Raw genomic sequence first — 72089 nt, 5'->3', positions numbered from 1 at the left:
GTTAGTCAACACGTGGCAAACATTTTTTAAACAAACATCAAAATATGCCCAAGCCAAACATTCACAATAAACCCCCCGACCTTCCTAGCCAATAATACCCTTAACTCATAGGTGGGCCCACATTAATTCAAACCAAATCTGGATTCAGACCCTAAAGGTGGCCTACAAGTGCCTTGGAGCCTAAGTGCCCAAACCATAACAAAAATGGGGGTCAAAACACGCTGAAACTGGAACTGCCTAACAAAATCGGTTGAACCGGTTCTCAACTGAATCAACTGGTTGAGAAAAAATCTAAAACTTTACCAGAATATTCCTCAGAAAATAAGGAATCCAACAAAACAAACGGCACCCAATTACGAGCCTAGATGAGGGAGAACCGGCCGAAACAATGCAAAGCATTTATAAAATAGGGCTACCACCAAGCCACCTGTTGAACCCGTTCATCCGATTGAGAAAAAATTTGAAAATTTACTAGAATATTCCTCAGAGAATAATAAATCCAAAAAAACAAACTTCACTCAATTATGATCCCGGATGAGAGAAAATCGTCTGAAACAATGCAAAGCATTTATAAAACAGGGTTGCCACCAAGCCACCTGTTGAACCGGTTCCCAACTGGTACATATGATTGAGAAAAAATTTGAAACTTTACCATAATATTCCTCAGAGAATAAGGAATCCAACAAAAAAAACGGCACTCAATTCCGAGCCCGAATGAGGGAGAACCGGCCGAAACAATGCGATGTGTTTCATAAAAGGCCAAACCCGAGCCACCCAAAATGCCTTGTTTTCTTTAAAATTCGCCACTTAAGCCAATGCTTTAGTAGATGCAATTTTTCCATAAGCCTTTAGCATGCATGCCTAAAAGGGCAAGGCTACAAATGAAAGGGCCTACTTTCCAAACAAATTAACCGTATTTCCTACAATCAAAGGAAATGAACATTATGTCCCCTCCCTTGCCAAATCTAGGACCAACGAGGCCCCAATGGCTGAATGATGAGTACAGTGGCTCAGCCAATATGCCATAACCTCTAATCCTAATTGAAAAACCGAAATGGTCTACCCCAAATTCCAAACAAAATAGTCCAAAGAGACTTTTTCTCAAATCAAAACTAAAGGGAATGGTTCCCTAAACTAAAGGTGTAAGCCCTTTTTTGGTATTTTGTAACCTAGCATGAAAGCCCAATGGCAACCCAAAAAAAAAAAAATTGACTGCACTTCCAAACCTGAAACCAATAACGCAGCAAGGACCTTACTTGAATGCCACAAGCAAAATGCAAATTCCACCCTCACTATGCAACCAAACAATGGAGTCCTTACCCCAAACATACATGCAACCAAGATCCCAAAGAATGCCATTTAGTGAGCACGAAAGCCTTGCCTTCATAAGCAATTAGATATGACCAAAGCTTTAAACAATTGCCTTATAATCCATTAGGACTATTAATTCTCTTTCCACATTCAGGCTTAAAACAAACAAATGCATCAAATAGTCAACCAATGCCCCCTTTTTATTTGCAAACTACTAAGGTCAAGGCCTCAGGGGCCAATATAAAAAAAAACTAAACTTGGACAGCCTTTGAAACCCAATCAATGATCAGTTAGCCAAGAAAACCACACACAAGTAACAACAGAAGAAAATAATAGTAGAAAAAAAGAAATAAAAAAAATAAAGGAAAAAACAAAGGATCTCCAATAGCAACCAAATCACACAAGAGATCAGTTTAATTCTAAAACCCAAAACCTTACCCACAAATGGGCACCAAAACCCCAAAGGTCCTCTAGATGCAATGACAAGGGGAACCACGAAGGCCTTATGAAGGAAGCAAAACAATCCTAAATTGAGGGCTAAGGAACCCTCATTCCAAGCCTGAATCCGAGCACTAGAGACCTTTGCTTACTCAAAGCAAATCAAAACTGGTTGCTAATGAGAAAAATACTTGCTTTGTTCACAAAACAAATCACACCATACATGGGAGCTTAGGCATGCAATAACAAAAATGCAAGGATCCCAGCCTTATCTTTCATATACCTCCAATTACCGTTTTGAATGCTAAAAAGATAACAGACTCACTCTCAGTTGAATCAGACATGCATAGTCTCATACAACTTACAAACTTGACCCAAAGACTAATCAGCAAAGGCCCTCATTTTCTTGTCTAAACATATTATTGCAACAAACCTCAGAAAGAATGAGAATATAAAATAGCAAAAAGCAGGATCAAAGAGTTACCTATGCATGCGTTGAAGATGTTGAGGTACAAATGAAGTTACTAGGGTAGCAAACGTCCAAGTTCCGCTTCCATAAATCAAGGCCTTCCCCTTCAACAACACGAACAAGAAACTACTCCCTCTACAACCAAAAAATCTCTCAAAACCTCCGTCTCCTTCACTCTTTCCTCTGTTTCTTTTTTCTATTTTTTTTTTCCTCTCTTCTTTATTTTCTTTTCTCTCCCAACACACAAAACTTTCTCAGCTCCAGAACTTTTCCCCCACTCTCTCTCTCTTTTTTAAGCTCTCACCCTCTTCTCCTTTGGCTTTCACCATTTTGACAGAGTTTCCTCCTAGAATCCAGAGAAAAGTCCTTCTCTTCTTCCCCTCTTTTGGCTTTTTATATTAGACCCCTTTGTTCCTCCAGTTTCCATTCATTTTCCCATGCATTCAGCTCTAGAAAACAGCCTTTCAACCTCGAAACCACACTCCCCAATAACTCTTCTCACCAATTCTCCATGCAAGCTGACTCTTGCAAGTTTTCATCTTGCTTCACCACCAAGGATCCATATGGATTCATGGTGGGCTGCAAGGAACCCAAAACAAGGCCCAAAATGGACCCACAATATAGCCCAAGACCGATCTAGAGCTTATGGTCCAAGCCATATAGGAATTGGGCTTCAAAATCATCAAAACCAGTGCTCCATACAAGCTAGCTTGATGAACCGGCTGAACTGGACGCCAATCGGTCGAACCGGTTGAGAAAAATTATGAAAATTTGACAGAATTTTTCCTGAAGAATAAGGAGTCCATGAAAAAAAACGGTGCACGATTCCGAGGTTGGATGAGGGAGATATGGCCAAAACAAGCCTGAGTGCTCCGAATTCGGACTTGCTCCCATGCATTCTGCCTAAACTGAAACTTTGGGGACCGGTCAAACCGGTTGAGAAAAATTATGAAATTTTGAAATAATTTTCCCTGAAGAATAAGGAGTCCATGAAAAAAACGGTGCGTGATTCCAAGGCCGGATGAGAGAGATATGGCCAAAACAAGCCCGTTGTGCTCCGAATTCGAACTTGCTCCCATGCATTCTGCCTAAACTGAAATTTTGAGGACCAGTCGAGCTGGTTGAGAAAAATTATGAATTTTTTTTCCTGAAGAATAAGGAGTCCATGAAAAAAAACAGTGTGCAATTCCAAGTTCAGATGAGGGAGATATAGCCAAAACAGGCCCAAGTGCTCCGAGCTCAGACACACTCCGATAAACTCCAACTGAGCTAAAACTTCGGGATGGCCCCACTTCCTTCCTATGGCATGATGCCAACAACTAGGAAAATGGTCACGATGGCACTCCAATATGAACCATACTCGCACCATAATGTACCACATACGAACCTAAACAAGGCTCAAAAAAACCGACTAAACCTAAAAAGAGGCTCTAGTGGTGCCATATGAAAACATGGGTGCATGTGACACTTATAGGATAAATGCAAGTGTCAAAGGACAAAATTAAGGGTCTACACATATGTTTGTCATTATGGTAATGAAACGATCGATATGTTGTAATCTACTTAGGAAACCCTTAATTTCTCTCTTAATCCCTAGTACAGGCAAGTAAGTATGGCTCTAATCTTATCTAGATTAACCTCTAAACCTCACTCACTGACCATATATCTTAGTAATTTCCTAGAAGTCACTCCAAAGGTGCACTTTTTAGGATTCAACCTTAATATGAACTTCCTGATCCTCTTAAAGAACCTCTTTAGAGCTTCTAGGTGATCTACTCTTATCTCAGGATTTTACAACCATATCGTCAACATATACCTCAACATCCATACGAATCATGTCATGAAACAAAGTAGTAGCTGTTGGCGTGAGCTGTCTAATGAGATAAGTATAGAAATATGTATGTAAATCCCATACTTCAAGGGATGGCCTTATTTTTTGCCGCAAGATATGTATAGGCTAGAATAGATTCCTATGCTCTGAATCTATATAGTATTGTATTCAACACACAAGGAAATAATGGAAAAGAGACTACCTTTTGACATGACTGTGACCGGAAAAAAACTCCGGAAGACCCACCTGGTATCATCTTCATCTTCCTGGTCAGTTTCCAGCGCTGCTTCCCTCTGATTCCTGCTACCTCACAGTGCTCCAGCCGGTTATCCGTTAATATACAACAAATCTTGTCAAACCAGAACCGACAAACTCCATGGCGGAATCTAAAGACATAACACAACCTCTCATTCCCCAGACCGATTCCATCCTTAGCGATCTAACTACAAGAATGACCGAGGTCCTGACTAGAGCCCAGACCTCCCCTCAACCTCTGCTGCTGATTCGTCAACTACTCCGATTGGTATCAAGTTGGAAGGATCCAACTATGCCTTATGGTCCCAGGTTGTCGAGATGTATATCTCTGGCAAGGACAAGCTGGGATATATCAATGGAGATTCTCCTCAGCCTCCAGAAACCGATCCTTCATTCAGGAGATGGCGCACCGAAAACGCCATTGTCAAGGGATGGTTGATCAATTCAATGGACCCTTCCTTGATTGCCAATTTTATCCGATTCCCAACTGCAAAACAGGTTTGGGATTCTGCTGCTATAACCTATTTTGATGGGACAGACACGTCTCAAGTCTATGATCTCCGACGTCGGGTTACTCATATGAAGCAGGCGAGTGGATCCATTGAAAAATACTACAACGACCTTTAAGGGTTGTGGCGAGAAATCGATTTTCATCGTCCTAACCCGATGGAGTGTGCTATTGACATACAGAAATACAATTCCGTTCTATAGGAAGATCGAGTTTATACTTTCCTTGATGGACTAGATGACAGATTGGATAAAATTCGGAGTGATGTTCTACAAATTAAACCATTCCCTACGGTGGAACAGGCCTATGCATTTGTCCGTAGGGAAGAGGTCAGGCAGACCGTGATGATCTCGGGTGCAGATACTCCTCTAGGAGCAGTTATGGCTTCCAAAGGGATCAAGGGCAGCCATCACCAGATGCCACCGAAACCTGGAGCTCTCTCCCTAAGCAGCGGGAAATCCAACTCCTCATTCAAAACTAAACCACCATCTGACGGCATGAAGTGTACCCATTGCGGCAACACCAAACACACCCGTGACACCTGCTTCAAACTACATGGATATCCAGATTGGTGGAATGACCTTCAAGCACGGAAAAAACGGGAAATCATTGCTAATGATAACCACACTGGGAGAGCTGTTGTGGTTACCTGTGATGCTTCGTTATCCCTCATTCCTCAAGCCGAATCTTCACATGATTCAGGTACTTCGAGTAAGGTTTTTCATATCTCTACTCACAAGGATGATGAGGACTGGATTCTCGACTCTGGGGCTACAGACCACATGACATTTGATTCAAAGGATTTCTCTAATACAACTCAGCCGAGACGGAGCTGTGTTGCAAATGCTAATGGGGTCACCTATCCAGTTACAGGGGCTGGAACAGTGACTTTATCTTCTTCCCTTTCATTATCTAATACATTACTTGTACCATCTCTTTCAAATAGACTGATGTCTGTAAGCCAAGTTACTTCAGATCTTAATTGTGTGGTATTGATGTATTCTACTTTTTGCCTTCTTCAGGATATTCTCACCAAGGAGATAATTGGGCGTGGTACTAAGAGAGGGGGGTTATACTACGTGGATGCCTTCAGTTCGGGAAGAGCAAATCACATGCACCACAAGGTTGGTAACAAGGAGAGGCAGATTTGGTTATGGCATCATCGACTTGGGCATCCATCATTTGGGTATTTGAAGCACTTACTACCTGGGTTATTTTCAAAGGCAACACATTTAGATTTTAAATGTGATACTTGTATCTTAGCCAAAAGTCATAGGGCTTCTTATCCCATGAGCATGAATAAAAGTATGATTCCTTTTTATTTAATACATTCCGATGTTTGGGGACCTTCACTAGTAACTACGTCTTCTGGTCATCGTTGGTTTGTAATATTTGTTGATGATTGCACACGAATGACATGGCTTTACCTCTTAAAACACAAAGATGAGGTATTTTCTATTTTTCAATCATTTCATGCCATGGTTCAGACACAATTCTCTGCAAGAATTAAGATCCTTCGTTCTGACAATGGAGGGGAATATGTTAATCAACAATTCCAGACATACTTCAACAACCATGGTATTCTCCATGAAACCTCATGTTCACAAACCCCACAACAGAATGGTATTGCTGAAAGGAAAAATAGGCATATCTTAGAAACTGCCCGTGCTCTATTGATCAATGCACATGTGCCGAATAGATATTGGAGTGATGCTGTTACCACAGTCGTGTATCTACTGAACCGTATGCCCACCAAAGTCTTACAATTTCAGACTCCACTAAAGGTGTTTTCTTATCATGTCTCCTTACCGACTGTTTTGATGATTCCTCCCCGAATTTTTGGTTGTGTTGCTTTTGTTCACCTCCATAAAAATCAACGAACTAAGTTGGACCCATGTGCTGTCCGGTGTTTATTCTTGGGGTATGGAGTACAAAAAAAGGGATACAGATGCTACGATCCCATTGCTAAAAGAACCTACATTACCATGGATGTCACCTTCCTTGAATCTGAATTTTTCTTTTCACCGATATCCAATTCCCCTCTTCATGGGGAGATCTATGGTGAAGAACGGAATTGGTCTGATGTTGAAGTGTTAGAAGTTGGTGACAATCCAACACATCCGAATGATGACAACGACTTGGTTGAACATGATCCCGTACCTGAACCTCTGAGAACTGAAGCTAAACCAGTACCTGAATCATCGGAAGATGCAGAATATGATGTATTCCCTCACTCTTTAGTACCCAACGACCCTCCTACTGAGAATATTCCTGAGGTAAGCTCTCCTACCACACCTTTACAAACTAATGCTATAGATACATCTGCGGGTTATGTTCTACCTTTCAGACACAATCGAGGCAAGCCTCCAAATCGATACTCCCCAGACATAGAAGAACGATGATCCAAGTATCCAATAGCTAATCATGTGTCTACACAAAGATTATCTGAACCTCTCAGAGCTTTTGCACATACACTCTCCTCATGTCAGATTCCGAGTAGGGTTGAAGAAGCTTTCTCGGATCCGAAATGGGCTTAAGCTATAAAAGAAGAATTGGAGGCGTTGCAGAAAAATAATACATGGGTTTTGAGTGTGTTGCCGGAAGGGAGGAAGACAGTGGGGTGCAAGTGGATTTTCTCTATTAAATATAAAGCAGATGGGTCGATTGATCGATACAAGGCGAGGTTGGTAGCAAAGGGATATACACAGAAACATGGTATAGATTATCAGGAAACTTTCTCACCTGTAGCAAAACTAAAAACTGTTAGAGTTCTGTTATCTCTTGCAGCAAACTTAGATTGGCCATTGCACCAACTTGACGTAAAAAATGCCTTCCTCCATGGTGATCTTGAAGAGGATATTTACATGGATATTCCACCAGGCTACACTGCTACATCAGAGGCAAAGATCGCATGTAGGTTACAACGAGCATTGTATGGACTAAAGCAATCACCTCGAGCATGGTTTGGCAGGTTGAGTTCGGCAATGAGGAAATATGGATTTCAACAAAGCAACTCTGACCACACTCTCTTCCTAAAACATCGATTGGGAAAAATAACAGCCCTCATAGTCTATGTAGACGACATGATAATTACAGGGGATGATGTAGAAGAAATATCCAGGCTTCAAGATCAATTGTCAACTGAGTTTGAGATGAAGAACTTAGGAGGGCTTAAATATTTTTTGGGCATTGAAGTGGCAAGGTCAAGACAAGGCATATTTCTTTCCCAAAGGAAATATATACTAGACTTGCTGGCAAAAGTGGGATTACTAGAGTGTAAGCCTGCTGATATTCCAATTGTCCAAAATCATAAACTTGGAGAATATGTAGACCAGGTACCAGCGGACAAACAGAGATATCAACGGTTAGTGGGTAAACTCATCTATTTATCTCATACTCGGCCAGACATTGCTTATGCTGTGAGTGTAGTGAGTCAATTCATGCACCGGCCGAGTGAAGACCATATGGATACTGTAATGCGAATCCTTCGGTATTTGAAGTCCTCTCCTGGGAAAGGGCTTATGTTCTCAAAGAATGGTCATTTGAAGGTTGCTGGCTATACAGATGCGGACTGGGCAGGGAACATCACAGATAAGAAATCCACTGCTGGGTACTTTACTTTTGTGGGAGGCAACCTAGTTACATGGAGGAGCAAAAAACAGAAAGTAGTTGCCCTGTCTAGTGCTGAAGCTGAATTTCGGGGAATGGTCAAGGGAATATGTGAGCTCATTTGGCTGAAAAAGCTGCTAGCTGAGATCGGTATTGCTCCTAGTTCCGAAATGAACTTGTTCTGTGATAACACAGCGGCCATTGCTATCTCCCACAATCCGGTTCAACATGATCGCACTAAGCACGTTGAGGTGGATCGGAACTTCATCAAACAAAACCTTGAAGAAAAGATTATTCAGCTTCCATTTGTCAAATCAGAAGACCAGTTGGCTGATGTACTCACCAAAGCAGTGTCTGCAAGGAATTTCTACAACTCACTTGACAAGTTGGGCATAAAAGATATCTATGCACCAACTTGAGGGGGAGTGTTGGCGTGAGCTGTCTAATGAGATAAGTATAAAAATATGTATGTAAATCCCATACTTCAAGGGATGGCCTTATTTTTTGCCGCAAGATATGTATAGGCTAGAATAGATTCCTATGCTCTGAATCTATATAGTATTGTATTCAACACACAAGGAAATAATGGAAAAGAGACTACCTTTTGACAATAGCAACCTTTGATAAGTGGCTCATATATTCTTCAACCCAAAAGACATAATTTTATAACAATAGGTACCTCACTCAATGATAAAAATAGTATTCTCCATATCCTGCGGAGCCATCAAAATCCAATTATACCTAGAAAGCCCATCTATGAAAGACAACATTGAATGGTCTAAAATTATATTAACTAATATGTCAATGTGTGGAAAGGGAAAGTCATCCTTATGATTGGCTTTCTTAAGATCTCTAAAATCAACACAAACTCTAACCTAGTCGTTCTTTTTAGGAATAGGGACAACATTAGCTAGCCACTCTTGATACTCCACCACTGATAAAAAAAACCAACATTAAGTTGTTTCTAAATCTCCTCTTTCACTTACAAACTCCAACATGGGTGCAACTGCCTCAACTTCTACTTAATTGATTTAACATGTGGCAAAATAAGTAAGTGGTGTTGAACATGGATGGATCAAGACTTGGCATGTCCTCATAAAACCATGCAAAGACATCTAAATATGACCTGAGTAAGTGAATAAGTCTATCTCTCATCTGTGGATAAGGGTGAATCAACCTTCAACTCTCTAGGTTGATTCTTTGTACCAAAATCAACAGTCTCAACATCTTCTAAAGTTTGTGAAACCCTCTAATCTATAAGGACTGAATCATGGTAAAAAGAATTCCTATCTAAATCATGTTGTACAATCCCATTATCTCTATCAAATGTCAATAATGTAGGTGAATGGGATGCAGATAAAGAGATATCATTATAAGAGACAGGCAAATACTTGAAAATACTCAAATCCATAAATGAAGCAACAAAAACATCATCATGATGGAAAGCAAGTCTCGATAAAATATCAAATGAAAGAGGTGGGCCCACAAAGTTAGATGGTCCCTCAATTGGGTTAATAGTGCCCCTAAATATATCACTAATAACTACAATATCCTTTGAAAGCTTTGGAGTAGGAACAGTCTAAATCACCTTGGAAACATCAATATCAAACACCCCAAATAGATTGAATGGCGAAACAATCTTTGGTTGAACAACATTGATAATCTGACTGATACCCATCATCTCTATCTCATCATGGTACTTTTCATGGGAAACAACTTCATCAATCACCTCGATGAGCTCAATAACCACTCCATCATCATTAATCTCATCTAGGAAGCATAAAGATAATAAGCTGGCTTGATCCAGAGATGGGGAAGCAATCATCAGAGTAACTGATGCATCAAGAATCCCTTCACCCAATTGTAACTGATTGAACAAATGTTAAAGCTCAATCTTCCTATATGTAACAACTTCATTGCTAATCTCCTTTGAAAGAGGCTGAATCTCTAATCCTCTAACAAAATAATCGGTTAAACTCATTTTGTAAAAGCGGACAAGATAATCAAATGGGATGTGAGATGATAATCAAGTCCTCACCCCCTCTTTGCGTAAATACAACATATCACGATAATCAGCCTCGATAGGAGTGAATCCAAGCCCACTGCTATGAACTCACAAAGTCCATGCTAACATCATCCTAACCCCATGCCAAGTAGAAAAGGCATGCCTTTCATCATGTTAAGAACCATTATATTATTATGTTGGTCGAATGACATAGCTACAAAGTTTCTATAGAAGTCCTCAATCTAAAGAGTCTATACCTTATCAAATGTAAACCTAGTTAGAAATAAATCATCATCACTATGATTGATCTATGAAGCACTGACTCGAAAGAGAGAATCATGTCTTTGGTGAATTTCACTATGATAACCTGACCATTATGAATAAACTTTACCTTATGATGAAGGAAAGAAGGAATTGTCCCTACCCTATGAATCCAAGGTTGGCCCAATATGTTAAAGGTAGTAAGAATCCTCAGAACCTGAAATAGAGTGGGGAATATGGTCGAACCAATCAATAAATCAATCATCAGAGTGCACATAACTTCCCTCTTAGTACTTTCATATGCTCTAACCGTCTAAGTAGAGGGGCCAAAGTTTGAAGGTGTGAATCCAAGGGCTATTGTAGTGGCTAAGGAGCAAACACTCAAGGTTGAGCCATTGTCTAATAAAACAGATGAGACTCTGTAGCTTGAACAACCAATTGAGATGTAAATAGGACATATATGGTGTGAAACTCTTGAGTAGTAAATCATCCTCTGAGAACACAATACAAGTAGTTATATCAGTCGTCATCATATGGATAAAACCCTTAAGAGTAATGGTAGTCTTAACCCCGATCTGACTCAAGACTGAAATCAACGCATCTTTGTGTGTGTTGGAAAATGCTAATATGCTTCAAATGGATATATAGGCCTGAGTACTCTGTAACTATCTCAAAACCTCATTATACACACTCTTAACCTTTTCACAAGAGATCATACCCTCAAAAGCTTTCAAGTCATTCTAGGGTGTTTTTTTCCAAAACTACCATAATTCATTTTCTTGAATAGTTATCCCATTTGCTATATATGTTAAAAGTACCAAACTATCCTATGTGTGTACTCATTTACCTATATTATAGCCTATTTCTATATGCATGGTTTATCAATAAAATCTACCATATTACCATGTCAAAAAGAATACATCAAACCTCATCTAGCTTCTTCAACATTTAGTTGTAGAAATACCAATATATCACACTAAATTATGCAATTATCAAATAGGAGTCTAAGAAAAAGGAGAATTAGGAATGCATCAATGGAAATTCAAGTAGTCTTTTATCTAGGATGTCAAAAGGAATCTATTCAAAAAGCAAGATTGGTACATTTATGGAAAAACCAATCAATCTGGTTCAAGACATATAGAAGAACATAATAGGACACTACAAAATAGACTAGAATTAGTTAGCAATAACACATTCATGAGATGAGCCAAAAGTATTATATTCACTAGTTGTGGAATATAATCATATTTGAATGAATAAACTCGAATTAGTTAGTCACAACATTCTAGAAGGTCATCATCATCCATAATTTGATATTAAAATCAAATGTAGAAGTCATCAATTATTCCATTAAGAAGCCTACTTATAAAAGACAACAAACATAAGACAAAGGAACAAAATGCAGAGTTTCCAACTATAAAAGCATTTTTTTTCTTTAAATATGTAAGTGTTAACGGCCTTGATATATATTTATTATTTTTAGCTTAAAAATTTGATCTGAATTCAACAAAAACCAATATAAGGCACCATAATAACCCAAAGAAATATGGAAAAATACAAAAGAAAAAAAAAATAGTTTCAATTTATTAGTCTAGACTCCCAAGGGTTCTACCCATTAGAATGCCCAACCTTTTTATCCAAGAAAATGATCACACAAATGTTGATTTCTGAACACCATGCTCTAATGCCCCTAAGCCCAGTTTTTTATTTTGCAAACAAAAAAACTTAACCCTAGCTATTGCAATAACCTCAATTCTAGTTTAGCACGAAGACATACTCTAAAAACTAGGGCTCGCCATCAAAGATCCGAAATCAAGAAGATGTCGGAATGCAACAATTAAGAATACAAAAACATTAATTTCTTAAAAGCAAACAAGAAAGAGGATTCTAATAGAGTGTAGTCATTCATGACATTCAAATTTAAATCTAATTACCTTACTTTTTGAAACTAGAAACACAACTAATAAAACATATCCAAAATTCAGAGGTTTACCTAAAGACTAAAAGTCCAACAAGGTTGTTGGGTCAATTCTCTCCAAAGTGGTTTTTTCAACAACCAATCCCAAATTGTTGCACCTTGTATAAAAATGGAAGGAGTTAGATCTCTACAAAACAAATGAAAATGATCTGGATAAAATTTGTAAAATGAACCAACATATAGAGGCCAAAAATGACTATAATAAGGACTCTTCTTTAGAGATTAAAAATTTGAGGAAAGAGGTTTGGGGAAAAAGACTCAATTCCTAGTGTTATCCTCACTAGTCTCTGACATTGATAAGTTGACTTAGTTCCTAGCCTCAAGGACATGCAATTGCAATCTGAGTATGGCAATGAGTTCGGTGAGCAAATTAGTTGTTGATCTAGGCCTTGTTAGTGATGAGGACATTGGTGATGACAACAATCTAATCAGAGAAACAATTCTTTCTGATGCCTTAGAAAAAATAACAATCATTAGACATATAGAAGGGTTTTATGGCCTTGAGAGTTGGACTATTAGAGATGATGGCTCAAAAGAGTGAATGAAAGAGATGCTAAAAAATTCGTGAGAATAATGATGATTAAAGAAATGCCTCAATGAATGTAGAGAAACAATGTCTATGAGTGGGAGTTGAAAGTGAGTGGAAGAGGCAATGCTTATATAATGGCTTTATGGTCGCAAGCAAACCCATGTGGCTGTGTCAATTAGGCCATATATGATAACGACTCATTTCTTTCCCCATCTATAAGAGTTTTTTTCAACAGCGACCCGTTCATTCATCCAATTATAACAACTTCTATAACAGTGACCTATTAATCCTACAACTATAATGTTGGCGAGAATCTTTAAATAGTTGCGACTCAAATAAGTATGATGCTATATATATTTTTGCTAGCCTTGGTTGTGGATTTTGTTGACCCTAACTAAAACTATGTCACTGTATATAACTTTTCTTGTAGTGATTCATTAGAATTTTTTGAAGATGAATAATGTTGGAACAATTTGCATGTTAATGAATTCACTATACTCTACTTATGTGCTAATAAACTTTTTCCTTTTTATTTTCCCATACATCGGGTATATCAAAAAGTCAAATAATCAAGCAAAAAAGAATCTAGTTATTTCAATATTTATGACATGTTTTTTTTTTTCAATGTATCTAACAAATACTACTCATTTTATTCAAAAATTTTATGTACATGTTCAACACAAGTTAGAATCTTCTATTGACTTTCTTATTATAAGTTTCAAACACATCTTTTCCCAATTGAATATAAATTAGGGTTGCTTATGTATATCTCATATGGTTGATATTTTTTCAAAAAATTCAATTATTGTTCATGATTTACTCATTGGTGTTAATTCACTTACCACTATTGCTTAATGTTAATAATCGAATATCATTTTCATTATTTTTATCTCCAATAATTCTGCTATAGGGGCTTGGGAGGATTTTTTTTTTTTTTCCTTTTTTTACTATCCTTTGGGAGAACTTACCAAAATAACTCACCCTTTAGCCTCTTTATCATTTCCAATACATCCAATTTGATAATTTTCCCTCAATAAGAAGGAAAAGGAAAGCTGCAAATCATTAAAAAGAGAAGAGGGGCTTTGATTGGTTCTACAGAAAATTCGCTAGCTTGAGTAATCGGATTTTGAACAATTCAATATTAAAAAGGTTCAAAACAGCTAACGAACGGAGAAAAGGACCCACATCGTCACTTTTCAAAACATTAAAAGCCGTTAATAGCATGATAAAAAATAAAATTTGGAAAATACATCTTAATGTTATATATATATATATATATATATATATATATATATATATATATATATATATATATAATTTACCTAAAACTTATTAGAATAGCGTAATATACACAAGCTATGATCAATTATTGGATTGATCTCTTGTTTGAATAAGTCCAAAAGTTACATTTACATCTTCCATTTCTTAATAATAATTATGGATTTGTTAAAATTTAACTAAAAATGGATATAAATTTGTATATAATACTATTTTCAAATAGTAGTTACAAAAATTAAATTTATATATAAGTGAATAATAAAATAAAATAAATTGTTTTTTTTTTTTCATAGGTTAGGAATGAGAATAACAAAACACCAAAATGAATGTTAATTACGACTATTCCCAATTATAAGGGACCTTTTACTCAAGAAAATTTTAAATTTTAAATTTACATGTAATAAAAATGACAATTTAATAATAATTGAAAAAAAGAAATTTATTCATACAATAACATCTCACAAACCAAGCTTTTTTTTATTTTTAAAAAAAGCCAATTACCTTTTTGATACATGTCTATAAATATATTTGTGTATTATTTATTTTTTTTTATAAAAATAGAAAATATGATTTTTTTTTTTTAAAGTAAAAAATATAGTAATAAATTCTATATAAAAATAGATTTTTTTTGTGAAAAATTTATAAATTTATTTTATATCTTTAAAAATCACTTTCAAATATTTTAAAATTTGATATAGTAAATTTTTTAATTTTTTTTTAAATAAAGGGAAAAAAATTATTTGAAAGCCATTTTCACTAATATTTTTTTGCAAATGGACTTAAAAATAAGGTCGTCCAATGAGAAACAAAAACAACGTAGTCCTCACGCGTTCTTTGACGATCCACCAAGACATTCAGTTTCCTTATTTCTGACCTTTCTTCATCCTTTCCCCGAACCCTAGCTCCAAATTCCCCCAATTCTCTCTTTCATCTCCATTTCCCTCGAAATAATGAATTTCCCACATCTTTGAGGTGGGATTCTCCGTGTTTCCTTTCCCCGATTTGATTTTCGATTCCCGATTCTTGGAACCCAAACATGTATAGTAATTTCAAGGAACAGGCGATAGAGTACGTGAAACAGGCCGTTCAAGAAGACAATGCTGGGAATTACAGTAAGGCGTTTCCTCTGTACATGAACGCTTTGGAGTACTTCAAAACCCACCTCAAGTACGAGAAAAACCCTAAGATCAAGGAAGCGATTACGCAGAAATTTACCGAGTATTTGCGCCGTGCGGAGGAGATTCGCGCCGTGCTCGATGACGGTGGCGCAGGGCCGGCGTCTAACGGGGACGCGGCTGTGGCCACCAGACCGAAGACGAAGCCCAAGGATGGGGAGGGCGGGGATGGGGAGGATCCGGAGCAGGCTAAGCTGCGATCGGGACTCAATTCGGCGATCATCCGGGAGAAGCCTAATGTGAAGTGGAGCGATGTGGCTGGGCTGGAGAGTGCGAAACAGTCTTTGCAGGAGGCAGTGATTTTGCCGGTGAAGTTTCCGCAGTTTTTTACTGGTAATTTGTTGATTATTTGGGACTTTGATTTGATGTTTTTTAATATTGATTTTGTGGTGGAATTGTGGTTAGATTGGTGAGAAAGTGTAGGAAAGAGAAGAAAATGAATTTTGAATTTATTTGATTGAGCATAATAGAACTGTTTTGCTTCATTGAATTAAAAAAAAAATGGTAGGAGTTGAGTCTTGAAATGTTCGATTGTTAATTAGATCTCTTGTTCTTTTGTTGAATTGTTTGTGTTTTTAAGTTTCTTGTTAATGAAGTTAATCCTATAAAGAACCTAAAAACACGAATATATATACACAATCTGAACAGGGGTTGGAGTTACAGATTGTCTGTTCTTTTCTTTGCTCCATTTGGTTAGCAAATAGAAGTACTTAATTTCCTGTGGGAATGAAAAGGTAATCTATTGGGTTTCAAGGCGCTAAATTCAGAGGAAAAAGTACAATAATGCTCTTAATTGAAGCAGAAACATCTTTTTCTCAAGTATTACTGCCATCGGCATCACCAATGCTCAGAATCCATGCAAAGGGAATGGGGTCCATCCCAGGGAAGTGTGGGTGGGGTTTATAGGGCCCTGTTGCATTTGTGGGACAAGGAGCTGCTCAGAAAATTAGGGGATAGTTGTAGTGGTTTTGTTGTTGTGAGCAATGTTTGAAAAGGTTAAAGGTAGTCTTGAGGTGTTTTTCCCAAATGAGGTGAGGCGTAAGCCTTGAGGTGAAACGAAGTGTAAGCCTCGACGTGGAATGAAGTGTAAGCCCGAATTAAATAAATAAATAATAAAAAATATCAAAAAATTAGAATAATACTCATAAAATCCCAAGAAAATTGAAAAGTAAGAAAAAAAAAAGCATAAACTTCATAATGATAAAAATAATTATTTGTCATTGTTAATATTTTTTAATTTAGTTCCTTTTTTGTCTCTTCTAACATTTGATCCTCTCATAGTTTCATTAGATAATTTACAACATTACTATCACTAATAACTATCAATAATAAAATCCTTCAAGGGATATAATCATATCTAATTGTTATATTATCCTCCATATCAATGTTATTATCCACTCAGTCTTCTTCTTCATTATTTTGTTAATAGTTTCTAATCAAGTTCTTTTTTTCTCTCTTCTAACATTTGACCTTCTTTCATAGCTTCATCAAATAATTTTCAACATTATTATCACTATCACTAGTAGGATCTTCCAAGTGATATAATCATATCTAATTGCTACATTATCCTACCTATCAGTATTAATATCCATCTAGACTTCTTCTTTGTTATTTTTTCTTATTTATTTATATATATATATATATTTTATCAGCAACAATTTCTTTATTCTTTCTTCTCAAACTCTCTTTTTCCCTTCCATTTAAAAGGTTAATTGGAAGTCAACTAAGTTATTATTTTTAAAAGGTTTAACCGAGTCGGTACCCAATACAAAACTCAATAAATCTACACATCAAAAGCCTACAAAATCATAGCTGATAATATAACTCATTAGAACTTATTGGATATTGAGGCTTTAGCCTATTATAAAATATAAATTAAAAGCCCATAACGACCGAAAGCTCTTTGGATATTTGAGGCTTAGGCCTCAATAGCCTCGAAGCTATGGCCCTTGAGGCTTAAGCCTCAATTATCTTAGCTGAGGCTATAGCTTCAAGGCTAATTCCTAGAGCCTTGCCTTGAGGCGAGCCTTAGGGCGTATGCCTCACTAGCCTTTTAAAACATTGATACTCCGTATGTACTTTGATGCAATGTTTTGAAGTGCTTTTAATATAACTGTTTATTTTACCTAGCACAAAAAAATAAAAGCATCATCCGTGCACTGCAAATCCCTTATCAAGAAGAATCCAAATATACTACAATTTTAAACTCTTTTTTTTTTATAGGTAAATAAGAGATTGTATTAGAAATGCTTAAAAGCAGCGAAAAAAGTACACACGAAGTATACAAGCAACGCCCAAGAAGTTAGACTAAAAGAAAGACGAAAACCTTCTCCTAACTAGACAAAAGCCACTCTATATAAACACGAAGTATACTGCAATTTTAAACACTAACAGAGACATTATGTAGCCACCACAACTTCTCTGTTATCTCCTTGTCAGCCTTTTCTCTGAACTATGAGTTCCACCATTGATTCACACCTCTTCACCTGTACTACCCTATTGCATTTTCACCAGCACAGCCACTTCAATTACCTCTGCTGCCATTTGTGATCAGTTGACCAACTCTGTTGCCATCCTAACAAGTAACACACTCCAAAGCCATCCTAACAAATAACACCAAATTTCCTGCAATTTTGAGATCTATTGGAAAACATTTTAAGTCTTCGGCTATTTGTTAGTTATAGTTCCCGCCAAATCCTTCATACCGTAACTTGTATTAGGCAATGCTTCAGGAACCTATACCCATGTCATTATTGATTTTGTATTGATGTCTTCTTCTTAGATATTGGATCTGTGTTAGTTTCCTGGTTACATTGGCTTACTGGTTGTTTCACTTCCCTATGTGGAAAATGTTAGATGTTGAAGTCTTTGAATATCTTCTATTATTGTCCTCCACAAAAAGAAAGGAAAGAAAAGTTTTCAGTATGGAAATTTTAAGTTAAAATTGATCAACTATATGATTTTTGAATTTGATGTGCACACAACCTGCAGATTGTTGTTTCAAATTTGGTTTTTTGTCATTCAAAGTTTTGGTTGTTGAGAAGATGTAAAGAAAAGGGAAGTTAAAATTTTGTATTGTTATATCAGTTTCTTTCTAAATTTGTGTCGAGGCTTTTACTTCTCCATACCAATGGAAGTTGTATTGGATTGTTGTATTAATTCATAATGATTGGATAGACGCTTGAAGTGAATTATTTGGGTATTTCTAGAGATCATGTTAGGGGATGCCAAATTAGCTTTTTTGAAGCCTGGGAAGTACCCATTGCTATAAAGGTGGAGGCCCTTGCTTTTAGCTGGATGAGGATTCTTTTTCTATTATTATATGGGTGTCTCCTAAACTCTACCAGGAGCATCTTACTTAGGCACTGTTTTAATACATTACTCTTGTTTGCTTCTTAAAAGAATTGGAAGCTTGATTGTTTTTCCAAAAATAAGGGGTTTCTAATGTGCTATATTTTGCTTATTGATGCTAAAAGGAAACTTGATAACTTATATACTTCTGTTTCATGTAAGTATGAATCCCAAAAAAAAAAAAAGAAAGAAAGAAAGAAAAAAAAGAAATGATTTTAATGTTGAGAAGTCGTGGATGCTGGATTTTAGTTTGATTCTATCTGTTCTCATGCTCCTCCCACTCCCCTTCAGGAAAGAGACGACCATGGAGGGCTTTTCTGTTATATGGTCCACCAGGAACAGGAAAATCATACCTAGCCAAGGCTGTTGCAACCGAAGCAGATTCTACATTTTTCAGGTAATTTATGCATCCTCAGTCATTTGACCAGTTACTTCTGTTGTAGAAAATATCCTCTTTACTTTTTATATATCTAGATTGACATCTAGCTGCTTACATTTTATTTATATTTGCAGTTTGAACTCTATCAATAGTAATATTTCACGTTGTTTTATGTAATTAAAGAATCACAATAAAACTTCATTAAGAGCTTATAATAAGGTAGACCTAGTCATCCATGAATTGACTATATTACAATTTGTTTACCTTTTTCTGTGTTGTATTTTTGCATGCCTGGAATTTCATGTCCCAAAGTTGTCCAAAGGGTTAATTGCCTGATTAACCTCCTTGCATGTGAGCTTGTAACAGATGCAGTCATCCCTCTCTTTGATGTTGGCCTGGAAATCAGTAATAGTCATATTCCTGACAGAATGTTGATTTTTCCCTTTAATTGATGATTGCAGGCATTTCCTTCACTCTTGTGATATTATATATTGTATGCAGTTAACTGAAGATCCTGTCATGGGGCAGTTGCCCCTGGCAGTTTTAACTGAACCAGTTCAATGAAGCTACTTTTGACTCTCTAAAAGTCAATCTGAACTGCATCTTAGATGTGAAGATAAGCTTTTAGTGATATGAGTTGATTATGGTTTGAGGTGTAGTGCAATGATCAGTAATCACTGTTCTGGAAGGTTGCTCCTTTATTTTTTTTGGTAGTGTATCAAAGAAATCAAGCAACCTTTTTACGGCTCCAGGCCCTCCATCTTGTGTTTTGTTCTTTGGACTTTCTTTGTGGGTCTTGCATCACTGAGATTTACAGGTGGTTCCCTTTCTATTTTTTCTAGGTTCATTATCTTGTTATTCATAAAAGGCATTTTGTGACAAAATATTATAAAAGCTTCATCATTGTTCTATTTAAAATGAAAATTTTACAAATTTAAAATAGGCTGGTAGAAGATAATATCACCTTAAGTAGGAATTTTTTTTTTTTTTTGTGCGTGAGAAGCCTCGTGAGGTAAAGTCTTAACGTTGGATCAGCTAAAGAGGAGGGGGTGGTTCCTAGCTAACATATGCTTCCTTTGTCTTGTTGAAGAAGAGTCTATTAATCACATTTTAATCCATTGCACAAAGACTAGGGTTTTGTGGGAGTTATTATTTGTTCTTTTTGGTGTGACGTGGGTTCTTCCATTCATGGTTAGAGAGACTCTCCTTGGTTGGCATGGTTCCTTCATGGGCAAGAAGCATAAAAAGGCTTAGATGTTGGCTCCTTTATGCCTTTTTTGGACGGTGTGGAAGGAAAGAAATAGGATAGCCTTCGACAATGAGGAGCTTTCGATTCATAGGATCAAGAATTCTTTTGTTTGTAATTTTTGGACTTGGACTAAGTTGTATATAGATGGATCTTTACCTTTAATCAACTTTTTTGATTGGGTTCTAGGTGAGGGTGGGTGAGGTTTTTTGTATCCCCTCTTCTTTTTTGTTTCTGCCATTTGGCACCTACTGTATATTTCATGTATCCTTTGGGTTGGCCTTTGGCCTTTTTTCTCCATTTATGAAATTTACTTGTGCTTTTACCAATAAAAAAAGAAGAAGATAATATTACCATCATTGGATATACATGACAAGATAATATTGATGTCTATGCCTGCTCTATTTATTTAAAATGCTTTAACTGTGTGCTGTCATATACCAGCTTTCACATAATTATATCTATAATGCTTCAACATAATTAGTGTTACATATGTTTTATTTGTTTCTGTACCTGTGTTTCTATTTGTCTGTCTGTGCAAAAGTCTGTTTCTGTTTCTGGTTATCGTATTTTTCTCCTCCTTTTATGTTCATGAGCTTAGGCCAATAAGTTGGCAAGTGCCAACTGCTGTTCTTTTGCAGTGTCTCTTCTTCAGACCTGGTTTCAAAGTGGATGGGTGAAAGTGAAAAGTTAGTTTCAAATCTTTTTCAAATGGCTCGGGAGAGTGCTCCTTCCATCATCTTCATTGATGAAATAGACTCCTTATGTGGCCAGCGAGGAGAGTCAAATGAGAGTGAAGCTTCTCGACGTATCAAAACAGAACTACTTGTGCAGATGCAGGTATTTGTTGTGTGGTGTGGACTGGTGGAGTCTTAAACTTTTTTATTATATATTATTTATTATTTTATTACATTTATTTTATCTTTATTTTTTGCCTGCATTTGAGAACTGCACTAACCTCACAAATCAACGTTTTCTATTTACTATACTACTTATATCTACCAAAGTTTTCTACTTACACATCAAATTGAGCACATGCGTGAAGGGATTTATCACGATAGTTCGAGTTTATTGAAGGTAAAACAAGTCTAATCAGTCTTCAGGAAAGTTTGTCATTTTAAAGACGAGGCAAAACTAATGAGATTTTTTTCTTTTCCTTTTTTTCCTTTTTCTTTTCTGAATGGGGAAATGCATGCTATATTTCGGAAATCTCATTAAAAATTTTAGACAAAGTGAATTCATGAGAATTGCATTCTCTTCATTTATGCAATATTTATGGTGCCTTCCCAATAAAATTGGCATTTCTCATTAGTTACTTAAATTGGTTAGGATAAGAGTGCGGGAGATTGAAGTAACAACTTTCATACAATGTGACAGTTTCCAAAGTCATGAATTATAGCAAGAAAAATATCCTTTCTAGAGGAAGTGAAGACCATATTTAAGATGGAGCCTACGGGATTTTTTCTTTTAAAAAAAAAAAAAAAAATTCTTTTCTCCAAGTACAGTTTTCAAAACTGTTTCTGAGATAGTGTATAGAACAGTTGTTACTTGTTAGAGTTTTTGCTCTTGAAACACAACTAGTAAGGTAAGTTGAAAGGTCTTAAAAAGAAATATAGTGTTATTGATGTAGGACAACCCTAGGATGGTTGCCTACACTCAAGGGTAGATGGGCTAGGGTTTTATTTTTAGGGTGTAAGGAGAGGAACAAGGAATAAATTTTATGATAGAGAAAATTATAAGATAAGAAATAGAGAGAAAGAAGAAACAATGAAGAAAAGATAGAAAACCTTAGAGTCTCATTAAGGCCTTCTAGGAGTCTCACCTAGAAGAAAATCAATGGAGCCTCACCATTGAAGGTTGCAACCTTGCAATGAAAGAAAGTATAATATTATTCATCAAATTCATCCCTTTGATTTACATTGATTAGCCTATTTATATGCTTCTCTAAGAAATCCAAAGTCTACTAGGACTCTAATAACCTATCATGACTCAAATTCTAATTATATTATAACTCAACTAGTTAATCCTTATTAGACTCCAACAAATACCAATCTCAATTCAATCCTAATTAATATTAATCCTACTTAAAGTTTACTTAGGTCTTCATTTTCTTCCTTGAATAAACTTTAAAAGGCTTTCCCCCATCAGCCATCCAGCTTTGTTTGGTTGTACAAATTGAAAACAGTTACAAATAAAGAAATAAAGGACCTAGGAAGTATTCTTGAAATGAATTTTCTATTCTTTAGAAAAGAAAACGATTTTCTAATTTAAAAAACATGTTCAGCAAATCTTTGATTGAAAATAGTTTTTTGGGATTTTGTTTTGAAAACTGATTATTTTTTAGAACAAGTTTGTATTGTTTTAAGTTGTTTTTTTATAGAATATTCTGAGAAAAAATTGAAAATATGTAGAATACTTTAAGAACTTTTGGATTGTATATAAGTGCACACTAAAAAAAGGAGGCCTTGTTCCAGTCGGGAGATGGGCGAGAGCTGTGGTGTGCGAATGTCATGTTGGTTCTGTTAATTGGACTGAGGTCGGCCGGGCTTTGGCGAAAAGATTAGGGCATAAAGGTGTGGTGACTATCGTCCCCTTCTCTGATGGAAAAGGATTATTTCTTTTGGAAACCATAGAGGAAGCTTTATCACTCCATGATTTAAGGTTTATCAGGATCAAGGGTGGGCTTATAGTCTTGTTGAGAAGATGGTCGCCAAAGGAAAATTCAGTAATAGTGGGGAAATTCAGAGAAGGTTGGATAGAATTATGGGGTTTGCCATTTCATTTATGGTATGAGGTACATCTGAAGAAAATTATGGAGCAGTGGGGGACGGTGACAGAGATCGATTGGAGAACGATGAAACTGTTTGATCTTAGCAAGGCAAGGGTGAGAGTTGTAATGAAGGAACGATCAATTCTCCTAGCTTTAATCGAGGTATTAGATGGGGGAAGGGAGTTCACAGTTTCAGTTGCAATGACTGGAGAGGAAGACATTAGGCAAGGAAGAGAAATGGGTGAGTCAACTCAGCAGAAGCTTGAACCTCACTTGTGGACAGGTGGCAGAAAGAGGGCTGAGGAGTCTAAATCAACGGCTGTAGGTAGGGCTTCTAATGGGGCAATTGGCAGAATGAAGGAGGGAAAAGTTTGTCAAAAGGTTGAATTTGCTCTTGTGGGGACACGTGGCAAGAGAAGACCGACAGTGGGGAACAACTGGTCCCAACCATCCCAATCTTTCAGTTTGAATTCAAATATTCTAAGAACAGGGTATGTTGGGCCAAGGTAGGATGGAGATGTTTGGGCTGGAAGGGACAAAGCCCAATCAACTGTTGAGGATTGGCTTCGGGCCTCCAAAGAAGGGAGAAGAGCCCAATCTTCTCTTAAGCCCAGTCCACAGTTGAAACTGACTTGGGCTGGAAGAGGGGAGTTTCTTTAATTAGCCCGCTTTTGTTGTTGGGCCAAGAAATGGGAGGCAAACAACCCATCTCTGCGAAGGGCTCTTTACGTAGAGATGACCCCTTTGCAAAGGGAAAGGGGAAGGTAGGCTATGAGGCTTCTGAAGCTCAATCGAGGGGTTCCGTGTTGAAGTGTGGTTCAAAGAAGCTGTGGAATGCCCTGTTCCCTCCAAGTTCTGGTTGCCGACAAGGGGGTCAAATTCGAAGCGAGCCTCTAACGCTTGAGAGACCGTCGTTAGCTAGTGATGATCTTCCAAAGGAAGATTCTTTCGAAGTGGGAACACAGTTGGAACGGAGCTTCAGTGCGAGTCCAAGTCGTTCGTCAGGGAGTCGAAAAAGGTGTTTCGGGGATTGGGAAGGAATGTCGCCGCCAAGTGGGGACGCGGATCGAAGGTCTATTCTTAAGGCTCCTTTTCTTTCAAAAGGGAAGGAGAAATTGCACAACTTCTCTAAAGGTGAAGATAGAGCAGGTTTTAAGGGTTTTGCGGGTTTTCCTCATCAGTCGCGGTTTTTCCTTCTTATCCAGTAACCAGAGAAAAAGGGTTCAACTCTGTGGGGTCTTGTAGAATGATGGTAGTGGAAAACCTCGAGGTATCTTCTTATCAACATTCTCAGTCATCTCTATCTCTTCTTCCCCCTCCCTCTGGCTTGGCTCTTCCATACCTGAGTCCTTCTGTTCCCATTCTTCCCAATTCAGCCATTCAGTCTCAGTTTCCTATGAAACCTTAAGTTATATATGAAATTTTTTCCAAAAAAGATGACGATGGGGCTTTTTGTCTTGGGTCTGTTGGCAATCCTAACTGAGATGTTGCGGTGTCCCAGTTAGCTAGTCTAAACCATTTTTCCGAGAGTTTTAAATCTTTTAAATCCAATCCCAACTCACCTCTTGGGGCCCTCAACTTGGTTACAGTTAGCCAGGGTGATGCGGAGTCCCCCCCGATGGGTGGGTTCCAAATTGAAGGCCTTTCCCCAGCAAAATGACCAAAGTCTGTGAGGTCTTAAGTTCTCTGGACATTAAGGTGTATTCAAGGCAGAAGAACAGATTTTACACATATAGTTGAGATCTGTTGGTGTTGGTTTGGAGGTTTAGGGTGAGTGAGGTGTATTTATGAAAATCATCAGTTGGAATACTAGGGGATTGGGTTCTAGGAAAAAACGAAGGGTGGTTAAGGATTTTTTGAGGCTCGAGAATCCGGATGTAATGATATTTCAAGAAACAAAAAGAGAGGTGTGTGACATAAGGTTTGTAGGTAGTGTCTGGTCGGTTAGGAATAAGGAGTGGGATGCTCTTCCGGCGTGCGGGGCTTCAAGAGGGATTTTGATCATTTGGGACTCAAAGAAATTGAGCAGTGAGGAGGTGGTAATTGAATCTTTTTCTGTTTTAATCAAGTTTTTGTTGGATGGATGCGGACCCTTATGGTTGTTCGCAGTTTATGGCCCAAACAGTCCCTTACTTAGGAAGGATTTTTGGGTGGAGCTGTTTGACATTTTGGCCTTTCTTTTCCATTATGGTGTGTTGGCAGTGATTTTAATGTTATAAGGAGAAGTTTAGAAAAATTGGGTGGCTCTAGTTTCACTTCTAGCATGAGGGATTTTGATGGTTTTATAAGAGATTGTTAATTACTTGATCCCCTCGTACGGAATGCCCCTTTCACTTGGTCAAACATGCAAGAGTCATCGGTGTGCAAGAGATTGGATCGGTTTCTTTATTCAAATGAGTGGGAGCTTTTCTTCCCTCAAAGCCTTCAAGAAGTTCTTCCTAGATGGACATCCGATTGTTGGCTGATTGTTTTGGATACCAATCCTTTCAAGTGGGGCCCAACACCTTTTAGGTTTGAAAATATGTGGTTGCAACATCCAAGTTTCAAAGAGTGCTTTAGTAGTTGGTGGAGAGAATTTGAAGGCAATGGTTGGGAAGGTCACAGGTTCATGAGGAAGTTACAATTTGTTAAGGCAAAATTGAAAGATTGGAATAAGCATACTTTTGGAATGCTAAAGGAAAGGAAAAAAAAGCATCTTGGATGAAATATCTAACATTGATGCCATTGAGCAAGAAGGGGTTCTCTCTTCTGATCTTTTTGCTCAAAGAGTTTTAAGAAAAGGAGAGCTAGAGGAATTAATATTGAGGGAAGAAATTAATTGGATACAAAAAGCTAAGGTGAAATGGGTTAAAGACGAGGATTGCAATTCAAAGTTTTTTCATAAAGTGGCTAATTACAAACGAAACAGGAATTTCATCAAGTTTTTGGAGAATGAAAGAGGCTTGGTGTTGGATAATTCCGAGAGCATCATAGAGGAGATCTTACTATATTTTAAAAAACTCTACTTGAGTCCTCCCGGAGAGTCTTGGAGAGTCGAAGGCAGAGATTGGTCCCCAATCTCATAAGAGAGTGCGTCTAGGCTGGATTCCCCTTTTTTCGAAGAAGAGATCTTTAATGTCGTTTTTCAATTAGATAGGGATAAGGCGTCAGGGCCTAATGGTTTTACCATAGCAATGTTTCAGGATTGTTGGGAGGTGATCAAGGAAGACTTAGTGAGGGTGTTTGCAGAGTTTCACAGTAGCGGGATTATTAATCAAAGCACTAATGCCTCCTTCATAGTTCTTTTGCCCAAAAAAAGTCAGACAAAGAAGATTTCAGATTTTAGACCTATTAGCTTGATCACTTGCCTATATAAAGTAATAGCCAAAGTTCTATCAGGGCGATTAAGAGGAGTACTACACGAAACTATCCACTCTACTCAAGGTGCTTTTGTTCAAGGGAGACAAATTTTGGATGCAGTTCTTATAGCCAATGAAATAGTGGATGAGAAAAGGCTATCAAGGGAGGAAGGAGTTGTCTTCAAAATTGACTTTGATAAGGCTTATGACCATGTGAATTGGGATTTTTTGAATCACGTGTTGGAGAAGAAGGGGTTTAGTCCTAAATGGAGGAATTGGATTAGAGGTTGTCTATCTTGGGTCTCTTATGCTATTCTAGTGAATGGAAATGCTAAAGGGTGGGTCAAGGCATCTAGAGGATTAAGGCAAGGTGACCCTTTATCTTCTTTTCTGTTCACTATTGTCGCAGATGTGTTGAGCAGAATGATGTTGAGAGCTGAGGAAAGAAGTTTGTTGGAGGGTTTCAAGGTAGGTAGGAATAGAACTAGGGTGCCCCATCTGCAATTTGCAGATGACACCATCTTCTTTTCTAACTCTTGTGCGGAAGAACTGCAAACTCTTAAGAGTTTATTATTAGTGTTTAGGCAAATTTCTGGGCTTAAGGTCAATCTTGACAAGAGTAATCTTTTTGGCATCAACCTTGATCAAAATCATCTCTCTAGGCTAGCCTTGTTGCTTGATTGCAAGGCTTCTGATTGACCCGTACTCTACTTGGGTCTTCCTTTGGGAGGGAACCCAATTGCTTGTGGATTTTGGGATCCAATGATTGAGAGAATCTCAAGGAGATTAGACGGGTGGCAAAAGGCTTACTTATCTTTCGGAGGTAGGATAACTCTTATCTACTCTTGCCTTTCCCACATTCCTAGCTACTTTCTCTCTCTGTTTAAGATTCCTGCTTCAGTGGCTGCAAAAATTGAGAGATTGCAAAGGGATTTCCTTTGGTCAAGGGTTGGGGAAGGTAAAAGAAATCATCTTATTAGTTGGGATGTAGTGTGTAAGTCGAGGGTAAAAAGGGGTTTGGGGTTTGGGAAGATTTCTTTAAGGAATTTCGCTCTTTTAAGGAAGTGGTTGTGGAGGTATCCTAGGGAAAGTACAGCTCTGTGGCATCAGGTCATTCTAAGCATTTATGGGACACATATAAATAGTTGGGATGCCAACACTTTAGTCAGATGGTCACATCGTTGTCCTTGGAAGGCTATTCCACAAGTCTTTTACGATTTTTTTCAAGTATACTCGGTTTGTGGTAGGAGATGGGGAAAAAATTCGCTTTTGGGAGGATTTGTGGTGGGGGGACTAGCCTTTGAAATCCCAATATCCAAGACTATTTAGAGTAGTCACGGATAAAAATAGTCATATTTCTTCAATTCTTGATTCTGTTTGCCCTTTCTCTTGGAACTTTAATTTCAGTCGTAATCTTTTTGATTCTGAGATAGAAGATCTATAATGCCTCATGCAACTTCTTGATTGTATGCATTTATCCACCTCGGCTTTAGATGCAAGATCCTGGTCTCTATCTTCTTCAGGATTGTTTACAGTCAAGTCTTTCTTTATAGCCTTGTCCCAAGTGCCCGATTTATCTCCTTGTTTTCCTACTAAGTTTGTATGGAATTCTCAAGTCCCTTTCAAAGTCAAGTCATTTGTCTGGTTAGTGGCACACAAGAAGGTAAACACTAATGCCTTGCTACAATTGAGAATACCCTACAAAGCTCTTAGTCCTAACATTTGTAAGTTGTGCATGAAGCAAGGAGAATCAGTAGATCATCTTTTCCTACATTGTTCCTTGTCCATGGGGTTGTGGCACAAATTATTTCAGCTAGCCAAGATGGATTGGGTTCCTCCGAGAAGCATTTCAAACATGATGTCTATCAATTATAAAGGTTTTGGCACTTCCAAAAGAGGGATAGTTTTGTGGCAAAATGCGTGCATTGCTTTAATTTGGGTTGTGTGGCGGGAAAAAAATGTTAAGATATTTGAGGACAAAGTTAGGAATTCAGAGAATCCATGAGATTCCATTCACTTCCTAGCTTCTCTTTGGGCTTATTGTTCCGTGGTTTTTAAGGGCATTCCCCTTAACATGTTACAAATAGATTGGCTAGCAGTGTGTAGTTCCAATGGGATGGTCTAGCCAAGAGAGCTTGTTCGTAATTTTCACAGTGTAGTTTCTTCTTTTATTGTGTTGTTAAGTTTTATCTTTGGTGGGAGGATTTCTCATCCTTCTTTTGTACTTCTTATTCTTTCAATATATATATATATTTGTTGTTTCCTATCAAAAAAAAAAAAAAAAAGAGTTAAGAAAACAAATTTTCATGTTTGAGCAAACAAAATTTTGTTCTTGAAACAATTGAGGACTATTTTTATGACTTATTCTTAAAACTGTTTTTTTTTTTTTTATCAGAATTAAAAACTGTTATTTGATAACTGTTTTTGAAAATGCTGCCAAAAAGGCCCAAAGGTGCTTCCCACTTGTTAACCCTTGTGCTTACTATTGTTTCTAGGATATAAGGTCATGTTTGGTTGGTTGGATGTAGCCTTGAATAGGATAGGAGATAAAATAATGTATCCTATCCCATGTTTGGTAGGTGATCAGATATGGTAAGTGATGCATATCCTAAGTGCATATCCCATGAATCAATTTATTCTTCATATCAATTTTTTTTCCATTTTTTATTTTTTTATATCATTCATTTTGCAAAACAGAAAATTTTGATTAAAGAAATTAAGTTTATAGTTAAAAAAAAAGGAACTAAAAAATATCTATAAATATATTGTAAAATAATACTAATATATGTATTATTTAATATAATATTTAATTTATACATTTTTTTTATATATTGAATAACATAATGTAAAAATATTTTATCTATGCATTTTAAACATTTTAATCAGGAATATTGTTTATAAATAAATAAATAAATATTCATTAAATTATAAATTGTAGAACAGTTTAAAAAAAAAAAAGTTAAATATAAGAGAAATTTCATACTTTTTTAACAAAAAATATTAAGACGCAATATGATTTTTATTTTAAACAAATGTAGAACATTAAAATGCAATGTGTTTTCCATTCCATTTTTTATAAACTAAATATACAAGTATTAGAGATATCTCATTGGATATAATATCTTATGATATCTTTTCCATGGGATATAATATTCAAAAATATCGTATCCTATTGGAAATGATTTTCTATAATATACATATCTTATCAAGTGGGATATGATATCTTAGGATTTACATATCCCATCTTATACGGCCAACCAATGTAGCTTAAACTTATTATTGTTTCTGAAATCCTTCCCTCTCTTAAACTCTCAAGTTTTTAATTGTTTCATGGATCCTTCTGTATCTGAAACTTTCACTACTAATTGGAATGCAAGATGCAGAAGAGCATAAATCCAGTTTACCTACTTTGTTGGCCTTTATACCCTTATGCAGCTTTCACGACTGTACTGTATAGGCTTTAAGTTGCCACAATGCTTCCAAAAGTTGGAATTTATAATTCTCATTTTGGATCAGCTTTTTATTGGAAGTTTGCCATGTCAATGTGTAGTTTATGACATGTGCTGTAGCCTGTAGGGACTGTTTCATGATTAATGTCGTTTTATAGGCAATCAGTAGCAGTTTGACACAAAATTTCCTCCCCAGATATTATGAAGTTCATACAGAAATTTATATGCTTTTCTTGATAAATAGATGTTGATATCAAAATGATTTCATCTGCTTGTATTATCATATGTAATTTACCACTTCTTTCATGAGTTTGTGTTCCATTCTCTTGTCCACTTTGAATATCTGTTGCTGGTGCTGCGAACTTGGAACTGTTGGGTGCTTTCACATGTATTTGGTGTGCCCCTGAGTTGTACATACGTTGTCATGAACCAAGCCTGAGTTATGCCATGGGTCTCATGCTTGAAGCTTAACCCAACTAGGATGCCCATGAGCCAAGTCTAAGCCTAGGTGGAAATAGTTTGGCTGGAAAAGTGTGAAAGGAGGAGAATGGAATACCGACCTAATCCAACCATCCCCAATCTGAACCTCCAGATCTAGTCTGAATTTCTAAATAGCCAAAAGATGTAAAACAATTATTTATTTATTTTTTATTTTTTATTTTGTTTTATTTTTTTATAATAGGGGTGAGATACAAATTTGTCAAAAAATGATTTCATTGGAACTTATGGAGTTGAAATAGAAAAGCTGTGACTTGAAAAACTTTGGTCGTAAGGTGAGGTTCTAAAGGCCACTACAAAATTAGTTTTACAACATTTGGTGAGTGGATTAAGAAAATCAAAGGAAATAAAAATGCTGAAAGTGAAGACAGAAAACTGTAATTACTTTAAGGCATATGATAATGTTTACAATGAACTGGATTGATATGCATGGCCCTGAATTCTTATATCTCTATGGTGTAGGTTATCAGTGCACTTAATGCATGTAAATTTTGTTTAATGAATTTTTTCTATTTATGAAAACTTAAAAACATTTAGTTCCCTAAGTTTGTAAGGAAAGATAATTGAGAGTTCTGCTGTATTTTATTAGACTTGGCAGTTTAATTAAATGGAATCACTTTGGAAACTCTGATTTTTGTAGAGGTACTTCTGTTAGAGACCTTGAGCATGATAATTTTGTTTCATATTTTATTTTAAAGAGTAAGTATTGAATGTTATCTTTAGTTTCTTTTTCATTCTTTCTTGAAGAATAAAAATAATAGTTGCTTATAAATAATATTCTGTGATGCTTCATATTACACTATCATATTCTGGTTTGAGAAGGGAAAATTTTGAAACTTTTGATAGTTAGATTCTTCAGTTCTTTCCCTGTCCCAGTCTTAATGTTGAGCTGGTGGACCTTATCCTTTTTCCAGGGTGTAGGACACAATGATCAGAAAGTCCTTGTTCTTGCCGCCACAAATACTCCTTATGCCCTGGATCAGGTAAAGGGGAGACTAAATGATTGGTTTGTGATTTCCAATAACAGGACAACTGTATCTCTCTGGCTAACAGATTAGTACTTACAGGCCATTCGACGGCGATTTGACAAGCGTATATATATTCCTCTTCCAGATCTGAAGGCTCGACAGCACATGTTCAAAGTACTGGAACTTGTTCTTGATTTTTTCCTTACAAATAATTCAATAAATAAATAATAGGTGATGCAACTCTGCTTTACAGTGCCAGTGTCTCTTTTTAATGTCCAATTTTGTTGTGCCTTGGTAAACTTGCAAAGGTGCATCTTGGAGATACTCCTCACAACTTGACTGAAAGTGATTTTGAAAGCTTAGCTCAGAAGACAGAAGGGTTTTCTGGTTCAGATATTGCTGTTTGTGTAAGTGCGAGTGCTATATCAGATGCTCAACTAAATTCTCCCTTTGAGCTTTCCTCAGTAGTATGGTTTAAGGTGGGACAGAATAGTAGAAAATAGCTTATCATCTTGCTTTTTTTGGTGTACCCTTTGCAGGTTAAAGATGTACTGTTTGAACCTGTTCGTAAAACCCAAGATGCAATGTTTTTCATTAATACTCCAAATGATATGTGGGTACCGTGTGGACCAAAGCAACCAGGGGCAGTACAAATCTCCATGCAGGATCTTGCTGGAAAAGGACTTGCTTCAAAGGTATGGATAGATCCCCAAACACTAGTGCATGTGGAGAATATCGTATGTGCCTCCCCTGATTTTGATCTTTCTGGATGTTGCTGCTCGTTTGCTTTATCCATGTTACTTTTTTCTGGGGCAATTGGACACCTTATGAAAATGAAATAACGTTGTGTTTGATTCTATATTAGAAGTTTCATTCCTGCTTTATATACCCGATTGATGTGGAATGTAATTAAAATTTCTCTACACCCCAATCTGCAAAGAAGCTTCCAAGATAAAGTTGTGAATTTTGAATCCCACAGAACTTTCAAATTCCTAATTAAACAACACTTTGTTGAACCACATGCGGCCCCTGATTCAGTTTTAAAACCTAGGTTATTTGGATATACAGATTGGAGTTCTTGACTGAGATGGTGATTGTAACATAATGATGAGAACTGTTTGTTTATTATATATATATAATGTGATTAGTCCACCTGCAAGCTAATAAATATTTGTTGCTGATTTTTAACACCCATGCAGATCCTTCCACCCCCCATCACAAAGAATGATTTTGATAAGGTACTGGCAAGACAAAGGCCGACCGTGAGCAAATCTGACCTTGAGGTGCACGAGAGATTCACACAGGAGTTTGGAGAGGAAGGCTGATGGAGTCCACAAGAGAAGGAACCGCATAAACACACAGCTGGGTGTGAGTGCAGTTATTATAATTTGTATTGTGATTGTTACTGCTGGGTCCAGTGGAATTTATCCCTTCTATTTAGTTTCTTCCAGTGGGTAAGGTGACATCTGTATTGATACGAAAACACTGGTTTGTTACCTTGAAAACTGCTTGTTTTTTATTTGGGTAAAGAAGAGTTTTATCAGAATATTTTCTCAAATAATGATCTTGAATATGGTATGCTTATGTTATGCTATTGTAACCTTTCCCTACAAAACACTACACTCCGTTTTCTTTCTCTAGCTCATTTCATTTTCTTGGCTTAGCCAGTAGCCAGTAGCCAGTAGCCAGTAGCCAGTAGCAAATCCGTGTGCGTAAAGGTCTATGCCTCTTTTCCACAAATAGAACAACCATAACGCCCAATCGTCATGGCGGTTTCACCAAATAAGTAACTTTGAAAATATTCTTAGAAAGGGATGGGCTATGGCACAGGCCGACAGCTATGGTAGTGCACAACAGCTTGTTGCCATAAAAAGCCAAAAAGGTTATGTGAAAAATAAAATAAAAATAAAACAAAACGAGAGGCATGGCGGCTCTAGCTAACAACAGTGCCCATGGGTTTCAATGGTTCTGCTCAGTCATGGTCCACTCATTTACGCAGCGGCCCCCACACCAACAATGATAAGAAGAGAATTCCGATTTGAAGACGAAAGGTGGGGAAATGTGGATTTTGGGGATGAAGTTGGTGGGTTTGAATTATGGTTTTATCTTAGAGTACCAAGCCATCTACGAAATCTGCAAAGGCTTTCATATAAAACTGTCGTAGATGTTGGTTTCAAGAGCACGGTGGATTGTAACGACCCAATTGAGTTCCACATTGCTAGTAGTTGAACTAGCACCCTCCCGCGATAGCCGGTTTTCAAGGATGAGTTCTACCTATGTAACACATTTCCACATAACAAATCCATCTTGGGCGCTTAATCTTTGGGATATTGTGGTCCAACATGAAAATAATGTGGCAAACTTTTTCAATTTTCTTTCCAAAAGGATACATTGAAAGAGATTTATCCTTTATTAAATTTATAACCTTTTATTATATAATAAAAAAAATATTTTAGACATGTTAAAATGAACTTTAACAAAAAGCAAATAAGAAGATTGTCGGAAAAGAAAAATAAAATATAGTTTCAATCTTTTACAACATTATTAGCTTGTTTGATAAAAAATAAATTATTTAATATAAATTTTTATCTACTAACTGGTCTATTTATATAGCTGAAAGGTCGTATGAAATGTTGTTTAAATTGTCATTTTGATGAGATATGTTCTTATGATTATTCAAAGCGTGAGCACCATGAAATAAAAAATCCGTTATGATAATTTGTTAGGATATGAAAACTTGTAGATGATCATAAACATCTAGTTTTTTAATGTAAATGATTAACTCAAATGTCGATATAAATATCTTCTTAACTTTCTATAAAAAAAAGGAGACCTACTAATGAAATAAATACAGTATTTTCCAAAATCAACTTTAATAAAAGTAGATAAAAAATTTGCAAGAAAGAAAAAAAAAATTATAATTTTCAATCTCGTACAACACTATTAGCTTGTTAAATAAAAAATAAAGTTTAAAAAAAAATCTGAATTTTAAAAATATTTTATTATATTTCATTTTTTTTATCTTTTTCATTACAACCAAAAAAATAAAATAATTAATAATTTTTAAATTTTAAACTATAAAAAATGTGTCTCATGAGTTAATTTTTAAAAATAAAATTATAAAATATTAAATTATAGTACTTTAGTCATTATATTATTAAAATAATTAGTTTTCTTATATGAAATAATATAATTTTAATCTTTTTGAATTAAAAATTATGAATTTTCAAATATTTTCATCTTACTATTACACCTTATTTCTATTTTAACTTATTAACTTACTTATTCATTCTTATTATATTAGGTTAATTTCATTAAAACCCCGAAAGATTTTCTGTAAATACATTCAATCATCATTGGTTTTAAATTTCGTCAATTAGTATCCCTATAAATTTATTTTGTTTATCAAATTTATTTTTTAGAAATACTTTAAGTAAAAATATTTTAGATATGAGTGTTTAACAATTATCTAAAAACTAAATTTTATTCTTTAAAAATTAATTAAAATTTATATATGAAATACATTTATTGGGTGTTACCTAACGAAATTTGAAATCATTGATGACTTTATGTATTTATACTAAACCTCAAGGGTCTCAATGAAATTAATCCTATTATATACAGACGGAATTATCTGATGGCAACATTTGAGAATGACAGCCCAACGAAGCTTCAAGTCATCATAAAAAATCATCCATGATCCAACCACAATGGTCCACCAAATAGAATAATTATATCCAATTAGACAAACACAAAAACTCATCTTCAACACCCTCCAATCATGTCCATGGCTTAAGCATACCAATTCTGACACGCTGAAACCAACAGAAGGGCCGGCTTAGACGACTTCCAAATGACTAGAAACAGTCTGTTTTAACACTTCTAGATTTACACAGAATCTCTTCACCATATGTGCCTCTTCATGCAATTGAAACCAGGACATATATGAAGCCGGCCTTTCTTTGTAGTGACAGTTTATATAAGGCCATCACCCAACTCAAAACTCTCCAAAGTTACTCTTTCTCCTAATTGGGTAGCTTTGCTTCATTCATCATGATGGTTTCCTTAGTCTTCAATCTTCTCTTCTTGTTTAGTTTTGCTTTCTTGCAGGGAGCCATTGCTGATAGAAAGGTATAGAAAGAGTGACTGCTGTTATATAGAGAAGTATGAGGATAATGGGGGGCTAATTTGAGTATGATCTCGTTGTTTTTTTTTTGTGTGTGTGTGATTTTTGCAGCATTACATTGTTTATATGGGGGATCACTCATACCCGGATTCGGAATCTGTGGTTGCAGCTAACCATGAGATGCTAGCTTCAGTTATTGGAAGGTAAGGAACCATGATCCCTAAAAAGAATAGGCTACTGGTTTTCTGTGTCCTGACCTGATTTTGACAGTGTGGATTGTTACATTTGATCTGTTTTTCTATGATTCTAAATGTTGTGGTGGATTGTTTTCAGTGTTGATAGGGAACAGGCAGTGGCACTTCACCATTACAGTAAAAGCTTTAGAGGGTTCTCAGCCATGCTTACACCAGAGCAAGCTCAAAAACTTGCAGGTGTGCCTTTTTCCGTATTATAAAACATTGTACATCATTCAAAACATTCTGACTTACTGAATTCCTTTTGATTTTCTTGTGTTGCAGAGAGCGATTCAGTAATTTCAGTGTTCAGGAGCAGGATGAACCGAGTCCATACAACTCATTCTTGGGATTTTCTGGGAATAGACTCTATTCCTCGGTATAACCAACTGCCAATGGACTCAAACTCTAACGTTATTATTGGTGTCATTGACACAGGTAACTACCACCATTACACCATTTGGACCAGAATGAATAAAAAGAAAAGGGGGAAAACAAAAAAGCGGCAGTACCTCCATCCCTGCTGCCACACCATAATCCTATCGTTTTCTTTCATATTTATCTTGCAGGAGTTTGGCCAGAGTCAGAGAGCTTCAATGATGAAGGATTAGGCCATGTACCAAAGAAATTCAAGGGAGAATGTGTCAATGGTGAAAATTTTACATCAGCCAACTGCAACAGGTGTTTCTTTAAAGCATGTAAAAACCATTTTCTTTCCAATCATAATCAGTTATTAGGTCTTTCTTCTGTTGAACCATTCAGTAGTACTCGTGTGAATGTATGAAGCTAATCTATGGTATTGTATTGTAAATGCAAACTTAAATTTAATTCAAGAATGGCATTTGCAGGAAAATCGTAGGTGCTCGATTCTACCTGAAAGGTTTTGAAGCTGAGAATGGCCCCCTTGAATCCATTGGCGGTGTTTTCTTCCGATCACCACGAGACAGCGATGGCCATGGCACCCACACAGCCTCGACGATTGCAGGATCAGAGGTAGCTAATGCCAGCTTATTTGGGATGGCCAGAGGCACTGCAAGAGGCGGTGCACCAGGTGCTAGACTTGCCATCTACAAGGCTTGTTGGTTTAACCTCTGCAGTGATGCTGACATTCTTTCTGCTGTGGATGATGCCATTCATGATGGTGTTGATATTCTCTCACTTTCCCTTGGCCCTGACCCTCCCCAGCCTATTTACTTCGAAGATGCAGTCTCTGTTGGATCTTTCCATGCATTCCAACATGGAATTCTTGTTTCTGCTTCAGCAGGAAACTCTGCTTTCCCAAAAACTGCCTGCAATGTTGCTCCTTGGATCTTGACTGTTGCTGCAAGCACTATAGACAGAGATTTCAACACATACATACATCTTGGAAATTCAAAAATATTAAAGGTAATATCTGCAATTATGCTTTTGCACACTTCTGGAGAAACCAGAGAGTAACTAAGATGGGGATTCTTATTTTCAGGGTTTCTCCTTAAACCCTCTTGAGATGAAAACCTTTTATGGTTTAATAGCTGGGAGTGCAGCCGCTGCCCCTGGAGTTCCTTCAAAGAATGCCAGGTATCTTTTACTTTTCATGGGAAAACTCCAAATGATGCATCACCAAGTAGTTTTCTTATTTCTAAATTCATTTCCAAATCCAAGCTAATGAATTACATCCAAGAGGAAAATTTCAAGAATCCCATACCAGAAATGACTTACAATTTGGTGTCCATGATCAGACAGAAGGGCACTGGCTTTGGGTATACCATCTGTTTGAGTCCATAATGAACAATTAGACCTAGCACCTGCACCTAATGCCACCAGTTCTAAAAGTTTTTGTTTCTTTCCTTCTCTCTTCTAGTTTTTGCAAGAACAGTACTCTAGATCCAACGTTGATAAAAGGAAAGATTGTGGTGTGCATGATCGAGGTAATAAATGAAAGCCGGAGAGAGAAAAGTGAGTTTGTGAAGCAAGGTGGTGGTGTGGGGATGATACTAATTGATCAATTTGCCAAAGGTGTTGGTTTTCAATTTGCAATCCCAGGTGCCCTCATGGTTCCAGAAGAGGCAAAAGAGCTTCAAGCATACATGGCAACAGCAAAGTAAGTTCCAAAGCTCAATTTACTCTCAAATTTGTTACTTGCCAGAGCAAATGCTCTGAGAAACATAATATGAATGAAACGAAAGATGAAGATGAAAAGAAATTCATACTTTCATATTTAAAAAAGCAATATAGTTCTAACGTAGTCGCAAATTCTTCTTTTATTACAGGAATCCTGTTGCTACAATCTCCACAACAATAACTCTTCTAAATATTAAACCTGCACCAAGGATGGCTGTATTTTCTTCCATGGGTCCAAACATTATAAGTCCAGAGATTCTTAAAGTAGGTTCTATTAGAAAATCATAAATTTGCAACTACTTCTTTCCATAAATGCATCCAAAATACTAAAAAGAAATCCTATGCTACTGGCATATTTCTGCTACAATTTTGGGATAAATTGAGATTGTAACTCTAGTATTTCTACCTCACAATGCAAATATCTATGCAGCCGGATATAACAGGACCTGGAGTGAATATTCTGGCAGCATGGTCTCCGGTAGCAACTGCAAGCACTGGGGATCGGTCAGTAGACTATAACATAATCTCCGGAACGTCCATGTCTTGCCCACACATATCAGCAGTGGCTGCAATTTTGAAATCCTACAACCCTTCTTGGAGCTCAGCTGCAATAAAATCTGCAATGATGACAACAGGTTAGCTGTTTCTTGCAGGAAGATTTGAATTGTGATCATTATATTACATTCAACCATAATTCAACAGAATATCATTATTTTTCTGATCTTTTCTAACATCTATAATTTTACTGATCAGCTACTGTCCTAGATAACATGCAAAGCACCATCAGAAAAGATCCAGATGGCACCCCGACCACGCCTTTTGACTATGGATCTGGACACATAAACCTTGTTGCTGCATTGAATCCTGGACTAATATATGATTTTGGTTTCAATGAAGTTATCAATTTTCTCTGCAGTACTGGTGCAAGCCCTGCACAACTCAAAAACCTCACAGAGAAGCATGTTTACTGCAAGAACCCTCCACCCTCTTACAACTTCAATTACCCTTCATTTGGTGTTTCCAACTTGAATGGAAGTTTATCTGTGCACCGAGTGGTTACCTATTGTGGTCATGGCCCCACAGTCTACTATGCATATGTAGATTACCCAGCAGGTGTTAAAGTTACAGTAACACCTAACAAGCTAAAATTTACAAAGGCTGGAGAGAAGATGTCTTTTAGGGTGGATCTCATGCCTTTCAAGAATAGTAATGGAAGCTTTGTTTTTGGGGCTTTGACATGGAGCAATGGCATCCATAAGGTCAGAAGTCCTATCGGTCTCAATGTCCTCTCTACGTAGGAATGAGTGTTCTACAGCATATGTATTTCAGAATGAAACCCTGAGGTCACTCTGGTGATAAGGAATTGAGGTGTGGGGAACAGCAGTTAATTCCAAGTGCGATTCCATGTTCAAACGGAAAAATGTATTTCAGATTTTGAGATGAATTCAAGTTTGCTTTTAACTTCTGGTCTATCTTCCTCCATAAAAATAAAACATTGTTCATTTGAATCAGAAACTTCACATCATCAACACAATCAGACATCTCTCATATCTTCCTTACAGATACTAAAAACATCAGGATGAAACTATGGTCTCAAAGCCTCTCATATCCAAAATTAAGTCTAATATCCTAAATTAACATGCAAATACAACAGTGTGGTCATAATACTATTTAACTACATGAATAATAATCTGCAAATCACCCTTAATCTCCTACTTTAAAATGCCATTTCACAAGGCAACTAAAAGCCTATATCCCACAGGGCTGTATATTCAGCCACCAAAATAGAAATAGTTCCAAGAAAGTAAATGCAACTTTAATAACATCATTAATACCATGAATAACCCAACCAGAAGCACTACCATATGAATCCCTGGAACCATCAAAATTAAGTTTGTAAGTAAACATGGATTAAGAAGTCCAGGCTATTCAATTATCAATCAATAAACCGGGATTAGTGCCAATAACAAACTCAAAAATAGAGGGATCAATCCTTTTACAACCGACCTGCTAACTTAAGCTTTATCTAATGATCCTATTGTGTATACAGAACTGCAACAGGGTTAAGAGGAAAAATTAATTCAACCAATTATACCATGATCTTTTGATTAATCTAAACCTTTCATTTGCTTCAAACACCTTCCATATGGGTTACGACTGGGATCATATCATTTTGCCTCTATTTGCTTATAATACCATGAGAAATTCCCAGAAGAGTATACGTGTGCTGGGGGATGAAGAGAGACAAAAATAGCCAGCAGATCATGGGCTCTCTGTTAATATTGACTTTTTTTCCTTCTTTTTTTTATTTCTCAGCTAAAGGGTCATTGCCTGTGTCCGAAAGCTAGCCTGGGATGAAGGCCTCCAGAGAAGGATAGATGAATCAGACATCCTGTCAGCTATGGAGCATGTTAGGAAAGGTCCAAAGGAAGATGAGGCCGACTTGAGTGTTGGGAACCTCATGAATGGATCTACCAAATTGTGAGATGAAGCACATTTACTGCCAGGTGAATGAGGATGCTGAATGGCTCACCCTATTCCTGAGTTTTCTGATTCTCGGACCCATCGTCCCCTCTTCAGGCCTGAGGCAGATTCTCAGGGAGACAGTGAGGGGCCTGCCTCTTCTCATAAAATTCTATGGTAAGAACAAATGATGGTAAGTAATAAAACCTAACTACAGAATTTTATGATAGTTTTGATATTGTTTCCATATTTGTTTTGAACACAGATGTAAATATATGGTTTTGACATAATATGAAGTTGTCTTTTTTGGTTATATACCAAAACTTTGCCATTGTTAAGCTGAACTTGAAGTAGGTTAAATTTATGTATAATTATTTATGGAAACATTATATTATCCTTATTATTATTATTATTATTTTTAGTTATACTCAACTCAAGTTGAATCATTTGCAAATTACTTGTAACATTAAATGAATTACAACGTAACCAATCTTTTAGTGAATGACTATATATTTTTTTTGTTAAAAAGAGTCGAGAGTTAAAATACCAGAAATTATTTAACAATACCTTTCTTATTTGATTGAAGGGGGAAGAATCTTTATATATCCATATTGGGCACAAAAAGACACTATGTTTTCTTATTATGTAGTATATATGTGATTTCAGATTACAAGGTAAAATAAGCCGCAATACACAATTTCTACAATCAAGTACAAAGGGAAAAGATATTGGTGTGGACTATGATTCAATATATGACAAGTTTAAGGGTGTTATGGATGACAAGGAGGAAGTGAACCATGTCCCTATGGATGTGGACACTAGTAGAGAAGATATAACAAATATTGTGACTATAAAAAAAACACATAATAGGGAAAAAGAAAGATTATGATTGCAACCTTGATTAGATTGTTGATATTGCCAAATTATATGGGAACCCAACAACTTTTCAATTTTTGTATTTTCACACCAACTATCCTAGGTGAAGACGTGACTTGAAAAGGACTATGTTTCGTAGCATCCTTTCATGGATCCTACAAAGAGAAAGAAAATGGGAAAGGAGGAAAAAAACACAATCTCAATTTGATCTTTTGCATTCCATTCTCGAGGAAACAAGGGAGGTTGTTCAAAAATGGATGAGTCATGACTACAATTATAATTCATGATATACTAATCGAAATAGAAATTGAACTATGAATACAAATGAAATCGAACATACAAATGACCACTAATATGCAACAAAAATTAAAACTAAACTACTAATTTAAATTATTTAAATTTATTCAAATTATATTATTAAATAATATCAATTGAACTACAATTGTAATTTATAAGTAATTGAAACTGAACTATGTATGCAAATGAAATTAAACATTCAATTACTATAATTTAACTAAAATTAAACTAATAATTCAATTATTTAAATTTATTGAAATTGTATTAATTAAATAATTCAAATTGAACTACAATTACAATGTATAATATTAGTAATTTAGTATCATACATCAAGTTCATATTTATGCAGAAACTCAACTCAAAAAGAATATTCAATGCCTTTCTAGTGATTAAATTACCCTCTAAAATTTTCAAAATCTTGGTGAAGTTTTTTCTTCTATGTCAACAACCATCAGGTTCATACTCACTGCAGTAATTCAGCCAAAATTGATACATCACAAGAGCTGCTTGGTGATCTAGACATGACTCCTCCATATATAGGATTTGCAACTCTAGTGCTAACCCCTGCAGTTTGTCATTCTGAATGAAAATTTAACCATGAAAATCATAGGGATCCTTGCCATTTCTCACTGATATACTGGAGTCACCAGTAGTCCCCACACGAACAAGAACCTCCCTTGAAATGGTGGAAACGATTTGAATCCCTGACAACAATATCCCGCCCTTCAATCTTTGATATTAACTTGATAACGGTATGGCAATCACCACATACTCTAAGGTTCTTCACAATCTGAATAGGAGTTCCTGGAGGTGTGGCAATCAATCCAAAAGCAATAGCCAGTCGCTCACTATGCTGGGAAAGAATAACTTCCTTGTGTTCCTCCTCAACATCATGAAGTACATACTTTGTATCTGGGTAATATCCTGCATCCTTTAACCGGATACTCAATTCTTCAAGCTTCAAATAAATGCGATCTGATTGTGGGTGTGAAAGATCACCAGCCATGAATGAGAAGGTTTTGTTCTTGACTTCAATCCAGCTATACCCAGCTTCTTTCTTTACCTTTTTCATATCCATTAACTTTCGGACTTTAGCTCTCTCTTGCCAATTTCCTGCTGTTGCATATATATTAGATAGCAGGACATATGCAGCTGAGTCTTGAGGCTGAAGTGAAATTAGCTTTTCTGCTGCAAGTTCCCCTAGCTGTACATTTAGGTGAACACGGCAAGCTGCCAAAAGTGTCCGCCATATAGTTGCACCTGCAGGGAATGGCATCTTGTTTATGAGATCCATGGCTTTTTCAAGCATTCCAGCTCGGCTATACAGGTCAACCATGCAAGAATAGTGCTCCATTGTTGGAACAATGTGATAATCTTTTACCATCAGATCAAAGTATCTTTGGCCTTCATTCACTAGCCCAGCATGAGTACAGGCAGAAATCACTCCTATGAATGTTATTCCATCCAGTTCCAAGTTCTTGCTTCGCATTTCCTCAAATATCTTAAGGGACTTCTTACCGCAACCATGTTGTGCGTAGCCTGAGATCATTGAGTTCCAAGAAACTAAATCTCTATCCACTTGCCTCTTGAAAACTTCATTTGCACTCTCGATATTGCCTCTTTTTGCATACATGGTAACAAGAGCACTGCTTACACATAAAGCATTGCTAAACCCAGATTTAATTGAACATGAATGAAACTGTTTCCCCTGCTCTACCGATGCTGTAGGAGCAGCACACGCATTCAGTACACTAGAAAAGGTAAATTCATTTGGCTCAACCCCCTCTTTTGCCAACTGGAGAAAAATCTTAACAGCTCCTTCAATGTCTCCCATTTGGGCATATCCAGAAAGCATTGCTGACCATGCCACAATGTCCTTCTCATCAATTAGTTCAAAAATTTTTGCAGCTTCATTGGCATCTCCTATCTTGCTGTATGAGTCTGAAAGTGCAGTTCCTACAGAAGGTGAGTTCTCATAATTAGTCTTAACAACAAGTGCGTGTATTTGTGAGGGAGAAACAGCAGCATTAGCTGTTAGGATGGTAGAATATGTGAAATGGTTAGGTCTAACACCTTCTCTCCTCATTTGGCAAAAGAGATTCATGGCTCGATCAGTTCTGCCATTCTGCACATACCCACTAATAATGGCTGTCCATGAAACCACATTTTGAACTCCATGCATCATACAGAACAACTTGAAGGCATCATCTATTTCACTGCACTTACTGTAAGCTACCATAAGTGCTGTTTTGATGTTAAGATCAAAATCAGACCCGTTCTTTATAACCTGACAATGGAGCTGTTTAGCAAAACTCATTTCTTTAATGTTTGCACATAACTTAATTACAGTAGCAAATATTGTTTGAGTCAACTTAACACCCTCAAGCCTCATCCTATAAAATAGTTCAAAAGCTTCCAGATCAAGACCATTTGTCACAAACCCGGCAATCATACTGTTCCAAGAAACTGCATTCCTATTCTCCATACTATCAAACACAGCTTTGGCGTCACTAACCATCAGGGACTTTGAATACATATTTACCATTGAATTACCCACAAAGATAGTGGAATCTAAACCACTTTTAATGACCATGGTATGAACTTGAACTCCCTTCTCAACTGCACCATCAGCGGCCAAACCTCCAAGAACAGCCGCAAATGTAAATGGGTTAGGCTTAATTCCCTCCAGTTGCATTTGGGAAAACAATTTTAATGCCTGCTCATTCAGCCCATTTTGCCTATAACCCGCAAGCAATGAAGTCCAAGACACCACATTTTTCACCCTCATTTCATCAAAAACTCTCTCCCCATCCTCAACACTCTCAGTTTTCATATACATGTCAACCAAAGAAGTCCCCACACTAACATCCTCCACAAACCCACATTTGATACATTGACAATGCACTTGTTTTCCCACAATTCGGTCAAATAAGCATCCACATACCTTCAAAACACAAGAAAGGCTCGACCCGTCAGTGGGAGAACCCGACCTCCGAAGACCCAAGAAAAGATTGAGAGCCTCCTTGTTTTGATCGTTGCGAGAGAATTCGAAAAGCAAGTGGTTGTTTCGGGACAGGCCTTGTTGGGGAGTTTCATCGAACAGTTGCTGTGAGTGGGAGAGAGTAGAGAGTTTCGAGCTTGAGAGAGAAGTTTTTGGATTGAAAACGACGTCGTATGGTCCAGACAAAGATTGGGTGAATCGCTTTTGCCGTTTGCTTCTTCCGAGTTGCCTGACTCCGAACATTGCACAGAAACAGCGGGAAGATGCAGGGAGGGGTGTTTAGTGTTTACATATGCTAACGGCTAGGAAGCGAGGATCAAAACGCACCGTTTTGGGCTCCTATTAAACGACGCCGTTCTAGGTTTTACAGTTGCGCAAACTGCCGCAGTGAATATATATTGAAAAAATAAAACCCACTTTTTAAAAATATATTTGGTTATAAGAGATAAAATAATCTTTAAATTATAATCCAAAGTTTTTTCATGTTCTTAATTCATTTTTGACATAAATATCTTTTACCATTTTAAGTATTTACAAATAAGTTTTTTTTTTTAAAGTTTTTTATAAAAAAAAATAATGACATTTTTATCAAACTAAGACAAAAAATGATAAAAGGTTAAATTTCAAATTTTGGATTTTCATCGATCCTCTTAATCAAATAACCACTTTTTTAATTTACTTTGTGCGGCAAGTAGAGGGTTCATTATAAAATTATTATTATTTTATTTTAATTATTTAATAAAAATTAATTTACTTAAGAATAAAGTAATATTTTTTAAATAGTTTACAAAATTATTATGAAAACAATATAAGTTTTAGTAAATAAGAAAATTATCAATTTGCATCTACAAAGACTTTTAAGTTTTTGTATTTAAAGAAATATTATAGGATTGGGACCACTCTAACATGTATGCCCTTGGAAATATTGGTTTGATACAAATAAATTGAACTTTTATAAAAAGAAAAAAAATGTTGGTATAAATACAATTATAAATAATAAAAAAAAAGGTTATGAATCAAATTAACTATTTTTAAAAACAAAAATAAAATATTATAAATGTCAAATAATGATGAGAAAAATTATTAAAAAAAAATAAAATATAAGGTTTAATATTAACTAGGGTTACAATTTAAGCGGCTTGGTTGGGCTAATGGCCAACTTGAGCTCAACCCGAATTAAGAAATAATCAACCCAACTTCTAACTCGAGGTACTTGATCCAAGCGTTGTACAACCTTATTTTTTTAAACTCAGGTTGAACTCGAATTGATCGGGTTAAACTCGCGTTGATCAGGTTAAACTTAGATTGATCGGATTAGACTCAAGTTGATCACATTAGACTCCGATTGATTTAGACTCGAGTTAGTTAGATTGATTGAATTATATAATTCAAAATCCATTTACAGTGGTTTTTTTTCTTAAAAAAAAAAAATACCAAAATTTAAATAGTAAGTAAGACTAAATTTCAAGATAATAATAAAAAAGTAAAAAATTAATTTATATATCTTTCTTTAAAAAAAAAGTATATGATATAATAATAATTTGACATTTTTCTTTAAAATTTAAAAAGAAAATGAATATTATTATATAGGATATAAATATTATAAAAACATTAAATCATGTTTGGGTTAGGCTTAGATTGGGTTGTTCAAATCTTGATCCAACCCCAACCCAAATTGAATTCAGATTGAGAAAACTTAACTCTACCTCAATTCAAGTCTTGAAAATGTTTGTCCAAGTTTCTCCAAACATCAGGTTAGATCGAGTCAACCCATCCAAGTTGCATTATTCACCATTTGCATACACTATCCATTTTTATTTCTAAAATAAAAATAATAATATAAAATTTATATAATATTTATTAATCTTTAGATACTTTCATTAAAAAAAAAATCAAAAGATATCAAAAAAATTTTGACTACCTCGCGAGTTAAATGATTTTTAAATGTATAGGATAAATCTATATAATAAAAAAATTCTATTTTTATATATAATTTAAAAATATATATATAATTAGACCATATTTTTTAGTATAAAAGATAATGTAATTCAAATTTGATATATCATACCTTTCATATATATATATATATATATCATGAAAGGTATTATATTCATATTTTTATTTCCTTTCTTTGTTTTCAAGTTTGTTTTCAAATTTTTAGAAAATATTTCCCATTTTCCTAAGAAATTTTTGAAAACATGTTTTCACTTTTCCATTTTTTTTAATTCATAAAAATAAAAAGTTATTATAAAATATAAAAATTTGTACCATGTGAACTTGTGAATAATTATACATAATGATATATATCTTTTTGTGACTTCCTATAAAAATGGGAAACCTCTAATAAAAATTCATTCAATTTTCTTCTTACATTTTTTTTTTCTCTTTCTCGTTTTCTTCTTCTTTTTCACTTTATTATGCTACAATATTATTTTATTATTTTACAACACATTATTAACACAATGCTTTAAGTATATATATAAAAAAAAAGAATGTTCAACATAGAAAAAGAGAAAATTATTTTCTTGAAATGAAATATGAAAAGTAGTATGCATTGGATTCTATTATTATAATTTTTATTTATTTTTATCTCATAGCGAGAAGCTACATAAATCATATTTTATATAATCAAGTTAAAAGTTTATAATTGTAAATATTTTAATTATTTAATAACCAAAAGTTACATAGAAAATTTTTTCATAACCAAAAGTTATGAAATATATATACAATACTCATAATAATTAGATGTTATGGAATAAATTATAAAATTATAAATACATAACCAGAAGTTATGCATATGATTCCTAAGTACTTTTTTATTATATTATACAATTAGAAATTATACCAAACAACATTATACAACTAGAAGCTATATAATGAATAATTCATAGTTTGAAGTTGTGTGTAAATTTGTATGATGAATAGTGCATAACCTAAAACTATTTATAAATTTGCACAATGAATAATTCATAGCCTGAAGCTATGTATAAATCTACACAATAAATAGTTCATAGTTTGAAGTTATATACAAATTTGTACAATGAATAATGACATGAAATTATATACAAATTTGCATAATGAATAATAACTTAGAGTTATATACAAATTTGCACATTATTTTATTCTAACAAAATAATCATAACCGAAAGTTATGCAAGATATTGGCTTTTAATTTCTATTTTATATTCACGTATTTTCCATAACAAGAAATTATGGAAACAATCTTTACTAACAATTATTTAATAGCTAGAAGTTATGCATATAATTTCTAATTCTCTTGTATAACCATAAGTTATACAAAATAAAATTGTTAATTAACAACCATGTAGCTAAAAGATACAAAGACAATTTTTTATTTTGTTCTATAACTAGAAGTTATATCATAACATAATTGTCAATTGTTTAATGTTATTATAACACTACACGAATTTTAATTATTCATAGCCTAAAGCTATGAAGAAAAAGTTAGCAAATTAATAATTGTTAAAACTCATACAACTAGAAGTTATATTAAAATATTTTATAAACTTATATTATATTGTCAGAAGCTATATAATTATTATTATTCATAACTCAAAGTTATGAAAAAAAAAAATTAATATTCTTTGTACTAATCAAAGATTATACCAAAGTTGTTAATATGTATTTTCTTATAACTAGAAATTGTAGGGAAGAAAATTGTTAATTAACAAAATTTGAGATATCATGGTGCTTCTATTGAAAATACCAATGTTTTAAAAATCGGACCAGTGATTAAAACTAGAAAAGTTACCGGTTCACGGTTCACTAGTCGGACCGGCGGTCGAACCGGTGATGTAATAAATAATTAAATATATAATTTATATATTATATAAAATTAAAAATAATTATAAAAATTAAAAATATATAAAATTAAAAATTTTAATAATATTTGATTTTTATATTTTGTATATTAAATTAAATGATAAATTTTAATATTTTAAATTTTATTAAATAAAAATATGTAATATTTAAGAAAGAAGATATATTTAAAATGAAAAAATTTATAATATTTAATTTTATCCTTTTGTCTTTGTATTTTATTGTATTTAAATTATTCTATTAATTAATTTATATTATTTTTTATAATTATTATAAAAATAAATAGAAATTTAAATATTTACATTTTTTTTAAAAGATTTTATATGATAAAATTTTGAAATAAAATCAAAGTTCCGTGCATCCAACCCTCAAGAGACAATGTTTTCCTCTAATAGTCTCATTCCAACTTGCCTTCAACCCAAACAAGCCAGCAAGCTGGCCCGGAAGCATGGCCCAAATGGAAGTGTTATTTTAAAATAAAAAATGCAGCAAATTGGGCTTTTGTAGGCATGGCCTAAATAATAGTGTTATAATCTTATCATTGGACTAGGCCTAGTGGCTTGGACCAAAAATGGTTTATTAGGTTGAGTTTGTAAGCATTGGGCCTGGAATAGGCCTTTTACATAGTAAACAAAAACTTGTTATCTAAGGTGTGACCGATTTGCAAAAAATCGGACGGGTCGTCTGGTTCAATGGTTCAACCATCGGTTTGAACGGTTCAATGCTGGTTTAATCACAAAATGGTTCATTGAGCGGATCGAACCGGATAGTTCACCGGTCGGACCGACCGGTCTAGTCTGGTTTTTAAAACCATGGAAAATACCCATTGTCACCAACCTTCATCAATAATGATCTGATCCATAGGGATATTGACCACTTTGGGATCTCACCAACAAGTCAAAGTCTTTTGTTGATTTTGACACAAACTCAATATCCTTTCAAAGTTGAGAGTTTATACAGTATAGTAACTTGGTGAATTATGACAATTAAGAACTTTGCGTCATGATTCACTGTAGGTCATGTCTAGTATATCTTACATATACTATTGCACTCATCATGAGAAACTTATCTTGACGACCAAGATAAGTCATCATTTTAATTAAAAGGTAATGTACTACAGTCTCTACTGGATTACCCAAATCCATGAATCAACTGTGGACAATCTATCTACTTATAAGGAATTCATGACTTGTATCTTTAATGCAATTTTTAATGCACACAAGTCATGTACAATATAAGAAATATAAGTTGAATATTCAAATCAATATCAATATACCAAAATGATAGCAAAGAGGCAGTTAAGTTTAACATTGTAACATCATGATTCAATATACCAAAAAGATAACAAAGAGACAATTAAAGAAGAAAATGTTCTTTTATAAAATTATTTTTAAAATTTTTTATTTTATGATTATTTTTACACGAGTGTGGAGAAACACACTATAATTCTATTGCATTTTTTTAAGAGAAAAATGATTAATATATTGAATATTTGGAATAATAGTTTATTAAGGAATTTATTTAATATTTTTTGAGGGAGAAAATTTTCATCTTAAAAGTGAAAATTTATATATGTAAGTATCTAAAGGCATTTGCATATGCCAAATCAAACCCCAATGCCCATAAATAGAAGAAACAGAGTAACTCCCAAAATTAGAGTAAAATCCAATTGAATTTTATCATACCAAAGGAAATTTTTAGACAAATCAAACCATATCAAAACACCAAAAAACTCACATTTTTGGCAAAACCCTAATTAAAAAATGTAAACCTCCTTCAAGTTTCGTCCACCATTTTTTCCCAAGAAAAAAATGGAAATAGAAAGAAATTTTTTTAAAAGAGGAAAGTTACATTTCCCATAGCGGAGTCTCCATCTGGCACTTTCTAGCTTACCCTCTCCTCGTCTCACAATTTGCATTAAACAATGATACCTTCTTTTTTTTTTTTTGGGTTATATAAATATATATTTTTTCCCCTTTACTCTCCTTTATTTTCCTTTATTTTTCCTCTTGCAGACTTTTGTTTCTTAAGACCCAAACACCCGCGAATCTTTGGTTAGATTTGACCGTTGTAAAGAGCTTCTTTGATCTTTTCCAGGTTTTTGTCACTGACAATACTACCCCAGAGGGTTTTTGACCATTAAGCTCTTCTAGGGTTTTTGGGTTTCTATTCATCTTGGGTTTTTCTGCTTCGCCCATCTAGGGTTTTCTTTTTCTTTTTTCCCTTTTTGGGTCCCAAGACCATGAATTTGTATGCCGTTTTGGTGGCTCTTGCAGGAACAAGGTGAAAAAACTAAAAAACTTTGCTGGGTTTTGAGAATCGATTTTCAGGGATGATTGCAGAGAAACCCAGTTGGATTAGGCATGAGGGCATGCAGATTTTCTCCATTGATATTCAGCCAGGAGGGCTTAGGTTTGCAACTGGTGGAGGTGACCACAAGGTACAAATCTTTCTCACTCTTTATGTTCTGGTTGGTTGCTGAGAAATGGTGGGAGAAGGAAGGAATTTGAAAATTTAAGCCTGACATCAACTTCCACTGCTCTACTGAGCCCAATGCAACTGTTTGGTAGAATTTTTTATTTAGGGAACCAGACTCCACAATGCTCGAAATTTGTTTGTTGTTTTTTCTTTTTTCATTAGTTTTTCAGTTACCAGCGGGGTTGCTTTGACATTTGAGTCTCTCTCATACTTTATATCCTTTTTGTTCACCGAGAAAACGCGGGCCAAAAAAAAAAAATTATAATAGTCTTAGAGGTTTGCTTGTTTGATATTTGAGGAAAAAAAAACAAAAAATTATAATCCACCAATCCCAGTGTGAAAGTTTGGTTTATATGATTCGAAATTTGCGTCTGACAAGAACTGTTTAATTTTCCCAAGTTTAATAGCTGTTTAGGATTTTCTTATATAATTGGATTAATGAGTTGAGAAATCCAAATAATGCCACTAAAATATAGCCTGTATCATACTAAGAAATTTGAGGGGGTTATCTAATTTATAGAACATTTATTGAATTGGTGAAAGTTTGGTTTCTCTCAGTTGATCTCCAATCCAGTTCAGTCAAATAGCTATTCAACATCAAAATCAATCCACCTTTTGAACAATTTGGATTCGTGTCATTGCAGGGAACATGGATTGTGGCTTTTTGGTCTTCAATATTTATGTTTTTAGTACTTTGACATATATTTTTACTATTTAATGGGAAAATTGACCTTTAGGCTCATGCGCTATCTCTAAGGTCTCTGTGTGTGTATTAATGCGATTACATTTTGTGTAGCATGTTCAATCAATAGCTTTAGTTTGCCACCTAAAACAGAAGACTTGTGTGTTGGACCATTTGGTCACAACTTGTATTTGTGATGCTTTAGTGCACTTTATATCAGGGAATTCTTGTTTTGCTTCAGCAAGAGAGATAATTGTTTATGCCTTGATGTCATTGCATACAGGTTCGGATATGGAACATGAAATCTGTTGGCAGGGACTTAGAAAATGATGAATCTGTACACAGGCTGCTTGCAACCCTCCGTGATCACTTTGGATCGGTTAACTGTGTTAGGTGGGCTAAACATGGTCGGTATGTTGCATCAGGGTCTGATGATCAAGTGATTCTGATTCATGAGTGGAAGCCTGGGTCAGGAACCACTGAATTTGGCAGTGGAGAGCCCCCTGATGTTGAAAATTGGAAAGTAGCCATGACTTTGAGAGGTCACACTGCTGATGTGGTAATTAAAACACTTCCTCTAAGACATTTGGACACATCATGAAGACAAAATGTTTTGTTCTACATGAAATCAAAATGAGTTTGTTTTCTTAATGCATAGAATCAATATTGTCTCATGGAATCTTGATGTTTAAGATATTGCGATTATTTTGTATTATGACTTATCTTTGCTTCATGTATTTTCCTCATTTTCAAGTACATATTTTCCTTTATAAGCTCCGGTAAGATAAAATAGAATTATTTCAATTTCACATGTCATCATGTCTCCTTAGTTTATTATATGACTCTCTGATTGATCCAGCTAGGTTCTGTCTAACTGGGGAGTTGCTTTAATGTGCCTAAAGTAGGTGGATCTTAATTGGTCTCCTGATGACTCGATATTGGCAAGCGGAAGTTTGGACAACACAGTCCATGTCTGGAACATGAGCAATGGGATCTGCACTGCTGTTCTTAGGGGTCACTCAAGCCTGGTTAAAGGGGTCACTTGGGATCCTATTGGCTCCTTCATTGCAAGTCAATCAGATGATAAAACTGTCATCATTTGGCGAACAAGTGACTGGAGTCTGGCTCACAGGACAGATGGGCATTGGACAAAATCAGTATGTCTTTCCTTCATAAATGAAATTTATCTATTTCCTTTTGAGCCCTTCTGTTTTGTAATGAGTCTAATGACAAGATATCCTTTTCAGCTGGGATCTACCTTTTTTAGACGGCTTGGGTGGTCACCTTGTGGCCATTTTATAACTACTACTCATGGTTTCCAAAAGCCAAGGCATTCTGCACCTGTTCTTGAGAGAGGGGAATGGTCTGCCACTTTTGACTTCTTAGGTCACAATGCCCCTGTTATTGTGGTCAAGTTCAATCATTCAATGTTTAGAAGAAATTTCTCCAATGCTTCAGAAGGAAAAGCTGCACCCGTTGGCTGGGCAAATGGAGCATCCAAGACTGGCGGGAAAGAATCACAGCCATACAATGTTATTGCCATTGGAAGTCAGGACAGAACTATAACTGTATGGACTACTGCAAGTGCTCGTCCTCTCTTTGTGGCCAAGCATTTCTTTTCTCAAAGTGTTGTGGATTTATCCTGGTAAGTTCACTTGTCAATGGTTAGAATATTTCTTGTAGAAAATCATTAACTTGATGTCATTGATTTGTATGTTAAATATGAATCTTTGTTTTTCATTTTCCCTGTTTCTTTCTTGCCATGATTCTTTTATTCTTCCTTTTTGGAAACAGGAGTCCTGATGGGTATTCTCTCTTTGCCTGTTCCTTGGATGGGACAGTGGCTACTTTCCATTTTGAGGTGAAAGAACTCGGCAATAGGATAAGTGATGCTGAATTGGATGAGTTAAAGAGAAGCCGTTATGGTGATGTCAGAGGTAGACAGGCAAATTTAGCAGAAAGCCCCGCACAGTTGTTGCTTGAAGCAGCATCAGCTAAGCAAACCCCTGGTAAAAAGGTTGCTTCTGATGTCCATCAAAACCAAGCACCTGTAAAACCTTCTACCAATTTGGGGCTTACAACAAAGGCTTCTGAGTCTCATGATGATGATGGGAAGAAGAGTGGAGGAGCTAATGGCGATGGGTTAAATAAAGTGGCAACTTCTGCTCGGATCTCAAGTCCTGTTAAGCAAAGAGAATATAGGCGTCCAGATGGCAGAAAGAGGATTATACCAGAGGCAGTTGGGATGCCTGTTCAGCTGGAAAATATGTCTGGAGGATCCCAGACTCAAGGACTTGACTTCCCTCTCATTTCAACTGATCATCAAAATGATGGTAATGGAATGGGTCTTACTGATGGTGTCACTAAAGAGGGTTCTATCAAGAGAACTTTTATTGGAAGCCACGATTCAAAGGAGCGCTCTGGGGTCACAGCTAGGGCTACCATTACTGATAGCCTGGTTATTGAGAAGATTCCAGTTTCTGCAGGCAGGGATGGGGGTATAAATGTGGATCAATTGGGAAGTGTGAAGGCTTCTGCTTCTATCGCTGCTTGTAGTACTACCCTTTCAATTAAGGTGTTTGATAAGAAGGAAGCAGAAGATACTATACCAGTTTGCTTGGAAGCTCATCCAAGGGAACATGCTGTCAATGACCTTGTTGGGATGGGAAATACATTTATGATGAAAGAAACAGAAATTACTTGCACGAGGGGGGCTGAAACCCTTTGGTCTGATAGAATATCTGGGAAAGTCACTGTTTTGGCTGGAAATGCTAACTTCTGGGCTGTTGGGTGTGAAGATGGATGCCTACAGGTAAAACTGCGAAACCTTAAGCCTAGTCACCAAAAGGCACAGTGTGTAGAAAAGCCTTGAATTCTTGATCAATTGTGCATGGACAGAAACTGGCACAATTTGTATGTTGGGACAAGTTTAAGTAACAAGAAAAAAATGACTTTCCTTAAAACTTGTTAATATTTCCTAGAGCAAATACTAAAGACTAGGGTGTCTAGTTTCTTGTTTTGAAGGAATGCCAAGAAAAGTAGATAATGAAATAAGACCATTTTTTTTAATAGAATACCAAGAGGAATTTAAGAAATACTAATTTTATTGACAAATAATAAGAATAATAATCTTTAAACCCTGGCTATAGCGAAGTATTTATAGCTTTCACCTTAGCTAACTAGAATTATTCCTAGTCCTTGAAAAAATAGAAAAAAGTTCACTTCATGATTGACCTCATTGCTAAAGATAAACATGAAAATAAAGTACAAAAAAGGGAAAAAAAATCCAAAAAATGGAAACTAAAAACAGGCCATTTTAAATTGGATGTGGATTCCCCAATGGTGCAAAAACTCATTTTCATGCACTAAGGCTACATTGAAGCAGATTCTTTATCCTTTTTTTTTTTAAAAATTTTTATGCTAAAATTTTTTATGATCTTTTTAGGTTAATACCTTAAAAACCTTGTAGATTAAATATATCTGTACATTCTATATCTTATATATTCTGAAATTCCAACATACAGCTTATTGTTAATGTTGAGGAGAGATGCTGAAGACATAAATAGAACTGTTGATTATTTCTTATCACTACCAAATTTACTTCTATGCTTGGCTGTATGTGAAGCCCATGCATTTGAAATTATTTCTAATCCGATGTTGGATTCTGAGTGCTCTGCCTGACTTGGGCATGTGCACGCACTAATGCAGACAATCACACACATACAATGCTTGGCTGGATCAATGTAACTATTTAAGTTTCTGCAATATATTATTCACTAGCTATAAAAATTAAAGCCCTGGAATGTATGGAATGAGAAATGCAATTTTATTTTTCTTTGCCAAATTGCCAAGTTATTGGTATGCTTGTGCAGAAATTGGACAGTTTTAAACTTTTCTTTTAGAAGAAATTGACTCTCAATTGACAATAAAAAGTAACTTACACATTAGCAACGACCAGTTTTTTAATGTGGGCATTAAAAAAAGGTAATAGCTTTTCTAGGCTGATTTTTGTAGTTTGAATGCCAATTAGACAACATGGGGTTCACAAGTTGGTTATAGTTTTGCAAAAATATTCAAGTTCATTAATGTTGAAATATCTTTCACATAGCCAAATTTAAATATAAACTTCTGTTATTTCTTCAGAAGAATTGACATCTATCATGTCCATGAATTTATATACAAACTTTCATCATTTGATTAGAAGCATTGCACCATATTCATTTATATTTGTCCTTGTGAAGGTTTATACAAAGTGTGGGAGACGGGCCTTACCAACCATGATGATGGGATCTGCAGCAGTTTTTATCGACTGTGATGAGTGTTGGAAATTGTTGCTTGTCACAAGGAAGGGATCACTGTTTGTGTGGGACCTATTCAACAGGAATTGTCTCCTTCATGACACATTGGCTTGTTTAATTACTTCAGATTTAAACTCGTCTGCCAAAGATGCAGGTAATGGAAAAAACTTGAGTTTGGATAAGATAACAGCCCTTTTTTAATTTTAATTTTAATTTTAATTTTTTTTCTGGTTCATAGTCATAGGCTGATAGCTGTCCACATGGGGTTTAGAGAGCTTTTTGTTTGTTCGTGGTACTTGGCTGACGGTTATTTTCTTGACCATAGGGGGTGTGGACTTTGTTTTAGGTTCTCTTACATGTGTAATGGCAAACTGGATGTTTATGATGCTTTTATTACATCTTTCCAGGAACAATCAAAGTTATATCTGCAAAGTTAGCAAAATCCGGTTCTCCACTTGTTATTCTAGCCACTCGCCATGCCTTCCTTTTTGATATGAGCCTCATGTGTTGGCTGAGGGTTGTGGATGACTGCTTTCCTGGATCAAATTTTGCGAGCTCCTGGAATTTGGGTTTAATTCAAAGTGGTGAGCTGGCTACACTGCAGGTGGATGTAAGGAAATTTTTGGCCAGAAAGCCAGGCTGGAACAGGTCTGTATTTTCTGTAGGAAATTCTTCTGGATTTTTTTTTTTGTTTGAATTTATGCCTGAAATTTTCATTGACCATGTTCACTTAATCTTACAGTATAAAATATAATGTTTCCTGAAAGTGAATATCCCTTTGATTGCAAATATTTGCAGAAATTGAATAGGTTATTGGATGAATGTATATGTATGTATTTATGTATGTCTTGAAGGTTGGTGTGCTATTCCCAGGCTAATTTTTTGTCTTTTATAACTAACATTTTTTCCTTCAATTTTTTCTTTTTGTGAAAACACATGGCTTTTATCCAACGCTCTGAAAATCCCTGTTGTGTTTTCATGATTGTTCATGATATCAATTTCTGAACTCCATATTCCCACATAAAAAACTCTCTCTCTCTCTCTCTCTCTCACACACACACACACACACACACACACACACACACACACACACACACACACACACTGTTTTATTTATTTGTTATAATTAGGACCAACTTCATTAAAAATGAGATAAAATACATAGAAGGACAAGAAATCTTTCCAAAAAATACTTACAACTGATCAAAATAAAAAGTAGAGTGGAGCAAAACTTCTATGTTTAAAACAAAAAAAAAATAAAAATCCATACAGCTTAAATGTGTGATGTAAATATACAAAGACGCTCCTCATCTCAAAGAGGTAAGAAATTTCCAACAAAAAATACTAACTGACTAGCTCCTTGCTTGGCCTAGTTAATTTGCAACATGATTTGCTAAGAGAAAGAACCATCCAAGTCACTGATAATATCTACAATTTGCCAAAGCAACCTATCATACTTCAAAGGGCCTCTTTCCTTTTCAGATACCTACAAAATAATATTTTTTGAATCACCTTGCTTGTTTGTTCAGGGCCTTGGCTTGCTTCAAACCTTCTAAAAAGGCTAGAATCTCTTCCTTGATGGCCAAACCCTCTATAGTTGGGTTGGCAAAAGCCCTCAACACTGTATCACTATGATCTCTCATCGCACCTCCTGTCCCCAAAATTTTGTGCTCTCTCTAGATGTTTGTCTCATGGCAACTGACATCTATTTAAATGTCTTTTGATGCTGATTAGCTTTATAACCTTTTTCAATTTTATTAACTTGGTCCTTGCCTCTAGAGTTTGACTTATAGTTAATTTGATGTTTCAGGGTGACCGATGATGGCGTGCAGACACGTGCTCATTTGGAATCTCAGTTGGCATCCTCATTAGCTTTAAAGTCTGCTAATGAATATCGTCAGTGCCTTCTGGCCTACATACGGTTTCTAGCAAGGTCTGTTGAGTTTTTATGTTCTCTCTCTCTCTCTCTCTCTGTCTAAATTTATGTGTGTTGAAGTGGAACTTTCTAAGTTGAACAGTTTATGGACAACTTATGCTGTTTTAGGTTTATAATGTATTTAATGCTCATTTAAGCGACTTACTAGAGTGATAACTCTTCACATGCCATTTGGTCTACCAGGAAGTATCCCCTTTAGATTCAGTTTTTTCTTGGTATCAATCAGTTGATGGGTGCTTACAGAAATCTGGAAATTCATCCTTTGTATTAGTATATTTCAGTTCATTGTTTGGATTCTTCCTTGGTGTTTGGCAATGCACCTGGAGTTTCCTTATTTAGAATTCAGATTTCAACTTTTCACATTGGTGTTCTCCAGGAAACTGGGAGTTCCTCATATTCTATAACAATGATTTTTACTTATGTTCAACATATGGTAGTTAAAAAAGTGAGAGATTCTAGGATGTTGATAATACACTGGTGCTGAGGAGAATTGAGAATGTGCATTTTATACTTGGTTATATGCGGGTGAAGATCCCATACTCAATGCTTGTGTCGCGAGATCTTTTTTACATGTAAACTTCATGAAGTATTATCATGTGCATACCTAATATATTTAATTTAAGTTCAAATTTTTTAAAACAATTCTCTCTTTTGCCTATATTCAGTGTGATTACCTCCCTTTTATATTTTTTGGGCCCTTTCTCCTCATTTTTTTCACTTCATTTCTTGTTGTTTGGAAATTTCCTAGGCATGCGCAAATGCATAGATGCAACTATAGTATAATGGTAAATGGATAGATGCAGCTATAGTATGATGGTATCCTAGTCTTTTGGGACTTTAGGGTGCTTGAATTGGTGGGATTGGAGGTAGATGAGCACAACCACTTCAAAAATTGAGAGGACAGTTTCATTTGGATTCTCATGGTGGTTTATGGACCTTCCATTGGGAGTGATAGAGAAGGTTGGGGGTAGAGTTGGCGGTCACTAATGGGCTTTGGAATGATTCGTGGTGTATAAGAGGTGATTTCAACATAGGTTTCCAGGGGAATGTGATGGTGCTTGTTGGCTGTCTACAGATATGAGAAGGTTTTCTGAAGTTGAGGACTTGCAGCTCAGAGATCTTCCACTAAATGGGGAGTCATTTACTTGGAGTGGGGGCTTAAATAACCAATCTCAGTCGAGATTAGATTGCTTTTTGGTCTTTGAGAGGTGGGAAGATCATTGTAGTAGAGTAGTCCAGTGCATTCTTCTTAGATTTGTGCCAGATCATTCACCCATCTTGTTGGATGGAGGGTGGCGTACAAAGAAGACTTTTTCCTTTTAGATTAAAAAATATGTGGTTGAAGGAGGAAGGCTTTAAAGATGGAACAAAACTTTAGGGGTTCTCACAACTTCATTTTGGTTGAGAAATTGAAGAGCCTGAAGGCTAATTTGAAAAGATGGAACAATAGAGGTATTTGGTAATGTGGCCGTCAGGAAGAATTTGGCCCTTTCTCAAGTTGGGCTTTCGGGATGCAAAAGAAAGGTTGGGAATTTTAACTTAAGAAGATGTGGCTGCAAGGGTGGAGTTCCGTAAATGGGCTCTTATGGAAGAGACTAGCTGAAGGCAGAAATCTAGGGAGGTGTGGTTAAAGGAAGGGGATAGAAACGCCAATTTCTTCCAAAAAATGGAAAATGCAAATAAAAGAAGGAACGCTTTGGCTAAGCTAAAGATTAAAGGGGTTTATTTAATGGAGGGAGGTAGCCATTTATGAGGGGATTGTTCGAGCCTTTCTCAACTTCCTTTCGGAACAAGGGGAGTGGCGACCCTCCATTAGGAATATGATGTTTAACCTTTTAGATGTCCAAGATGCAGCAAAGTTGGAGGAGCCTTTACTAAGGGAAGAGGTGCTTGCTGCCCTTTCAGATTTAAACAAGGACAAAGCTCCTAGGTTGGATGGTTTCTTAACGGCCTTTTGGCAATTTAGTTGGGACTTTGTTAAAGAAGATGTGATGGGTTTTTTAAATGATTTTCATGATCAAGGTTCATTTGTAAGAAGCCTTAATGCGACCTTTCTGGTGTTGGTTCCAAAGAGAGAAAAGAGAAGAGGGAGGGAAGGGGGAGAGAGGAGGGGGGTAGGTGTTGGGGATCTTAAAGATTTCAGGCCTATTAGCTTGGTGGGTAGCCTCTAAAAGTTATTGGCTAAAGTGTTGGCTAATAGGCTTAAAAAGGTGGTGACTAAAGTGGTCTCCAAGTTTCAAAATGCCTTTGTAGAGAGTAGACAAATTCTAGATGTGGTGCTTATAGCTATTGAAGAAGCCATTGACTCTATGGTTTTTTTTTTTTTGATTAGAAACGAAGAAAAATATATTAATAGAAGAAAAGATACAAAAGAAAGAGAAGAAACCAAGGGAAGGATGAGAGATCCTTCCTACACAAACTGAACAAAAGAGAAAACTCCCAACAATAGAAATCTAAAAACAAAAATAAACCCCAACATTCTCAAACTTTTGAAGCGCAAACTGCAATCTAGTTGAGTTGTAAAACACTTAGAGGAACTCCTTTAAAAGCTTCAGTACAAGAAGCCCATAGAGAGGAATAGAACAGAATCAAATCTCATAACATCTCTTCCGTTCTCCCCTTATCCTCAAAGATCCTATTGTTTCTCTCTTGCCACACCATCCAAACCAAAGTAAGGCAAATGATTTGCCAAAGTGTCTTGCCTCATAATGAGTTCCCCAAGTCTTTAAAAACAATAACCAACATGTCCTCAAAACTCCTTGGAGGGACTCAAACCAACCCTGCTAGATTGAACAACTTGTGCCAGAGTCCAATGGTAACAGGATAATGAAGAAAAAGGTGGTCGATTGAATCTCCATTTCCTTTGCAAAGAATGCACCATTGAGGACAGAGTGATTTGTAGGGTCTTCTCAATTGCAACTTATCATTGGAGTTTACCTTCCCATGTGCTACTAACCAAGCGAGGGCCTTAACCTTTGAAGGGGCTTTTGAACTTCACAAAAACTTGGCCGGAAGGAACAAGATAGGATTTGAGACTTTTGATAAGGCCAAGAAAAAAAATTTCACTGAAAACAAGCCTGACGATGATAAAGACCACGCTCTTGAATCTACCAAAGAAGGAGAGAAAAGGACTGAGCTAAGGGAGGACATTAATCTCTGAAGGAGATCAATTTCTGAATCAGTAAGATTGTGGCAAAAATTAAAATTCCAAGACAGTGGAAAGGAATTTCCAAGGACATTTGAGATAGTGAGGTTTTTTATAGAAATAACTCTATAAAGATCAGCAAATTGAGAGCACAAAGTTTGGTTACCCCACCAAAGATCTTCCCAAAAACGAATTCTCTCCCCATTGCCCACCACTAGGTAGACAAAAGGGGAAAAAACCTGGAAAACTTGAGCAATATAGCCTTTCAAGGACATCTGTGTGACCATCTAACCACCATGTTGGCGTCCCATCCATTAGGATGTGTCCCATATATACTCGCAATAACTTTATGCCAAAGACCACTCCTTTCTCTAGGGAACCTCTAAAGCCATTTCCCTAAGAGAGCAATATTTCTCAGAGAAGTCTTCCCAAAACCCAAACCTTCCAACTCTTTTGGTCTACTAACAACATCCCATCTGATAAGATGATCTTTCTCCCCTTCCCCCGCCCCAGACCAAAGAAAATCCCTTTGCATCTTCTCAATCTTTGAAGCTGTTGATGCTGGGATTTTAAAGAGGGAGAGGAAGTAGCTAGGGATGTGAGACAAACAAGACTGAATTAAAGTAATCTTCCCTCCCAAAGACAAAAAAGGTTTTTTTCCAACCATCCAATCTCCTCGAAATTCTCTCAACTGACGGATCCCAAAAGCCTATAGTCTTTGGGTTCCCTCCCAATGGAAGGCCTAGATAAGACAAAGGGCACTCTGACACTCTGCAATAAAAAACCGAGGTCAAACTAGATAACAACTCCTGCCTAGTGTTAATACCTGAAATTGTGCTTTTTTCTAAGTTGATTTTTAAACCAGATACTTGCCCAAAAACCAAAAGGATAATCTTGAGGTTTTGAAGACGTTCCAGAGAGGCTTTAGAGAAAAAGATGGTGTCATCTGCAAACTGTAACAAAGACACTCTAGTCCTATCCCTCCCCACAAAGAAACCCTCAGTTAGCCCAGTTTCCTTTGCTCTGATCATCAACCTACTTAGAACAAAGCCATTGACTCTATGTTGAGAAGCAACAATTGCGGGGTGCTGTGTAAGCTTGATATTGAGAAGGCCTATTATCATGTAAATCGAGAGTTCTTGCTTTTGGTTTTGGACCTTATGGGATTTGGGGAGAAATGGATCAATTGGATTAGATGGTGTATGTCAACAAGTTTTTCGGTTTTGGTTAATGGCTCTCCTTTTGGCTCTTTTCAAAGCCCTAGGGACGTGAGACATGGGGACCCACTCTCATCATATCTATTTGTGCTAGCAATGGAAGCACTAGGTTGCCTTCTTGGGAGGGCTAGAGAGGGTGGTTATTTGCCTGGTTTCAAGGTGAATAGTAGAGGTGGTGAGGGTCTGGAGATTTCCCATATGTTGTTTGTTGATGATACTTAGGTTTTTTGTGAGGCCTCTTATACTGAAACGAACTACTTAAGTTGGTTACTTATATGGTTTGAAGCTATTTCGGGCTTGAAGATAAATCTATGCAAGAGCGAGCTCATCCCAATTGGGAGGGCAGAGAAGTTTTGGCTTTTGTTCTAGGTTGTAAGGTGGGAGATCTTCCAACTTCTTATTTGGGTCTTCCCCTTGGTGCCCCTTCAAATTCTTTGGCGGTTTGGGTTGGGGTGGAACATAGGTTCCACAAAAGATTGGCTTTGTGGAAAAAATATATTTCCAAAGGGGAGAGGCTTACTCTGATTCAAAGCACTTTATCTAGTTTGCCATCTACTTTATGTCACTTTTCCAAATGCCAAGGAAAGTGAGGATGGGATTGCAACAAATTCAAAGGCGTTTCCTTTGGGGTAGAGGGTATTTAGAGAGAAAGTCTCATTTAGTGAAATGGGCTTCTGTTTGCTTAGATAAGAAAAATGGGAGGTTGGGTGTTAGGCACTTTGATTTGCTCAACAAGACTCTTCTTACCAAGTGGATTTAGTGGTATGCAATGGAAAGGGAAGCTTTATGGAAGCAATTTATAAAGGGTAAATATGAGGAAGTTGAAGGGGGGTGGTGTTCTAAGGAAGTGTGTGATGGGTATGGGGTTGGGCTTTGGAAAGCTATAAGGAAATTGTGGGCAATATTTAACACTAAAGTCTCATTTTGTGTGGGCAATGGAAGAAGGGTTAAGTTTTGGAAGGGTAGGTGGTGTGGTAATGATCTATTGTGTGAGTCTTTCCCTTCTTTGTTTGCCTTAGCTAGCTCAAAGGAGGTGTGGGTGGCAGAATCGTGGAATCGGTTTAATGGTAGTGGTTGTTGGAATCCTAACTCTAGGAATCTAAACAATTGGGAGATTGATATTATGGAGCATTTTCTATTCAAGTTTCAAGATAAGATAGTGAATGGGGGAGTAGAAGATAAGGTGTTGATGGAGGAAAGTCTTTTAAAGTCTATTAGAGGAAATGGAAGACATAAATAAACTCTAAATAGGATTAATATTAATTGGAATTAAATTAGGATTAGTATTTATTGAAGTCAAATTAAGATTAGCTAGTTATGTTATAATATAATTAAAATTTGAGTCATAATATGTTATTAGAGTCCTAGTAGATTTTAGATATTATAATAAGAGTCATTATCGGTTATTAGAATCCTAATAGATTTTAGATTTCTTATAGAAACCTATAAATAAGGCTATCAATATAAATCAAAGCAATGAATTGATCGATATTAATAATATTATGTTTTTTTCATTGCAAGTGTTTCAATCCTCAATGGTGAGACTCCATTGATTTTCTTTTAAGTAAGACTCTTAGAAGGCCTTAGTGAGACCCTAAGATTTCTATATTTTATTTGTTGTTTCTTCATTCTCTCTATTTTATTTTATTTTATTTTTTCTCTTCCATAAACTTTATTTTTTGTTCCTCTCCTTACACCCTAAAATAAAAACCCTAGCCCACCTACTTTTGAGTGTAGGCAACCATCCTAGGGTTGTTCTACATCATGTGTTAAGGCTGGAGACACAGCGGTTCTTTCTTTGTGATGTCCCTTTACTCTTGCCTAGAGCTTGGGAGTTCTACCCCCTTCCCAAAAGTTGTAGTTTGAAATTCTTGGGTTCTACCTTGGGTGAGTTTCTTTACTTGGGAGGCTTCATGGGGTAAAGTTGACTTTAGGTCAACTCCAAAGAAGAGGGTGGGGCTTGGCTAATAGATGCTTCTTTGTCATATTCAAGAGTCGTCGATTAACCACATCTTACTTCATTGTGGTGTAGCAAGGGCTTTGTGGTAGCTTTTGTTCTCTCTTTTTAGTGTTTCTTGGGTGTTATATTCCTCAATAAGAGAGACCTTGTAGGTTGGTGTGGGTCTTGTGTTGGAAGGAAACGAAAAAAGTGTGGAAGCAGCTCCTTTATGTCTATTTTGAACAATTTGGAAGACGAGAATTAGAAGATTGTTCGAAAATGAGGAGCTCTTTGTCCTAAGACTAAAAAACTTGTTCCTCTATAACTTGTTTTCTTGGACCAAGTTGTACATAGCTATAGGCTCAATGTCCTTATATGATTTTATTGATTGGTTGGGTTCTCACTAAGGGAGGTAGTAGTTTTTTGTGTTCCCTTCCCCTTTTTTTGGCCATTTCTTGGTGGCAGGTATACGTCCTATGTACTATGGTGTGCTCTTTTTAGCGCTTTTAATGCATTTCTTGTTTACCTATCAAAAAGAAAAAATGCTTTTACATTCTTATGAAGGTTTTGTTGTTAGCATTTTCAGGCAACATAAGGGGGTGCAATACCCCTGATACTTTGATTAATTGGAGCCTATATAAGGTCCTTTGCTGGAAGATCTGAAATTCCATTCCATTGTGTATATTTTGGACGGTTTGGAAGGAAATGAACGGATTAGCTTTTAGAGGGAGGGGGGGGGGGGGGGGGTCGTTAGCTATACAGAAAATAAAAAATTCTTTTGTATGTAATATGTGGAGTTGGGCTAGGGTGTACATTGGAGAGGAGTCCTCTTCTCTCTTAGGCTTTTTGGAGTGGCTCGCGACCACTTAAGGGTTGGTGAGGTTGCTCACTTTTTTTTTCTGTTTCTTGTCTTAGGCTTCTATGTATACCCCTGTATACTTGTGGCTTTTTGGCCCTTTTTATATTTATCATTGTTTATCTATCAAAAAAAAAAAAGGTCCTTTGCTGGTGGGAGGGCCCTGAAATTTGAATGATAATGTGTCTTGATACAGAATAACCAGTGGTTCAAATATTTTTCGACTTAAGATCTATCTTATTTGGATTGCAGAGAAGCAGATGAGTCTCGTTTACGGGAGGTCTGTGAGAGTTTTCTTGGACCTCCAACTGGTATGGTTGAGGCTATACCTTCAGATCCAAAGAATCCGGCATGGGATCCTTGTGTGCTTGTAAGTCTTTTTGACTCTTTATAAGTGCTTCGTATATTCTTTGGATAGTAGAATGTTTTTACTAGAATATACTCTTTAAGAATCTTTATGAAGGAAGATTCTATTACAGCAAAAAACATTTGGGATGTGTTTTTTAGTTCTTGTTCCTGTTCTCATTTAGTTTGCCTTAGAAAATTTGAAACCATTTTAGTAACTAGTCAATGAGATCCTAACAGCTTACCCTGCAATTGTGCACTGTTTTCATCAATGGTGCTTTATTTGATTTGATATCTAATCTTGATGGTTGATAATTCATTGTTGCAATGAAAACTGACCGACTATGTAATTTGAATGAACATACTTGTATCCTAGCAAGAATATTTCTGTGTATAGACCTGCACCCCAGTTCATCTTCTGTTCTGGTTAAAACCTGGTACCAAATCCTATGCAGACACTCTTTGTCATTGTTGCAGATATCCCTGGATGAAAAAATGCATTATGATAAATAGAACTCCTAAAGAAACTGTTGATCGATCCTTTTCATTATGATTTCTTTCGTTCCTGTGGGAGCCATCCATGTTTTTGGAAATGAAGTAACTTGTTGAAAAATAGGAAATTATTGTTATAATCTATCTAAAGAATTCGAAACATACTCCTTTGTCTGATCAATGGGTGGGACTTAAGTGCATTTTGGAGGAATGATCAAATCTTATAGTGATTAGTTCTTTAACTGATAATGTTTGGATATCCCACTGGAATTGATATTTTTATCATCATATTTGAAGGGTACAAATCCATCATTTGAAATGGGGACTATTAAAAAAAGTCATGATTTGTAAGAGAACAAACAGTAATGGGAGCTATTGCCACAGGTTTAGAACTTGTAGTGCCAGCTTAGTTTCAGGTTTTTATGAAATGGTACAATCATTTGCTGTGTGTGCCATTTGATTCTGGAGTGCCATTCATAATGATGGGTTGGTGCTTTCAAATGCTGTGGTAAAACTAGACTGTTTCCATTTTCCATGGATTCAAGTTTTGCCTTTAGTTACAGAATTATTGCTGGGAGAGTTTATAGATGAAGATAATTTTTTTTTTTCGATGTCTAAAGCTACAATGGTTAGGTTATTCCCTTTGTTTGGACTGGACATGACTATATTTGTATTGAATTTTCAACGCTGCTTCTGTTAGCCAGCACAACACTTCTATTTTATTCTTGATAAGTTCTACCATTGCTAAGAATTCCATTTAAGGTATAGTTACCTTAATCTTTTGGGTATTTCAAGTTACCAAACTGGGTTTCTGCAGGGAATGAAAAAGCACAAACTACTTAGGGAAGACATCCTTCCAGCAATGGCATCAAACAGAAAAGTTCAGCGTTTGCTCAATGAGTTCATGGATCTCCTCTCTGAATATGAAAGTGCTGAAAGCAATCAAGATTCAAAAAATCCCAAGCAGCCAAAATCGGCCCTGCCAGCTTCAGATCAGGTGGACTTTGCCCCATCAACAGAACAAATGGACTCCATGCCACCAGCAACTGATCAGATGGATCTTGGCGAGCCAGCATCAGTTAAAGCAGACTCTTCTCCAGCAACAACAGACAAAGTAAAGTCTGATCCCTCAGCAACAGATCAAAAAACTCAGGTGCCGCCAGCAGAAGATGCTGGTTCTTGATTCTGTATCATGTTACTGTTGTAGGTGATGTTGATAAATATAGAGCATGTCAATATATAGTGTTGCTGATGTGGGCACAAAAACTTGTCTTCCTACTGGAGAAATGATGTGTGCCCCAAGTGCTAGCGGTGAGCAAAACATTCTCACTTGGGTGAATAATCTATTTGTATTTCTCTTGAGCTCTCGCTCTCTGTTGAAGCAACAGCTGGGGATGTAACAAAATTTCATACTTCAGAGTTGGGGCCAACATTTTTGATTTCCATCTACCCATTTATAGTTTTCTGTAAACAACTTGGTGGATCTTGTTTCTTGTACAATGGTTAGCGTACATTTCATTTTCGCAATGTGAATTAAGATTATCTTCATCTAGAACCCCTGTCTCAGTTGGAACATAGTCTGTAAGGTTACCCTTTTTGATACTAAACTATGAGTAAGAGTATCGTGGTGGGGGCTCGGATATTGTTGTGTCAATTGGGATTGCCTCCTGGTGCGGTGAAGTCCTAGCCCTTAACTGAAAATGGATTTTCCATCATGCCAAACAGCGGCCCCTTGGTGTTTCATGACCCTGGATTGAACACCCCAACATTATTAGGATTCTCAGCTATGGGGCACTGGAATGCTGCAGTCACTGAGCAAAAGTCACCTAACTGGTTGAAGTGAGGAATCACTTGGTATTTGAGTTCTTCACCGTTACTTTGGATTTTTTTTTTTTGAAATTATAAAAGGAAAAGGGCAAAAAAGAGAAATTATAAAATTTTTCTCATGTTTGGAAAAAATTTTGAGAAAAAAAGAAAAATTAAGTTGTTGAAGAGTATACTTTCCCCAAATTATTCTTACCTTTATTTGAGGAAAATCTTTTAATATTTTCCATTCTATTTTATATGTTTGGTTTTAAGAAGGAAGATAAAAAAAATGATATTTTTTATGTTTAATTTTACTATGAAAAATATAAAAAAATAAAATATAATATAATTAAAATTACTTAAAAATCTCATACATGAAAATGATTTAATCTAAAAGCTAAAACCCAAATAAATGAGTGAAATAACATATAAAAATAATTTATTTTGTTTAAATATATTTTTAACCCTTTTTTTTTCATTTTTCTTTCTGTCTATGTTTCACTTTTTTTTTTGAATATTTTTTTCTTATAAAAAACATCATTTTCATTAACATTTTTTTAATTAATTTATTTTTTTAAAATAATTAAATGCCCGCTAAAAAAATGGTTCTTGAATTAGTAATTGATAAGTGCTTTCTTTACAAATAACCTTTTTTTTTTTTTAATAATACTAAATTATCAAAATCATTTTTTTTATTTACATCTAAATATTAACTTGAGACAACTATTTATTTTAAAATGTACTAATAAAAAAAAACTATAGAATAAAAAAGCTATTACTAAGATCAACCGGACACAAGTTGGAATAATTTTAATATTAATTATGAAAATGTATTAAATTAAACAACCATAGAATTAAGAATATTTAAAAAAAAAGATTCAGATTTTAGATAGAAAAAATTATAAAAAATATTTAAAGGAAAATTTCAAAAGAAATAAAAAATAGAAAGAAAAGCCATTAAATTTTCAATATTTTTAATCATTTTGTAGCAAAACCCTTAAAATTATTTTAAAAAATTTAATAATTTTTATTATAAATTTTGATATTTTTTAAATGGAAAAGGTGTGCGTCTTAAGGTCTCATAGTCTTATATTTGATTTTATTTATTTATATCTTAATCTCATTCTTTGTACCTACATTTAAATGCATAATTTTTTCTTTGTATTTTAAAAAGTGAAAATTAAGATTTTTATAGATATCAAATAAATACCTTAATTTTTATTTTTTCAAATAATTAACTAAATATCAATGTTTTAAAAATCATATCGCTTATTAAATCGAAAAAGTTACAGATTCATGATTCACTAATCATACCGATAGTCAAACCACCACGGTTGCACCGATGATATCATAAATATATAATCTATATTTTATTAAAATTTAAAATAATTTTAAGAAATTATTTATATAAAAGTAATTATATATATATATAAAATTAAAATCAATAATATTTATTTATTTTTCATCTTTTATGTAGATGTATTAATATTTTAAATTTTATTAAATAAAATATATATAATATTTAAATATAAAAATATATATTGAAAATGGAAAAAGATTTGTATTATGTAATTTATATACAAAATAGTTGAAAATAATACCTTTAGTAAATTATCACTAAAACAATAGTATAAAAAGAAAAAGATTGAATAAAAAAAAACCATAATATTAGGTTTTATTAATTTATTTTTATTTTAGTTCAATCTTAATATTTTATTAATAATTAATGGTAAATATTATTTTTTTGTAATAATATTTAGTTGCCATTATTTTTTATTTTAAAAATTTTAAAATTAAATTTATATCTTTTAGAGGGGCACATGCACCCCCCTCCCCCTGATTAAAAAAATGTAGCTTTGCCTTGATCCCTTTGATCCTGAGTGGACCAACCAAGTTACATTTCACACCCAAGGGACCACAATATAACTTGTAAGACTTGGTGATACGCACACCCAAACATCACAACAGTTGCATGCATGCACTTGATATAATCTTGGTGACCTCTCAACAACCAACCATTTCCTCCCTCTTCTTCTACCCAACAACACCCAAAAGCTCATCTCGTAACATATACCCTTCCTTTTTCAGAAGATAGTGACAAACAGACCCTTATAATAATGAGATTCATTCGGGATTTTGCCCATCTTTGATTTGGTTGTGTCATTGTGTGTGCCTTTGGTAAAGCTTTTGAGTATTAACAATTGAAAATCTCTCTCATGGTAAAGTAAGTATTTTTTTAAGCATTGTGGTTGGGCATATTTTATGATAAGACCCCAACTTGTCGTGTTAACAGAAATATACCCTCTGGTGGATGTTGGTCCTGCCAGTTGTAACACAGTGCTTAATGTCACTGCAACACTCTTGTTTAATTGGTGCCAGTTATGCATGGTTGGTACAAAAATGATAGAAATATTGTCTGTTTTTTGGTTTGGCAGGTTGATGATTTAATCTGATTTCAATATGAATTTTACTGATTTTTAGTTTTTTTTTTAATTTATTACTAAATTTTCTCTTTAAGCATTAAGATAAGTTGATAAAGCCAATTTGAAGTCTTTCAAAATAATTAAAATTGTTTATATTCCAAGTGTTTTCTCAAAAATTATTTTTAAGAGGATAACCTCTTGAGTGTTTTTCTTATAAAATAGTACAAATAATTTTTTAAAATATTTTTTTAGATTAAAAATATTTCTTGAAATTATTATGAAATGAATTTTAAATTTAATATATTTATTTTCATTTGCATTAAGTAATGGCCAGATAACATAGAAATAAGATAGGAAAAAAATTAATGTTTATAATAAACATTGATGGTTAATGGAGAGTTTTGAGTAATGACATAAAATTATTTTGGATAAAAAAAATGTGATTTCTCATAAAAATGTGAACTAAAAAAATAGAAAGGAAAAGTTAAAAAGGAAAGAAAACCGCTCATCGACATCCCCAAACCCAAGTTACTCAACCCACCCAACTTGAATTAAGTAACAATTTCTAGCTAAGTTATTTGATTTTTTCAATGATAAATTTGACTTAGGCCATGATTTCGTGTGGTTCTTGACACATCTTAGCTTGAGCTTGAACTTTGTCTTTAACTTATGCTTAGACCTTAGTGTGTCTTACACTTGTACTTGGATCCTGATCAATATTTATAAGGTTTAAGAGAGGTATATTTGGATAGTTTTCATTATTTTTTGTAAATTTTGTTCCTTGATCAAATTTAATATTTATGAAAATTTTGAAACACATTTGGAAAGTCCAAATCCTTAAAATATTATTATTTTTATTTAAAAATTAATATTTTAAGAAATTTTACAAAGCATATTTGGATAATTTTTAATTTATTTATTTTTAATGAGAATTGGTGTGTATCTTTTCATTTATCAAATTCACATTTTTATTTAATAACAAAAATTATTTTTTGTTTTTTTCTTATCTAGTTCAAAGATAATATCTTCTTTTTATATGAAGTCCAATTAACACATGCAATAATTTAATTTGAAAAAGTTATTGTCACGACAAATTTTATTTTATCACAAGTATCTCACTATATAATATGCTTTATAATAACATGTGATGATTTTTAATTAGTCATGACTTAAATTAATTATGAACATTTAATTTTCTGTTGATAACTAATAAATTGTACAATATTACAATTAATGATTCCCTAGACTATGAAGCACTTTTGAACACATTCATGGGCTTTAAACGTACGTTGTCCTTGATACATATGGAGAAGCAAAATGCTTGATCCTCTAATAAATTCTTGCTGTTTCCTAGGGTGATGACTCAAATTAAGGCATTGGATTCGAACACATCAAGAAAATTGAGGTCAGAGATTTCTATAGGGGACCATTTTAGTTGTGACTAATAATACTATATATTCAACGAATTGATATCAAATATATAAATTCCACTAATTCAAGCATTTATTTTTAGTTTGTTAATGGATCAAACAAGATTTGTAGGTACTGTTGTGTCAGCTTCACCAACTTCACCAGCTTCATTTTTTCAATACGGTATTGATCAAATTTATAAGGTACACTTTCAAGGGAAAAATCAGGAATTGTGTTGATAGCTATTTTCTAGAACAATTTTCTGTTTTTTTTTAAAAGATAAAATATAAAAAATAAAAACACCTTTACTAGAAAACTATATTTTGTTTTCTATTTTTAAAAATATAAAATATGATGTTTTAAGTTGTTTTTACTTATTTTTTAAGGTTGTTTTAAAAAATAATTATATTAGCATATAACATGATTAAAAAAATAAAATATTAGATATGTAAAAATATTTTTAAAACATATTTTAAAATA

General features: G+C 35.3%; 4 protein-coding genes across 7 annotated transcripts; 3 read left to right on the top strand and 1 right to left on the bottom strand.

The window, feature by feature from the left end:
• The first annotated feature begins 15246 nt into the window (after positions 1 to 15246).
• LOC100242617 (protein SUPPRESSOR OF K(+) TRANSPORT GROWTH DEFECT 1) lies at positions 15247 to 33204 on the top strand. Of its 2 annotated transcripts, XM_002262726.5 has the most exons (8): positions 15247 to 15980; positions 19290 to 19395; positions 21265 to 21463; positions 31593 to 31661; positions 31746 to 31820; positions 31955 to 32053; positions 32186 to 32341; positions 32846 to 33204. In XM_002262726.5, the coding sequence occupies exons 1-8, from the start codon at positions 15509 to 15511 to the stop codon at positions 32969 to 32971; spliced, it is 1302 nt and encodes a 433-aa protein (XP_002262762.1). In that variant the 5' UTR covers positions 15247 to 15508; the 3' UTR covers positions 32972 to 33204. The 2 variants fall into 2 exon arrangements, with proteins under 2 accessions (XP_002262762.1, XP_059593634.1); XM_059737651.1 differs by lacking the exon at positions 32846 to 33204 and having other exon boundaries at positions 15249 to 15980; positions 32186 to 32662.
• A 2224-nt stretch (positions 33205 to 35428) lies between these two features.
• Positions 35429 to 39575, top strand: LOC100251004 (subtilisin-like serine-protease S). Its single transcript, XM_010653607.3, has 11 exons — positions 35429 to 35777; positions 35884 to 35975; positions 36106 to 36203; positions 36291 to 36443; positions 36575 to 36686; positions 36854 to 37391; positions 37468 to 37562; positions 37846 to 38085; positions 38255 to 38369; positions 38536 to 38740; positions 38859 to 39575. The coding sequence occupies exons 1-11, from the start codon at positions 35700 to 35702 to the stop codon at positions 39401 to 39403; spliced, it is 2271 nt and encodes a 756-aa protein (XP_010651909.1). The 5' UTR covers positions 35429 to 35699; the 3' UTR covers positions 39404 to 39575.
• A 2401-nt stretch (positions 39576 to 41976) lies between these two features.
• LOC100240768 (pentatricopeptide repeat-containing protein At2g27610) lies at positions 41977 to 45083 on the bottom strand. Its single transcript, XM_002262849.4, has one exon. The coding sequence runs from the start codon at positions 44983 to 44985 to the stop codon at positions 42385 to 42387; it is 2601 nt and encodes an 866-aa protein (XP_002262885.1). The 5' UTR covers positions 44986 to 45083; the 3' UTR covers positions 41977 to 42384.
• Positions 45084 to 50376: 5293 nt separating this feature from the next.
• Positions 50377 to 67522, top strand: LOC100264905 (protein HIRA). 3 transcript variants are annotated; one of them, XM_010653608.3, is made up of 11 exons: positions 50377 to 50679; positions 50859 to 51022; positions 52026 to 52301; positions 52648 to 52899; positions 52990 to 53387; positions 53537 to 54554; positions 55984 to 56194; positions 56448 to 56688; positions 57851 to 57973; positions 65386 to 65503; positions 66788 to 67522. In XM_010653608.3, the coding sequence occupies exons 2-11, from the start codon at positions 50915 to 50917 to the stop codon at positions 67151 to 67153; spliced, it is 3111 nt and encodes a 1036-aa protein (XP_010651910.1). In that variant the 5' UTR covers positions 50377 to 50679; positions 50859 to 50914; the 3' UTR covers positions 67154 to 67522. The 3 variants fall into 3 exon arrangements, with proteins under 3 accessions (XP_010651910.1, XP_002263076.1, XP_010651911.1); XM_002263040.4 differs by having other exon boundaries at positions 50377 to 51022; XM_010653609.3 differs by lacking the exons at positions 50377 to 50679; positions 50859 to 51022 and having other exon boundaries at positions 52186 to 52301; positions 52645 to 52899.
• Positions 67523 to 72089: the final 4567 nt, after the last annotated feature.

This window comes from Vitis vinifera, chromosome 6 (assembly GCF_030704535.1).
Source record: "Vitis vinifera cultivar Pinot Noir 40024 chromosome 6, ASM3070453v1".
NCBI lineage: Eukaryota > Viridiplantae > Streptophyta > Magnoliopsida > Vitales > Vitaceae > Vitis > Vitis vinifera.
The sequence above is the reverse complement of the archived record's forward strand: the minus strand, read 5'-3'. Positions and strand labels throughout refer to the sequence as shown.

Bases quoted from the DNA above. Each gene is read 5' to 3' on its own strand.
- LOC100251004 (XM_010653607.3), top strand. From the start codon at position 35,700: ATGATGGTTTCCTTAGTCTTCAATCTTCTCTTCTTGTTTAGTTTTGCT. The intron at 37,392-37,467 runs GTAATATCTGCA...TCTTATTTTCAG, and splicing joins GAAATTCAAAAATATTAAAG to GGTTTCTCCTTAAACCCTCT. The intron at 38,370-38,535 runs GTAGGTTCTATT...ATATCTATGCAG, and splicing joins TAAGTCCAGAGATTCTTAAA to CCGGATATAACAGGACCTGG.
- LOC100240768 (XM_002262849.4), bottom strand. From the start codon at position 44,985: ATGTTCGGAGTCAGGCAACTCGGAAGAAGCAAACGGCAAAAGCGATTC.
- LOC100242617 (XM_059737651.1), top strand. From the start codon at position 15,509: ATGTATAGTAATTTCAAGGAACAGGCGATAGAGTACGTGAAACAGGCC. The intron at 31,821-31,954 runs GTACTGGAACTT...AAACTTGCAAAG, and splicing joins CTCGACAGCACATGTTCAAA to GTGCATCTTGGAGATACTCC. The intron at 32,054-32,185 runs GTAAGTGCGAGT...TACCCTTTGCAG, and splicing joins GTTCAGATATTGCTGTTTGT to GTTAAAGATGTACTGTTTGA.
- LOC100264905 (XM_010653608.3), top strand. From the start codon at position 50,915: ATGATTGCAGAGAAACCCAGTTGGATTAGGCATGAGGGCATGCAGATT. The intron at 54,555-55,983 runs GTAAAACTGCGA...GTCCTTGTGAAG, and splicing joins GTGAAGATGGATGCCTACAG to GTTTATACAAAGTGTGGGAG. The intron at 56,689-57,850 runs GTCTGTATTTTC...TTGATGTTTCAG, and splicing joins AGAAAGCCAGGCTGGAACAG to GGTGACCGATGATGGCGTGC.